At 51.3% G+C, this 61,492-nt stretch overlaps 20 protein-coding genes across 20 annotated transcripts; 6 read left to right on the top strand and 14 right to left on the bottom strand.

Annotated features, from left to right (window-relative positions):
• Positions 1-2,649: 2,649 nt before the first annotated feature.
• GT037_009089 (m-phase inducer phosphatase) lies at positions 2,650-4,586 on the bottom strand (the record flags this gene model as incomplete). Its single annotated transcript, XM_038934136.1, has 5 exons — positions 2,650-3,034; positions 3,083-3,820; positions 3,870-4,146; positions 4,204-4,271; positions 4,333-4,586. 5 exons carry the CDS (start codon positions 4,584-4,586, stop codon positions 2,650-2,652), a joined length of 1,722 nt encoding a protein of 573 aa, XP_038783481.1.
• Positions 4,587-4,784: 198 nt separating this feature from the next.
• Positions 4,785-4,973, top strand: GT037_009088 (uncharacterized protein; the record flags this gene model as incomplete). Its single annotated transcript, XM_038934135.1, has 1 exon — positions 4,785-4,973. The coding sequence occupies one exon, from the start codon at positions 4,785-4,787 to the stop codon at positions 4,971-4,973; it is 189 nt and encodes a 62-aa protein (XP_038783480.1).
• Positions 4,974-8,241: 3,268 nt separating this feature from the next.
• Positions 8,242-9,807, bottom strand: GT037_009087 (fad nad-binding domain-containing protein; the record flags this gene model as incomplete). Its single annotated transcript, XM_038934134.1, has 1 exon — positions 8,242-9,807. One exon carries the CDS (start codon positions 9,805-9,807, stop codon positions 8,242-8,244), a length of 1,566 nt encoding a protein of 521 aa, XP_038783479.1.
• Positions 9,808-10,349: 542 nt separating this feature from the next.
• GT037_009086 (uncharacterized protein) lies at positions 10,350-12,097 on the top strand (the record flags this gene model as incomplete). The annotated part of the gene is made up of 2 exons (XM_038934133.1): positions 10,350-10,735; positions 10,789-12,097. 2 exons carry the CDS (start codon positions 10,350-10,352, stop codon positions 12,095-12,097), a joined length of 1,695 nt encoding a protein of 564 aa, XP_038783478.1.
• A 693-nt stretch (positions 12,098-12,790) lies between these two features.
• Positions 12,791-15,221, bottom strand: GT037_009085 (uncharacterized protein; the record flags this gene model as incomplete). The annotated part of the gene is made up of 5 exons (XM_038934132.1): positions 12,791-13,237; positions 13,294-13,437; positions 13,488-13,525; positions 13,585-13,760; positions 14,077-15,221. 5 exons carry the CDS (start codon positions 15,219-15,221, stop codon positions 12,791-12,793), a joined length of 1,950 nt encoding a protein of 649 aa, XP_038783477.1.
• A 1,368-nt stretch (positions 15,222-16,589) lies between these two features.
• GT037_009084 (uncharacterized protein) lies at positions 16,590-17,769 on the bottom strand (the record flags this gene model as incomplete). Its single annotated transcript, XM_038934131.1, has 3 exons — positions 16,590-16,929; positions 16,975-17,485; positions 17,571-17,769. 3 exons carry the CDS (start codon positions 17,767-17,769, stop codon positions 16,590-16,592), a joined length of 1,050 nt encoding a protein of 349 aa, XP_038783476.1.
• Positions 17,770-18,674: 905 nt separating this feature from the next.
• On the bottom strand, positions 18,675-19,977 carry GT037_009083 (uncharacterized protein; the record flags this gene model as incomplete). Its single annotated transcript, XM_038934130.1, has 5 exons — positions 18,675-18,749; positions 18,795-18,956; positions 19,001-19,507; positions 19,628-19,678; positions 19,726-19,977. The coding sequence occupies 5 exons, from the start codon at positions 19,975-19,977 to the stop codon at positions 18,675-18,677; spliced, it is 1,047 nt and encodes a 348-aa protein (XP_038783475.1).
• Positions 19,978-21,198: 1,221 nt separating this feature from the next.
• Positions 21,199-22,551, top strand: GT037_009082 (carrier protein; the record flags this gene model as incomplete). Its single annotated transcript, XM_038934129.1, has 3 exons — positions 21,199-21,273; positions 21,328-21,645; positions 21,907-22,551. 3 exons carry the CDS (start codon positions 21,199-21,201, stop codon positions 22,549-22,551), a joined length of 1,038 nt encoding a protein of 345 aa, XP_038783474.1.
• A 620-nt stretch (positions 22,552-23,171) lies between these two features.
• On the bottom strand, positions 23,172-24,535 carry GT037_009081 (nadh dehydrogenase flavoprotein mitochondrial precursor; the record flags this gene model as incomplete). Its single annotated transcript, XM_038934128.1, has 4 exons — positions 23,172-23,648; positions 23,699-23,989; positions 24,040-24,186; positions 24,488-24,535. The coding sequence occupies 4 exons, from the start codon at positions 24,533-24,535 to the stop codon at positions 23,172-23,174; spliced, it is 963 nt and encodes a 320-aa protein (XP_038783473.1).
• A 678-nt stretch (positions 24,536-25,213) lies between these two features.
• Positions 25,214-26,650, top strand: GT037_009080 (uncharacterized protein; the record flags this gene model as incomplete). The annotated part of the gene is made up of 1 exon (XM_038934127.1): positions 25,214-26,650. The coding sequence occupies one exon, from the start codon at positions 25,214-25,216 to the stop codon at positions 26,648-26,650; it is 1,437 nt and encodes a 478-aa protein (XP_038783472.1).
• A 188-nt stretch (positions 26,651-26,838) lies between these two features.
• GT037_009079 (uncharacterized protein) lies at positions 26,839-28,049 on the bottom strand (the record flags this gene model as incomplete). Its single annotated transcript, XM_038934126.1, has 5 exons — positions 26,839-26,955; positions 27,029-27,134; positions 27,181-27,586; positions 27,642-27,898; positions 27,949-28,049. The coding sequence occupies 5 exons, from the start codon at positions 28,047-28,049 to the stop codon at positions 26,839-26,841; spliced, it is 987 nt and encodes a 328-aa protein (XP_038783471.1).
• Positions 28,050-28,643: 594 nt separating this feature from the next.
• On the bottom strand, positions 28,644-31,426 carry GT037_009078 (uncharacterized protein; the record flags this gene model as incomplete). Its single annotated transcript, XM_038934125.1, has 3 exons — positions 28,644-29,017; positions 29,075-29,467; positions 29,518-31,426. The coding sequence occupies 3 exons, from the start codon at positions 31,424-31,426 to the stop codon at positions 28,644-28,646; spliced, it is 2,676 nt and encodes an 891-aa protein (XP_038783470.1).
• A 1,886-nt stretch (positions 31,427-33,312) lies between these two features.
• GT037_009077 (magnesium transporter alr2) lies at positions 33,313-38,329 on the bottom strand (the record flags this gene model as incomplete). The annotated part of the gene is made up of 8 exons (XM_038934124.1): positions 33,313-33,430; positions 33,481-33,636; positions 33,687-36,164; positions 36,797-36,823; positions 36,888-37,300; positions 37,350-37,644; positions 37,709-38,050; positions 38,103-38,329. The coding sequence occupies 8 exons, from the start codon at positions 38,327-38,329 to the stop codon at positions 33,313-33,315; spliced, it is 4,056 nt and encodes a 1,351-aa protein (XP_038783469.1).
• A 1,493-nt stretch (positions 38,330-39,822) lies between these two features.
• GT037_009076 (uncharacterized protein) lies at positions 39,823-40,711 on the bottom strand (the record flags this gene model as incomplete). The annotated part of the gene is made up of 2 exons (XM_038934123.1): positions 39,823-40,502; positions 40,567-40,711. The coding sequence occupies 2 exons, from the start codon at positions 40,709-40,711 to the stop codon at positions 39,823-39,825; spliced, it is 825 nt and encodes a 274-aa protein (XP_038783468.1).
• Positions 40,712-41,230: 519 nt separating this feature from the next.
• Positions 41,231-41,945, bottom strand: GT037_009075 (uncharacterized protein; the record flags this gene model as incomplete). The annotated part of the gene is made up of 2 exons (XM_038934122.1): positions 41,231-41,540; positions 41,716-41,945. The coding sequence occupies 2 exons, from the start codon at positions 41,943-41,945 to the stop codon at positions 41,231-41,233; spliced, it is 540 nt and encodes a 179-aa protein (XP_038783467.1).
• A 485-nt stretch (positions 41,946-42,430) lies between these two features.
• GT037_009074 (acyltransferase-domain-containing protein) lies at positions 42,431-44,739 on the top strand (the record flags this gene model as incomplete). The annotated part of the gene is made up of 2 exons (XM_038934121.1): positions 42,431-42,720; positions 42,774-44,739. 2 exons carry the CDS (start codon positions 42,431-42,433, stop codon positions 44,737-44,739), a joined length of 2,256 nt encoding a protein of 751 aa, XP_038783466.1.
• A 239-nt stretch (positions 44,740-44,978) lies between these two features.
• On the bottom strand, positions 44,979-46,404 carry GT037_009073 (uncharacterized protein; the record flags this gene model as incomplete). Its single annotated transcript, XM_038934120.1, has 4 exons — positions 44,979-45,066; positions 45,235-45,487; positions 45,542-45,960; positions 46,034-46,404. 4 exons carry the CDS (start codon positions 46,402-46,404, stop codon positions 44,979-44,981), a joined length of 1,131 nt encoding a protein of 376 aa, XP_038783465.1.
• Positions 46,405-47,065: 661 nt separating this feature from the next.
• Positions 47,066-54,511, bottom strand: GT037_009072 (ubiquitin carboxyl-terminal hydrolase 14; the record flags this gene model as incomplete). The annotated part of the gene is made up of 8 exons (XM_038934119.1): positions 47,066-47,217; positions 47,274-47,570; positions 48,300-48,436; positions 48,490-50,716; positions 51,374-52,490; positions 52,543-53,411; positions 53,464-54,043; positions 54,089-54,511. The coding sequence occupies 8 exons, from the start codon at positions 54,509-54,511 to the stop codon at positions 47,066-47,068; spliced, it is 5,802 nt and encodes a 1,933-aa protein (XP_038783464.1).
• A 547-nt stretch (positions 54,512-55,058) lies between these two features.
• Positions 55,059-56,053, bottom strand: GT037_009071 (uncharacterized protein; the record flags this gene model as incomplete). Its single annotated transcript, XM_038934118.1, has 3 exons — positions 55,059-55,274; positions 55,337-55,857; positions 55,906-56,053. The coding sequence occupies 3 exons, from the start codon at positions 56,051-56,053 to the stop codon at positions 55,059-55,061; spliced, it is 885 nt and encodes a 294-aa protein (XP_038783463.1).
• A 650-nt stretch (positions 56,054-56,703) lies between these two features.
• On the top strand, positions 56,704-60,597 carry GT037_009070 (endosomal integral membrane protein; the record flags this gene model as incomplete). The annotated part of the gene is made up of 7 exons (XM_038934117.1): positions 56,704-56,714; positions 56,819-57,303; positions 57,354-57,649; positions 57,697-57,870; positions 58,533-59,646; positions 59,700-60,473; positions 60,530-60,597. 7 exons carry the CDS (start codon positions 56,704-56,706, stop codon positions 60,595-60,597), a joined length of 2,922 nt encoding a protein of 973 aa, XP_038783462.1.
• Positions 60,598-61,492: the final 895 nt, after the last annotated feature.

The raw sequence follows: 61,492 nt of genomic DNA, 5'->3' as shown, positions 1-61,492 counted from the left end.
AGCTAAGTATAGCTTATACTTTAAGCTTTTAATTAAAAAGATAGAGAAGTATAACGTCTAGCTATCTTATATATTTAATATAGATAAAAAGAAGTTTTAACTTAGAAAGATTAGTAGAATAAAGCGTATTTTCTCTAAAGCACGTTATATAAAAAAGAGGGTACGCTAACTACTTAAAGATAGCTTAAGTAAGTAGATTACTATTATAGCTTATATTTATTTAGATAGGAGCGTTTTAAGTCTTTTTCTTATCTTTAAAGTAGCTAATAAAGCTATATAAACTAGCTAAGTTAATACTATATAAGTAGAAAACTACTTAGTCTTTACTACGTTATTGCCCTCTAGCTAAAGTAATAATAATATTAGATTATATTAGCTTAAGGAGGTGTTTAAAAGAGAAACTTAGTAGTATACTTTAACTAAGTATTAATTACTACTCCTTAACAGCTATAGATCTTATATTATAATAGACTTTATTAATTATTATTATAATTATAAGATCTTATTAGCTATATATCTACTTTATACTACCTATACGCTTTAACTACTTAATAAAGTAATATTTAAACCTTTAGTAAACGCTTACTTAAAAGAGCTAACTTAATACTTTTAAAACTACTAAAGATTACTTAATATAACTAAAAGAGACTTCTTCTTACTTTTCTAGAGGTCCTAAGTTAAGGTTTTTAAACCTTTCTTTATTAAAAGGTCTTTTAAAGTAACTAGTATATACTTACCTAATCTAGTAGTTATACTTAATAAGTTTACTAAGGAAAAGTTAGATTTAGAAGCTAGTTTAAGCTCTATACTCTTTACTAAGAATTAGCTTAAGCTAAAGTTAATTATACGTTAGAAAGTAAGAGATTAAAGTAGTAAAGAAGTTAAAAAGCTTTAATAAAGTTTATACTACTTTATAGCTTAAAATATACTCCTTTATAGTAAACTCTAAGGCCTTAAGTAGTTTCTAGCTATTAAGAAAAAGTAAGAAACTAAATCTTATACTTTATAGCTTAAAGATTATCCTAAGTATTATAGTAGAGCTATTTAGTAGTTACTAATAAGCGTTAAATAAGTTTAAGATAATAAGATATAATAATAATAATAAGCTAAGCTTAAAAAGCTTTAAAAAGCTAAGTAAGCTAAAGTAAGTAAAGTAGCTTATAATTATAAGGTAAAGTTTAAAGCTATAAGGCGTATAGAGTAGAAGAAGAGTTAGAAAGAGACTAGAAAGTAGAAGGCTATAAAGAAAACTAAAAGAGAGTATTATAGAAGCCTCTATAACGCTACTAAAGCTATATAATTACTTAAATTAAGTAAGCGTAAAGCTTTAAAAGCTTATAAGCTAGCTATAAAGTGTTAAAAGTATAGTAGTATTACTATAACTATAATAAGAGCTATATAGGTTATACTAGCTACTCTACTGCGTAGTTAATAAGACTGCTCTATAACGCTATCTAAAAAAATATCTAAATAAGCTAAAAGTTTTATAGGCCTATATATAGTATAAATCTACTTTTGCGTAATTTTATTATAATTTGTAGTAGCTCTACAACCTTATTTTGTTAACTATATTAAGTTATTAGGGGTGCTTAACTGGCGTTGGTGCTCAACTAACGCACGGGCACTGTAGCGCAGACACGTCGGACGCGTTCAACACAACACGGAGAGAGCCGCGTCGTGATCCAGACGTTATTAACACCGAAAGAAGCAAACAGGCCACAAGGTGCATGGGTATGAGCTAATGCAGTGCAGCTATCAACTGCCGTCGCTACCGCACTATTTCAATATGAGCTATAGCTAGTTTCTGCCCAGGTAGCTCAACATATAAACTGTGCATGGGGTTAATGCATCGCGACTTCTTCATCAGGAGAGTGGTACTGGCAGACTGGTTCGGTGAAGAATTCTTTATTTGTCGCTCAGTCCACCGCAGTACTTCTGGAACCGATCCTTCGACCCTCAGCCTTGCCTACAGCCAAGTACCTCACAATTGCAATTGTAGATACACCAGCGAGAGCAGGAGCAGGTGAAGGATGTGTGACGCAAGAAATGGCACAGAGTCCAGTCTGAGTGCTGTCGAGTATGATATCGAATGAATTGTATTAAGGAAACTGGCAGAAGTTGCCGCGTAGGTGATTAATGCTTTAAAGGCACGTAGACCTGTTTGTGTACTTGGTTTCGTGATGAGTCTTAGATTCTTGTTCTGAAGAACATGTGCAGGCGATAATTCAGCGCTGCTGAGCCAGGAGAGATCCGTGTGAGGATGGGTACTAGGAACAAAGGAAATGAATGAGCTCGCGAGGCAGCCTTCTTTGGACTGCTCAACGCTCGCCGTAGACAAGATGGGTATCCAGCAATCCCTATCAAGAAATGGTAACTTTTTGCCCGGGCCCAGGGCACCGCGACAAGGGGTATAGAAACGAAAACGGGGACAGGACACCCCAAAGATCAGATGCAGACTGGAGCCGCTGTGCAAAAGTCTCGAGTGATGCAGAACAAAGGGAATCGCTCAAACGCCCCGGAAATGGAAAAGGACCAAACGCCAATGCTGTGGGGATCCAATACCATGCAGCAATCATCGATAACGCCGTGAATCAATCCGCCATGAGTTAGTTTAGTTTCGTTATAGTGTTGGTTGGTTGTTATGCAGGCCTAATAAGATGCCATGCGACGAGAAGCGGCGTTGACACGTCCGATTTCAAGAGAGTCATTGCCGAGGGTGAAAAGATTGTTTCCAGATCTTGTACGGCCCATGGCTGTAGGGCTGTCTTCCATCTGGCAGTGCTGCCCAAAGGTGAAAGTGGTAGCACGGTTGAGTTTAGCACGCGACTTGAACTTGAGTTTGTTAAGGCCGCGTTCACAGGATTGCTCATGCTCTTTGGCATCCATGCGAAGGTAGTTCTGAGGATAGCAGCGGGTTGCATGTGCATGATAGAAGGAGCTGTAACCGCCGTCGAGGATGTAAACTTCAGGGAACGAGAGGTGAGGATATTGATGCGCATTCTCCTTGCGATCTTGCGAGCGAACAAACTTGGCCCTGTTGCTGTTAGTGGTGACCACAGGCGGGAGTATTGGAAGTACTTACATGAGAGGAGCACGATGCGCTGAGTACTCGCAGTGCAGTATCAGAAGAGTGTTGTCACTTGACGGAGCCTGGAAGAGACGCTCGGCAAGCTTCTCCTTGTCACAGAAGTTCAATGCACCTTCAATGTGGCCACCATTGTATTCGTACTCGAAGCGGCAGTCAATAACCACCTTGTTGTCATACAGGTGATCATAAGCACCGTCAAGGACCTCCACCAATGTCTCGTGGGTAATACGGGGGAGGCTCTCTGGCTCGCTGGTAGTGAAGTGTGGAAGCTTGAGTGGGTTGGCATCATCGACATCCATCACAGACTGAAGCCCACTGGGCTGGTAGTCATCCTGTTCCTGCTTGGCATTCATCACTTCACCGGGACTTTCGAACATGCTTAACGATCTGCGGAACTTGCTGGGACGACGAGAAGGGGGACCGACAGGCTTCCTGACAGCGGCGAGAGGGGAACCGTTGGCACGAGCGGCAGTAGAGTTGAGAGAAAAGGGCTTGGGTTTCGATGCGAAGAGAGAGCCATTGGAGGTGGGACGACGTTCTTGAGGTGGGGAGGCAGTGAAGCACTCATCCAAGCTCAATGAAGACGAGGTCCTGGCGAAGTCACCGCAACCAAATTGGAAAGCCGGCAGCGAGGTGCTCGATGGCTTTTCTTGGTCCTTGAACGACACACTGTTAGTAGAGTAGTTCTTGTGGCGCGAAAGAGAGGGCCTGAGCAGAGCGGACTTTCGGCGTCTATATTGTATTAGCATGGACTGAGTGAAGGAGCGGCTCGTGTACTGACTCGGCGGCTGACACGGGTCGTGGAACCTCGAGTGAGGGTGTAGAGTATGCGGGTGGGGTGGGTAGGTCGTCACATGGAGTGAGCATGTCGCTGTCGGATCCTGGGGTCACCTCTGGGGAGGGCGAGGGTAGGGGCAGGCAGCGGTCGTTGATGAAGCTGAAAGGTGCCTTGTGAGGAAGAGGCGAGATGTCCATGGAGTCTGGTGCGAAGCCGGGCGAGGACGATGGGATTGGCGGAGTCGTAACGCCTTCCCATCGAGCCAGTGGGGTCGTGACTTCTGTTTGAACCTGTCAGCCTGATGCCTCCCGTTTGGAGTGAATGCACAGCCACTTACCCCGTGTGTCGAGTTGCTGAAAGAGATTCGACGTGAAGAGCGACCGGCGAGGCGTCTGGAGCTGAGGGCTACAACAAAGCATGTCAGTACCGCAATGGGAAGGTATAGAGGGACAAAGAGGGATTGTACCTCTGGTCCATGTGCAGGTTGCTCGACATGTCGGCGGCCAGGCTGGTCGTGGGCGACGAGCCTCGCATGGGCTGCAGGGTGAAGTAGTCTCCCCCACTCTTCTTCATGCTGAGGTCGCGGAAGTTGAAGCTCTTGGGACCCAGGCTGTGTGCTCCTCCAAACAACGGCTTCGATTGTGGCAGGTCACGACGGTATCCCCAGGGGCCGGGGATGGGCGGCGGGTGCATGGCCGCGAGAGGTGAAGACATCTCCATGGTGGGCTGGTGTTGGTGGTGGTGGTGGCTGTCGTAGTCGTAGTACCGGGCAACGAGCGTTTGCACGTCTTCACTGAACGGATGTCGAAAAGGCGATACTGGCGATAAGCATGCAAGACGGGAAAACTAATTCCAATCTGAAGATGCTGGGTGAGATAGCTGGTGAGATAGCTCGATGGGGTCGTGGCCGTGGTAGAGATGCTAGAGACGGGCTCCGGACATGAGGCTGAGGGCGGCTCTGTGTTGGGCGTAGTGGATGGTGAACGAGGTAGCGACTGCCTATACGATACTCTCTTCCTAATATCAATCCAAGCAAAGCAACCGTCGTCCAAAATCCTCAGCCAACTTAAAGAGGGGATTGGGCCTTCTTGGGTGCGAGAAGGGTAGAGAAGAGGAAGGCGGATCCAGGTCACGCAGCTGGATTTGAGGATGCCGTGGTTGCTGGGGTAGCCCGCTGCTGGGTTCAGGTTAGGGCCGACGACCAGGGCGTGGGCTTTGGAGCTAGGCGCTTGCACACACCGGAGGCCTCAATGCTCAGCACGGGACAAAGAATACTGGGGACTGGAGTTTGCTTGCGCCGGCTATGCACTCAGCCCAGAGCTATGCTGTTGATCCGCTGCCTCTAATGCCGCCGCAGGTACACCGGCCGCTGATTTGATCTCGATCCTACGTAGTCCATCGCGTAGCTGCAGCAATACGCAGCTAATCACGCGAAGCCGACGTAAACAAGCGTTCGCAGCTGTTCCATGTATTGCAACATCGCCCGACTGTCACCGTCTTGCAGCACTGACAGCCAGCTCCATAGAATAACCATCCAACGTGACATGCTTCACCGAAACCTTGACCTGAAATGAATCTCGACGAGGCTCAGTTCCAGCCAGTTCCAGCTGCACCTCAGCATCGCGTTGCCAGAGAAGCAATTCCCTAGCTCGGCACGGATCAGACGCAAGCGGAATGGGTGCTCCCTGTCAGCACGATACGTGAAACCATACGTTCGCTCTGCGCCTAAACTCGCGCCGCCGAGAGAATTTCTCCCCTCGGAGTGGTTCTGCGTGGAGTGCTCTAGCCGTGCTGCGTAACGTACAAACCGTCTCCAAGGGAAACCGACAGAGCTGCCCACTCGCTACCGAAGAACCACCAGCCTAGCATATCTATGCATACTACCGCACACTGCATACCTCTTTCGGCATCAACTACCCCAACTCCAGCCTCGTTCAAGACGCGTGAGATGTTTTGGACGGCACGCTCGGTCTTCATCTGCGTAGACTTTCGTCATAGTATGGCCCAGCAGCAGGCTTGGCTGCTCTGGCAGGGACTCTGCCAGGGAACCGCCTCGCTGTAACACGGCTTATGACGCGCCTCATTGGCTGCCTCTCCTTTGCCCGACTCATTGGGCGAGCGGGAGATTTTCAGTCTGAATTCGGTGCAGCGAGACCGACGTCGCAGGCCTCGCAGGCGCCGCTGGCTTGACGACGTGAGCTCACCCCGGCCCGTTCGCCCTCTGATCCCCTTAGACCCAACCGGGTGCATAAAACAGGAAAGGCTCCATCCTACACGCTACCGCTCTAGTTCCGTGCTCGCGATCGAACTCTCTCCTCTGCGATCGCGATGGCGACATACATCGAACGTCATAGGCAATAAGGCTGAGATGAACTGCCAACTTTGCTATTCTTATCGACCGGTTTGCTCCAACTTCTGCAAACCAGTTCAGACAACTGTCAACCTGTCGACCAAGCACCCTCGCTAATACTCGCAACAACAACACCATCGTCAGCCATGGCCCCTCGGAGTGACCGGGGGCCGCTGTCATAGTTGTTGTGGTGCCATTAAGAGGCGAGCTGAGTCGTTGTTCGAGAACGGCGGCTCTCCAACCACCACTTTGCACAAAGCCTTCATAACCGGCACGCGATCGGCTGGACCCCACCACCAACGGGCTGACCCCTCCTTTAGTGGACCGCCAGACACACGACAAGGCCAGTGTGTGGCGCTTGTTGCACGCGCCTCGAAAAACCATCGTCTCGTCTCCAGGTGCGACGCGTCAAGCTCATAGTACACAAACAACCGTCTTCGCGCCATCACCTGACCTAAATAGGTGAAGGCGAGTCTCACCACAGGGTCTGCGTCATATACCCCAGACCTCGGGACCCGCTTCACCATGCCGCCAGAGGAGGCCTCGCGTTTCGAGACCCTGAAAATCTGCACAGTGGTGGCAGCTTAGCCGCAAACTCTTTGTCATGGTGTCTTTGAGACTTCATCGTGTCAGCACCTGGCCGGACGCATCCGACTTATGTGCAGTACCAAATACATCATGGTGGACACTTTGTGTGAAGAAAAACTCTGTTCATGATTCTCAAGACTATCGCGGGACATGTTTCGGGCCCGAGGGTCACTCACCATGAAAACCCAGAAGCTGCTGAAGCTCCTTGAAGCGTTCACGAGTATCAGCCATTATCGGAAATCATCCCTTGTGTCCCGTTCTCGGTCAGCACGTTGCACATCAGACCCTCTTTCGTCGGACAAAGGATTCACTTATAGTAATATACCTCGAGGGTGCAAGGCTCCAACAGGAAGCACGGGTTTCACCTCGATGCAAGCGGCGCCTTCGCTTGCGGCCTTGCGTGTTCCTATCTCTCGGAGCTTGCGATTTCTGAGACAACGCGGGACGCTGTGACACGCGCTTTCAGCCTGTGACTGCGGGGACATCCGGTGAGCATCCGCTCCGCAGCATCGTCACATTCCAGATTTAAATTTCCCCAGTACAAAGAACGGCAAAGTTCTGCAGCGCTGTTTCGTCTTCCCGCTGGGTAGACCCTTCAGATTTCTAAACACACCATTGCGCATCATCTTCTATTGTCAATCTTCACGATTCATCCTGCCGGATGACGGTTTAGCTTTGCCCGGCGCCTCTCGCATATTTGCAACATTGTTGCCATGGAGATGCATGGGGTCAGACGCGCCTCATGTGTACCCAGCCGGCTCCTCTTTGCACAACCCATTCGTATTATCCAAAGTTTTGAAAGAGTCAGTGAATTATGTGCACATCGTGAGCAAACTTTGCAAAATGTGCAAAAGGGGGTGGAGTTTGGGCAGAGGCACCGACCACGCAATCTGCGATATCGATAGGGAAAACTTCACCGCCTGCTCCTTTTCTTATTGAACACGTAGAATCTTAGTTGCACAGAGCAACGTGAAGTATTTAATCGCCGGCGCGCCCTCTCGAATTGTTCTTGTGTCAGCCCGGCAGTATCGCTTCACGCTCTCGCATACCAAGTATCGATTGTCTACCTTGTCCACAGCGCATTGGTATCTATCGATATTTTGAACAAAGGGTCAAGAATGCTCGATGGGACACAACCAGTCATGTTGCGGGGTGATGGGTGCGTCTAGTGATATTAAACTTGGTATAAGACAAGGGATGCAAGAGCTGGTTTATGGCGATATCGGATTCTCTATCGTTCTCATTCATGGAATGACATCAAAAACTTTTGCAAGATAGTCGGCATGTGCATGAACGATGTGTTCATCCAAAGCATGTTGCGCACTCATCATGAAAGATTGGAGTCACATTGAAGAGCGAACTCTTCAGCGCCTACTACATTAGAGCCCGGGATATACATCGCTGTCTCGCCCCTCTCAGCTTCTGAACCACAAGAACCTAGTCTTCTCCGTTATCGTGGTTACTCAAAATATGTCTCATGCCCAGGCCGTTTCGCGCTCGATCCTCTTGCTCTACCACGCTCAACGGCAATCCTTTCCCAATACCACATAACACGAAAGCCGCCCACTTCCACCTGAATGGGTTGATCGCAATCGTAAAAACGAACCAATAGATCAGTTCAGAATATGTGAAGAAGTCGAAAGCCCCACCAGGAGCTTTGCTCTTGATGAACCGCGTCATGTCGATCCAGCGCTTCATCCACCAAGTGCGCGGTCGAGCCAGAGGGTCAACGAGGTACATGAGCAGGAAGCGTGTGTAGATGCCGATATGGTAGTTTCCAACTGTGCCAATAGCGTTGACATATGTGCAGTTGTTTGCACAGATTGAAGGGTGCTCAGGTGGAAAGACTTGGAGGTACCAGTTTGGTGGCTCGTACGGCTCGTTGAAGACTTCATCTGGTAAGAAACTTAGGCTTGGACGCTTATATCCCGTCGCCATAATAACAACATCCGCTTCAATTAGTTTCTCAGAGCCAGGGCCGTTCTTAGGAACCCCTTGAGCACGCTTGTTAAACTTGATGCCATTGCCGGATTCATCATAGCCCATGATGTCGCCGCGAAGCCATGATGCTTTGCCTGAGCGGACGAGGTCTAGCACTTGGTCATTTACCATTGGTGTTTCAGTGAAAAGACCCTTTCCGCTGTTGGGCGCAGGGGAGATATCGTAGAGGTCACGGTAGAAGAAAAGTCGTAGGATGTACTCAGGAATCCAACTGAAGATGGTCTCGCTGCCGAAGATGTTCAGAGCAAGAAGGCTATCGATGAATGGGTTTCGTGGGATGATCCATTTCTCTGACCGGGCGAGGACGTTGGTGTGCTCTGCTTCTGAGCTGGCTACGAATTCCAAAGCTTCAACTGCGGAGGCACCGCCGCCTATAATAGCAACCTTCTTGCCTTTAGCGTTCTTGCCGTCGAGCTGCGAGCTATGCCAAATTTCACCCTTAAAGTTCTCTTGGCCATGTAGCGTGGGCATCTTAGGATCACCACAAGTACCAATTGCAGCTATTACACCATCGAACCGTCCGTGAGAGGGATCATTGATGATCCATCGCCCATGAGGGTCTTTGTACACCTTTTCAACACGTGTGTTAAACTCAGTCTTACTTTCAAGACCATATCGTTTCCAGAGTTCCGTGATTTGTGAAACAATTTGCTGGCGATCCGGGTATCCTTGGCTCCAGTGCACGGAAGGGTGGAACCGGTACATGAGCGAGTGAATTTGCAGACCAGACGTATTGTTCACCCGACTCCAAATTCCACCGAGATTCTTCTTGGACCCGGCTTCGAAGATACGACAGTCGAAGCCATGGCCAACGATGTGCGATGCAGCAGACACTCCTGTTAGACCTGCGCCAATGACAGCGATTTTTGGGCGCACGAGGTTTGGGTGTGGTGGTGGCGGTGTTGGCGACAGAACCCAATCAAGCACATATTGTATGACTTGGTAAATGAAAAGGACAGGGTGGGTGAGGAAATATCTGATGTAACTCCAGAAGTAACCCATTGTGGCAGATGGCTTTCTGACTTTTCGGGAGGATAGAGATGCAAAGGTGAAAGCAGGGTGACAGTCACAGAACTTAAAACTACATGAGCTTGACTTGTTTTGGTGGCGTTTATCCTCTTGCGGATCCTTACGGAAACGTGCAGCTTCGGACGTTGTGTTTCGCATATTACCACTTGTGATGTCACGGTGGAACCGCTGCATTGGTCTGACATGTGAAAGCCTCCGAGACTGTTGGGTTGCGTTCGGCCGCGCAAGCTGAGACGGCGTTCGCCATTACTTTTCAGAGGTCTCCCACCCAACGGTTCCTCCATATTCGAGTTGCCCATGTGAATTTGGTTCAAGACACCATCCTAGTGGCCAACGTCGACCAAAGTGTGGGAACGAATAAAAAATGTCCCTCACAGATCGGCGACAGGGATATAGCGAGTGGTGAGACTAGGAGCTAGGACCTGGCGCTAAGCCTAAAGCGCTCTGCTGCTGCTCTTTGAATCCACCGCTTAGCTCGACTCTTCACTTAACCACCAACGGTGGCTCCTATAGCCATGTCCTTCTTCCGGAGTCAACCCGATGTAGAGACACGCTTGTGTACGGCGGTCAACGTCGCTATTCAAACTGGGGATCCGTATCAACTACAGTCGATTGTGCTTCTGGAGCCAGGTGAAGGCAATGCTTTTCCACCCGATCATCAAGAACTCATTAAATCCTTGCAGCAGAATTATCCTGCTAGCAATGGAGATTCTGAGAAACGTCTTGAAGATCTTGTCAGACGGGTTGTGACCGAGACAGCAGAGTCAGAGGATGAGGAGGGTAGACCAGTACAGTCTTGGGGTTCGTTGGTTACTTTTCTCGTCGGATGGATGACCTTTCTCCGAGATGTAGACGCAGAGAATTTGGTTTTGGTGTTTGAGCTGATGACAGATCTTCAACCGTAGGTCGAATAAATGTATGCCTCAAAACTACTCGAAGCTAACGTACCTCTAGGCGAGCAAACAGCGCCTTACAGCATCCTACTAAAGGCATCCTGATGCTTCCCACTATCATGTACTATGCAAAGGTATTTGCAAGAGTGGCGATTGGACTAGAGAAGCGGCCCGATCTGACAATGCATCTCATCACTACCGACGTCGACGAGGATGGGCAAAGTGAATCATTGCCCGAAAGGGCGGCCAACATTGTACGACAGGCCTTCATTATATGCCTCAATGACCGTAATACGGTGCCAGGCGGCATCAAAGACGGCAAACCTGATGGAAAGAAGGTTGGAATCTACAAAATGGCAAATATATGTTTGAAGACTTTATTTCAGGCCGATAAGCTTGGAAGCTGCGAAACCATCTTCAACAACATATCCAACTCATCACCACCACTACACATTTATCCAGCTGCGGAACGCATCACCTATCTCTACTACCTCGGGCGGTACCAATTCAGCAACACCAACTTCTACGGAGCTCAGCTCGTTCTGGAACTAGCTTACAGAGGCTGCCACAGGCAATGTCCGAGTCAACGTCGCTTGATTGCCGTCTGCCTTGTCGCTGCCAACATCATCCTTGGGCGTTTCCCAAATGAACATATCTACAATGACCCTGCATGCGTGGGCTTCCGCGAAGTATTCGAACCGCTCACTCGTGCAATTCGCAAGGGCGACCTCGAAACTTTCCGTCGGATAACGAACCTGGACCTTTCACATCCAAGTGCAGAGTTCATGATCAAGTACCGGATTTTCTACCCTATTGGTAACTATTGCGAGGTTCTCGTATGGTGGTCACTTCTTCGTAAGACTTTCATCCTCACCGGAAGCATAGGAGAAGCATCAAAATCAGCAGCTTTGCTCGACCTCAACGCAGCCGTTCTTATCTTCCGCTTCCTTGAGGCGCGTTCGCTCATCAAGAACGCCGCCATGGCCGCGCAAGACCGCGGCCCAGGTCGTCGTAACTTCGGTCATATTTTTCAAGACCACGCTTCAACAAATAAGTCAACATACATCGACCCTGATTTCGTTGGCATGGAGGGGGTGCAGCCATACACCCATGAGTTCGATCTATTGGAGATGGAGTGCATCTGCGGCAGCCTCATTACTCAAGGCTATTTGAACGCATACATTGCTCAGGCGAAGCAAAAGCTCGCTATTCAAGGTGTAAAGACGGGTAACCTGAGTGCAGGATTTATCAATCCGTGGGAGGTCAACAAAGACAGAAACAAGGATGAGGTGCTTGGATGGAAGAAAGAAGCTGGAGGTGATGGAGGGCAGGTTGTCAGGCTGTCGTTCGCGGCACCGGCTGGATCGTAGGAGATGTTGCGAATGATACCCTGGTACTTATGTTGGATATGTATATGTGCTGATAAGTATCTATATTTGAGTGTGTTGCTAATCCAACGCATATCACACATTCAGAAAAAACTCTGTCTATGCCGATCTGCCTCTGTTAATTGTAGTAAGCCATCAAATCTCGCACTTGCCTTGGTCGTTTCTTCATCCTTGCACTTCATCTCGTGTCCGGCTAGAAGGTAAAGGTCGCACCGGAATCCTGAGCAGATGGGACGCGTTACCCACGCAACCTACATTTCGCTGCGCATATTATGACCCATCGGGAACCAACTCTACAGCACTCTCTTGAGCTCAAAATCAATTTCTGCTCATTTCTTGTCAAGTTGCCTGATCCCCCACGACTGATGTATATGTTATCGAAAGGAAACACTGTATGCCGAGAAAATATAACATCCAAGGACTAACATCAACATATGGAAAAGGAATATACGCAGAGCATGATCATTGCTGAACATTAAGTAGCAGAAGAATACAATCAGGTACCCAAGGAAATAGACTAGAGACGAAAATGCGTCTAGTCAAGAGTGCATCTTTGGATCATGTAATTCTAGTGGATCTTGAGTAACGTGAGATGCGGCTAGTGAAGGTTGTAGGTTTCGATTGAGCCGCTTAATACTATGGAGAACTTGCTTATGTTCTACCTTATATTTGCGCTCATTTTCCAACGTTGGTGAAGCGCAAGTACTTCTTGACCTCTCTGACGTCGCCAAACTTCTTCCTCGCATCCTCGGTGGAGACACTGGGGGGTACAATAACGTCCTGGCCCTTCTGCCAATCGATAGGTGTCGCAATACCCTTCTTATCTCCTGTCTGCAAGCTGTCGATGACTCTGAGCACCTCTGCAGTGTTCCTGCCCGTGCTCGCGGGGTACGACATTGTGAGACGAATCTTCTTCGCCGGATCGATAATGAAGACCGAACGGATTGTAAAGGCAATGCCGCCGTTCTTCTGAAGCGCGTCAAGGTCGTCTTGCGAGATCATGTCGTAGAGAAAAGCGACGTGGCGGTCTGCGTCGGCGATGATTGGGAATTGTACCGTGGTGTTGGACGTCTCGTTGATGTCGTCGATCCACTGGTCGTGCGAGCTTAGGTCATTGGCGCTCTGCAGTACACGTCAGTAGGCTGATGTTAAGCCACCAGAGGTACGATGAGACGTACCAAACCAATCATCTGAACGCCTCGCGCATCAAATTCATTCTTGAGCTTCGCGAAAGCTCCAAGCTCAGTTGTGCAAACGGGAGTGAAGTCGGCAGGGTGCGAGAATAGGATGGTCCACTTGTTGTCCAAGAATTTGTGGAAGTCCTGTTTGAGGTCAGTATATCTTCCACAAACAATTTGTTGGAGATATTTACCATGTCGCCATGAGTAGTCTTCGCCTGAAAGTTGGGCGCTACGCATGGTCAATATGATTCACCTCTTGACTTGGACTTCTCTCTAAAAACTACATACCAATGGAGCCCAGCCTCAGTCGTGGTTGCTCAGCTGGGAGCGCGAATCCACGACGGAATAGTGGGGCAGCAGGGCGCTGTACCCTTAGTGCAGGGCGCGCTGAAGAGCGAAGAGCTCGAGAAGCTGCACGAGGGAAAAAAGAAGCCATTGTGAAGTTTGTGGGAGCAATCAGGTGCCTGAGATGTGTTCTAGAGCTTTGGTGCGTTGTCTACGGCGGCGATGTAGACTAGTAAATCGGGGACTTTTTGATATGGCGTCATGTCAAATGAAATGGTCCGACGGTCCGAAATCGGCTCCCTTTGCCTCTCCGTACTGCAATGGATTCATCGCTGCAGAATGTTCGGCGCGCTGAACATCGTCGACATATGACAGTGCCCAAATTGATGTTACGCGTACAACAGCAACAACTCTGCCACGCGTATGCCACGCGACATGTTCAACATGACGTCAGCGCGCGTATTAGCATCCGCCAAGCTACGGATCAAGTCTTACGCACTTCCATCTACTTTCCCATCTTTGATGGTTATCTCTAATTCGTCTTCTGAATCCAGCATGATTGGAACAGTCCAATTCTTCCATAGACGCATTGAGACCTTCTCGCCTTCTCCCTCTTCTTTCCTCAGCACGTCGCGCCACCATCGGCAACCCTTTGGATGCATTCGAATCTTGTATCGTCCGTCCTCAAGGCCCTTGATCTTTGAGCTAATATCAACTACGTTAACGACTGGGGTTTCAGGCTTCAAGATTGACAACTCATCAATCGTCGGTCGCAGGTCGGCTTTTGAATCCCTCAAGTGACAGATGCTAGTATCGTGATGTCCGCGTACTATTTCATCAGTTGCAGCATTGACGACGAAGAGACTTGACACAGGCGAGTGTCGTTGCTTTGACTGGTCGATGATCCTTGGGCGTTCGTCGAGGGTGTCAGGTTCTGGAGCCGAAGGACCCCATGGGACGAGAAAGTTCTGGTGCCCCCGTGGTTGCACGGTCGCAGTCTCCGAGCCAGTGTTGACAACAGTGACTTCCAAGGACATACTCTTGACTAGGCGTATTCTCACCTCTAGTTGAGGTGGAAACGTCAGGTCATCAACAACATTAAAAGCTGCATGGCCATGAGAGTAGCTGTTTACCAGTTTCGCCTCCTCACTGTCTCCGTCGCTGTCGGAAAACCTCTCTCGGTCACTATAAACCCATTTTTTGACACCAAGGTCGCGGCTTGCGAGTTTTATTCTGTATCTTTTTCGCGGCTTCAGGACTAATGCTAACACCCCCTGGGGATCGATAGCGCATAGGTATACCGTGAGATCATCTCTCCAGTTCTTTTTCCGGTGGATCGGAGACGGAACTGAGATGCAACCTGAGTTGCCCTCATCCACCTCGCCCATCGAGCTTATATCCACTTCAACCCACTTCGTAGATTCCCCGGGGCGTTCTTCGTACAGTATAAGTAACCCATGCATCAGGGCGTAAGGCACATCGAAGACTGAACCAGCCGTTTCAACGAGTATTGGTCGAGAGTCTGTATCGGACTTTTGTAACCGACAAAGACCAAAGACCACACTGAATGGTAGCTTTCCTGATGTATCGAAGGCGTTGTAACGGCTGTTGAGCTCTACGTGGATCGGAAATTCGGTCATTTTGGTTTGTATTGACAAAAGTAGAAGAGCCTGTTGATGCCAAAGGAAGTAAAGAGAAGAGCGTTCTTGACTATGGCTTTCGCCTGAAATGACGTCAGGCAAACACTACGTGTAAGCTGTGGTGTGCCTTGAGGTATCAATGTGAGTCAGATATTTCGAACGGGCGACATAACCCAATAGTCTAAAAAAGCGCATTTCGGATTGCTCGGCATGTTCGCTGTTGCGACAGTTCCTCTTCTCGACGAGGTATAAGAGTTCAAAATTGTTATTGACTGGGATGTGTACAAGTACAGTCAATGAGCTAGAGCTCTCAAGGTGCGACTCTTATTCAACCTTAGATACCCAAAATACACGTCGCCTCAAGCATGTCACACTGTAGTGGTGGTCATATATAGCTAGCTATAGAATGTCAAGGGTGGTGAGAATCAACGCAAAGGGCGAGACCAGCCATTCCTGGTGTTTTTCCTTGCGAAGCGCAATACGTCCGCAGATGCGATCAGATCCGACAGGGCACCATATTGAAGTCATTCGATGCGAAAGACGAGCTGTGTTTACTGGCTTACCCGTGGTTGACAGCATTTTCGACCTTGATGGATACCTTACGCTCGGAAGTTCGGAGGTCTTCCATTACTCACTTTTCGCATGAAGCGGGCTGGATGGTTGAATCCCGCAGACAAGGATAAGGAAGTCTTGCACCAGCAGTAGTCTTATGCAACACAAATCCTTGCAACTCCTAGCGGCAGTATCGATCGTTTGAAACTATATCATGGATCCGCTATTATGGCGACCAAGGGCTTGGAAGGTACCGCGGTGGCACCGTTGAGTACTTTCACTTCGGAATGTTCGTCAATTTATTAACTGTGGGTATGGTGACGCTGTCTGCATCGAATTGGTAGATAGGGTTCACAGTTGCAAGGCCGAAGACGTAGTGATTAGTATGCTAGTATTGGACGCATATCAGCATGCTTCAACTATCCAGAAGCCATGTCATTATGCTTGTCTAGATTGGGTGGGCCCAACAACCTTGTCCATCTCTGTAGTGTGTGATTCATTCCACGATCTGCGTAGCTGCATTCATTCCGCCACATTTTGTTAGCTGTGATTGTTTGTAACTGCAGCTGCCTTGTGTCGACCGTTTTGTAATTCCGAATTATAGAGATATACCCGCTGAGACGCTTATCAATAACCGTTCTTGGAAGTGAACTGCCTGTGTCATGTAGTTCAGCAAGCACCATGTGTCCGACTCTTTTGTAAAATTGTTCAAAAACACCCATGACAAGCACGTCTTGTCTACGCCAATCTTACACGAGGTATAAAAGTACAGTAACGCCGTCCATACGCCTGCGTTGGAGGAGGTCGTTCGACCCTTTATTGGTTCTCCTGCTTAGCTTGTTGTTGTTGTTGTTGTTGCTGCTGTTGCTGCTGCATAGCGTTCTGCCCCCAATTCTGCTGCAGGCCTGCGCTATTCGGTGGTTGTGAGGTATTCGAGTTGATGCGCTGTGGTCCTGGTGATTGCTTCATCTGGGGAGTTTGGCCTTTCCATCCCGGAAACAGCTCCTGGAGCTTTGTATACAGCTTTGCGAGCTCGGCAGGGGCGGCGGGAATCGACATTATGGCAGGCCCAGGCTGTAGTTGTTGACCAGGCTTGGGCACCTTCTCGGCGTTCTGCGCAAGGTATGCGAGGTTTGCCTGCAGGCGGCGCATGTAGCTGGGCTTGTTAGCTGAGACGGCGCGTGGGAGGCGGCGCACTTACTCTACGTACTCCTTGGATGGCTGGGGCTTGTCGCCTTCGGGCTTCCCTTCGGGCGTGGGCCCTACTTGGCCGGCCTTGCCCTGCACCTGGAGCTCGCAGACCTCCTTTATGAGGATGCTGTTGATGTCGAGGAGGGTCGCGACGCGGTCGGCACTGCGCGCCTGATTGACTGGCGACACGGGCGATGGGGGCACCTGCTTGACTGGCGTGTGGACCTGTGGCGGCTCGGCCTTGACGGGCAGCTGGAGATTCATGGGCTGCTGCTGGCCGTTGGTCTGCATGCTACTGGGCGACTGCTGGGGCTGGGGCGTCGCAAAGGGCGCCTGTCCGGTGGTGCTCGCGGGGGAGGCCGTCTGGCGGTTCTGGGCAAACTGGTGGTGGGCGGGCGAGGGCATCGTCTGCGCATAGGGCGCGTTGGAGTAGGGGCTCGGCGACGATAGCTGGTGTTGCTGCTGCTGCTGCTGCTGCTGCTGTTGCTGTTGTTGTTGTTGCTGCTGTTGCTGCATGGCGGCTGCTCCATGGTGTCATGTCAGCCAGGAACGCGCCCATTTGCGGCCATGGGGCAGATCAAGAACACGCGCACGTCACTGGCTTACCTCGCTGCTGGAGATATGGGGCTCCTGGCTGGATTCCGTTGCTGCCCATGGCGCCACCCATGCCCGGGAAAGATGCGGTCTGCCCATATTGTCCATGTGGGTTGCCCTGTTGCTGAAGCCGCGCCTGTGCATCGAATTGGGCGTGTTGCGGAGAATTGGCGAACTGGCCGCTATACGCATTAGGGTTATTGAAATCCATTGTTGGCACTCATTGGCCACGTCGCACAACTCGGATTAGATTGATCGGTGGGTTGATGGGAGAAAACGTGCGGTTCGTGATAAGCTTGGGTTTCGGCTCTAGAAGCTTTGCAACCCCAGCTCAGGCCAGCCGAGCGAGTCATCGTTGGCCTTCTTCTCCCTTCACTCCAGCGCGACTGCTTCTTTCACGAGCGCAAGCAACACTTGCAAAAGGAACATGGAAACGGGCCAAATTCTGCATGCCTGTCTACTGCATCAGCGTGCAAGCATGTCCTAATGCAGCGCGCCTCAAGCAACCTCACACCTTCCGCATCCTTGTCACATGGGCCCACAAAAATGCTTGACATATCCCCCCGCCATGGGACGAGACGCTTCCAGATCTGTCACCAGGTACGACGGCCTGCCATTAATACCGGGCCTGGGGCTCTTATCCGGCATCTAAATAAACGGCCACTTGCATGTGCCATGTCCCTGACTCCCGGGAAAGACGGGGCCGCCTTGGGGCGATTTGGAAGCAGCACACATCTCTGCCTTGTACCTCACATTTGCTATCCCTCTCCCTTGTGCACTCCTGCCTCATCTAAAAACGCCACCTTGTATTCGTGATGAGCTTGGCAATCGAGTGTAACTACATCATAGGTTCTCATCCTGCGATTCTAAGCGAGCCCTTAGCTCATCACGCGGTGTGTGGATGGCCTCGTTAACCGGGTCCCAGTCCTCAACACGCCTTCCAGTGTGTGTGATATATCCATGTGGCTGCATGACGTCGGAACATGGCGCCGAAGAGGAAAGTCTCGGTGTAGAGAGCGCAAAACGTGATCACTCCTCGGAATCTACAGTACATATTTCGGACCGAAGTAATATGTAGAGATACCACTCCACACTGAACATGTGTAAATTCCTTTATTATTCTCCAAAGACCTCCTCCTTTGTGGGCGTCTCTTTGCGGCGCAGTGCTACAAAGTACGCCTCTCTTGATTCCTGGAGTCAGTCAGTAAACAACGTCAGTCGCGCAACAAGACGTACCGCGCGTGACGACTCGGGTTTCTCTCGGTACACTTTGGCAAAGAGACGCTTGAGCTTCGTCTCAAACGCCTTTTCCTCTGACCCCTTGTAGTACTTGCAGAGAAAGTGACCGCCAGTCTTCAGTGTATCGAATGCGAATGTCATGGCAGCCATGCACAAGTCCTACAAACATTAGTCAGGCCGAGGCTGGTCGCAGAGACACCTACCATACTACCAGCGTGGTCTCTAAACGCGTTTCCACTCGTGTTCATCAACCTAGAATATGGGTCACTAAGGCTCTTCTTGTAGAAGCCGGCCGTTTGGTCCCAGGGTTCTGACATGTCGCTGAGCACAACGTCCACTGCTCTACCTTGCCGCGCATCCCTCTCCTTCAATGAGAGCCTTGATAGATCCTCTTGCTCTGCATCACTACCCTCTGCTGGCCGCCCGATCGGCTCGAGTTCTGCACCGTCTAGATGAGCTTGTCGCTCAATATCAATGTACCCACGTTCCATGTCGTCCAGCTCTTCTTCAGTAACCCCCTCATCTGCCTTTGCGGAAACTTGCCTCCTAAGTCGGCCCAATTCTGGATCTCGGACGTAGGCTCGAACCTCGTCCTGGATCACAGGTGAGAGGAAATCGCCTTGTATAGTGGAGACACCTCTTGGTGGTTGTGCAGGTATCAAATCTATACCTATGACGCGACCATCTGGGGCAGTACGATTTGCAGCGACCTGAAGAAATTAAGATGGAATCGCTTGAGCAGATGTGTCCGTCAAACCTGAGACCATGAGCCTGGTGCAAATCCCTGGCTTACATGAGCTATATCATCTCAAAAATGTATACAAACTTACAAGATCAACAATGGTTTGTCCGGACTTGAATAGCTTGTGCTTGCCGTTGAGCTATTGCATGTCAGCGACTGTGCATCTTTCGTAAAGGGAGCCATTACCTCGAGCAACTTGAATGCAGCGCGACTTTTTAAACCCTGGACTTTAGCTTCTTTGGAGAAGAAGTCCCTGCCTTGACGTGACTTCCATTTGGTCGAAGATGAAGACGAACGACGAGATGAGGGCACATTTCTTGGTTGACGAAAGTCACGGGTCGTACATGTTGAGGCAAAGCAGGCTGATGCTACTGGAAGACATGTCGATTCCAGTAGCAAGCTATCGGTGAGCTGCCGGAATAGACGACGTGATAGCATAGAGGAGGCGCAAAGGATGAGCCTTCGCCTTCGCCTTTGCCCTCGCAGGTCTTATACATCCTTATCGATAACGGACACGAACAACAGCTCGACAGGTCAGTTATAGTATTAGCTCTGCAGAAAGCCTCCGGCAGAAGAGAACGCAGCTCCGACGTCGATTTGTTGCAAGCGACACTATCATTATCTTTACTAGAGGACGTCTGCTGTGTTTGCAACGGCGAGCACTCATCGGGGCAGCAAATGAGGTCATCTCCGGATTATTATCGTCTTTGACCTCGGAACCTCTCATCGTCTACAACCTCCACGGCCGATATGTGTACCCCGCTGTCCTCTGGAGTCTAGTGACGACGCTATCTTAACTGGGTGTGGGGTCGTGTGCTCAGGAAAGTGTATACTCTGGATGCCTTCGTGATATGTGGTGACAGAGCGGTAGCATTCCGGAAGCGAGACGGTTCCGCATGTGACGACAACCATCTCAGACGAACAGAGCGTACCAAGGTCATGAGCAGCATAACTACAGGACAACGACCTGCTGCGTCTCTAACAACAGCTGATATAAAGGGGGTGACTGCGCGCAGCTGACTGTCATGCCTAGTAAGGGGTGACTGAGGCGCAACGCCAGTTTCCCTCGACCTGCCCTTGTGTTCCCCTGACGTGTTGCTATGATGCGCGTCGAATCATTGTGACTTGGGGTCAGCCCTGTGATTCTAGTGGACTCGTAGTCAGCCCATCAAGGGGCTGACCCCGGAAACAGACGACGACAGGTGTCCACCGGGGCCAGGTATCGAGTCGCGAAAGACCGGGCTGACAGCGAGTACCGTGGTTGTTATAAGCATGTCTGATGGCATTCGTTGGTTGGTGGCGCTAGCCTAAAATCTGCTCCTTCCTCCCGCGGTATCCTCAAATCTCCACTACCAAACCATCCAAACACGACAACACTAACGAGCCGCAATACCCATGACACGCGCGCGAAGACACCTCTACACACTCATCTGAAAACTGCCTTGCATGGAAGATCGAACCCACCGTGAATCGACAAGTCCTGCTCACCTCATACGGCCAGAAATCTGTCTTCACCTCAGCAACACCAACTTCCGATGACCTCGACATTCCGTCGCGCGATCTTTTCTTTGCTTCGATAGAACCTGTCCCTGTCCGGACAATATACACTTCACTTTCTAGGGCAGCAGCGCCACGTTTCCAGTAACGTCGACTTAAGCCATGTCGAAACCATCAGAGAAGCCACAATCGCAAGCACCCGCAATCATGAGCGACGAACCGGGCAAGGGCATAAAAGTGAGTACAGGACACACTTCTAGTCACAAAACATCAATTGACCGCTCATCGCAGCCCCTCGGCACGCCAGACATCACCAGCCTGCAGCGCATTCGCCAGGTCTTCGCGCAGCCAGTCCTGGCTTCTTTTGTTGCTGGCGGCGTAGCGGGCGCTGTATCACGAACTGTCGTATCCCCGCTCGAACGCCTTAAGATCTTGTTTCAGGTCCAGAGTGTTGGTCGCGAAGAATACAAAATGTCGGTCCCCAAGGCACTGGCTAAGATGTGGAGGGAAGAGGGCTGGAGAGGCTTCATGGCTGGAAACGGTACCAACTGCATACGCATTGTGCCGTACTCTGCTGTGCAATTCAGCGCATACAACGTCTATAAGCGAGTAAGTCATTACTCTTTCCTACAGCGTCTTTTTTTTTCGTTTTCTCGCAAGCGGGTTGCTTCATGAACTCTGCGTCAGGACGAACAAGGTAAGGGAGGAATCAAAAAGGAGAGGGGTGACGGTAAGTTGGGAAGGACCTGAAAGCCGGAGAAACAGAGAGCGCTTTAGGGGTGGTGAGGGGTGCACGAGGACACCAAGGAATTTCAATGAGAATGATGGTAACGGGATTTTCCCCAATTTCTTACAGCTGACTTCCCCTAGTTCTTCGAGAGCGAACCAGGCGCGCCCCTCGATGCCTATCAGCGACTATTCTGTGGTGGTCTTGCTGGTATCACATCCGTAACCTTCACTTACCCACTCGATATCGTCCGCACCCGTCTATCCATTCAATCCGCATCGTTTTCCGATCTCAAGAAGGAAGCTGGCCAGAAGTTACCGGGCATGTGGGCGTTGCTTGTGAATATGTACAAGACCGAGGGTGGCATTCCGGCGCTATATCGTGGCATCCTTCCCACCGTGGCAGGTGTCGCACCGTATGTCGGCCTTAATTTCATGGTCTACGAGATTGCCCGTACAAAATTCACACGCGACGGCCAGAAGGATCCCGGTGCTATTGGCAAGCTAGGAGCAGGTGCCGTCTCCGGTGCTGTCGCGCAGACCATCACATACCCGTTTGATGTTCTGCGGCGGAGATTCCAGATCAACACCATGAGTGGCATGGGGTACCAGTATGCGGGAATCGGTGATGCTATCAAGCAGATCATCAAGACAGAAGGCTTTAGGGGTCTCTACAAGGGTATCGTACCCAACCTTCTCAAGGTCGCGCCCAGCATGGCTAGCAGTTGGCTCAGCTTCGAGATGACACGAGACCTGCTGATGGGCAAGCTGAACTCGGGCTTTTTGTAGGACAAACAGTCCAACATGACCATTATCGAACCGAACTACAGCCCAGCGCATTTACTTCTCACTTCGCATCACGAGTACTCTCCGGATTAGACGGCAGGAATCTCATGACGAAGAATCTTTTCCGAAAAGTTAGATACACGACATCGTCTACCGACAGCAGGTGACATTGTATAACGCCAACGACAGCCTTGATTACAACACATCAGCATTGCATTTGGGACCGGCACGGCTTGGGGGGTTTTGTTTTTGGGAACCCCGTCCCATGGATATAGCGAAGGCGTTTGACAGGACTGTAGCCATTGCAGGTTGCACAACATTGCATGCACATTTCTATTTTGATCGTTTTAGGAGTCGAAAACGAACTCGGCAAGGAACAATTATGGATGATATATAGAAGCATTCGAGTCCAATGAGTGAACATGGCATGGCTTGTACAATATTGAGAAGTCAGGAATAATGTAACCACTTATGCATTAACATCGACTTGTGAGACATGTGCATGTAGATTGTTGAACAAATTTGGTATTTGAGATGGTCTACATGACGCTGCTAGAAGATCAGCCCCCCAAGACTTTTACTCTGGATGCAAGGGAAGATGTTACAGTATTTACAAAAACCCTCTATAGCTCACCGTCCTTCCTCAAAGTCTCGTTGCCCCAGGGCTCACTTGTCAAGCAAGTGAGACCGCCTGCTGGCTCACAGCTCTTCCTTCCGCTCAATGGTCCTGGTGATGGTAGCTTGACACCGCCAGCTGCGTATTCCCGCCCCTGCTGGTTGGCGAGAGCCTCGCCAGCACCTGCCTCTACGTTGAGCGATCCCTTGCCAGATCCACTCGCCAGGCCCTTGTCTCCGGGCTGCGCACCGGTGGTTTGAGCGGCGTGCTTGAGAGCCTTGAGCAGGTTGACTGTTGAGTCGTATGTGAGGTCCTCGTAGTAGTCGTCGTTGATTTGGACCATGGGCGCGTTGGCACATGCACCAAGGCATTCTACCTCTGAGAAAGTGAAGAGGCCATCCGCAGTGGTCTCGCCGTGGTGTACGCCCAAGACGTCTTCGCAAGCCTTCATAACGGAGTCACTGTCGCAAAGCATGCATGGGGTCTAGATGCTGTCAGCTGCTGCCCTTAATGCCAAGCATAGAGTCAACCCACAGTTGTGCAGACCTGGACGTGGAACTTGCCCACTGGGTCCCGGTTGTACATGGTGTAGAAAGTCGCAACTTCGTACACACGCATTGGTGGCATCTCTAGTATCCGCGCAACCTCGTTCATGACGCTGATGCTGCAGAATCCGTGCTGGCGTTGTCCCAGGTCGAGGAGCGGCATTACGGCGGCCTTCTTGTACTGCGAGGGGTATCGGGAGACAATCTCTTGGATGAGTTCCTCATTTTGTGGTGTGAACTTGAAGGGAATTTTGAGGTTATTTTGGGGCGTGTCGCGGTGCTACAGATATGTCAGCTCGGCTTTCAGCGCAAGACTCAGAAAAGACATACGACGTTGAGCGAGCCGCTCTCGTTCCATGACGGCCGCGATACGCTGAAAGCCCGCCATTGAGCCCTCTGGAACTGTCGCGAGGCCCGTGGGGCAATCCTACATGCGAGGGGGACGAGTCTTGAGGCCATGGTGGGTTGTGCTGCGGGCTGGAGGCGATGGCGTCGATTGAAGATGTCAACGATGAAGCTCATCCGAAAGGCCAAGTCAATGTACAGGGGCCGTTACAATCAGCCGCCTCTGATTGGCTGCTCTCAACACCCCACTCCATCCGGCCTTGCACGCCTCTTCACTCTTACTCCGCATAGTTCAGGTCTTCTCAAACATCGCTTCATGCTGGATATGATCGATAGTATTACCTGATCGCCGCTCTCCCGAGAATGCATGGGTCTACGAACTCGCTGTTTGAAACACATTACCGCCTCTGCTGCATCCAACCATGCCCAGTACAGCTGAGCCCGCCACGTAGCTATCCCCACCGACACCGTCGTCTTGCATGGTGTCGTCTCTGCACACTGCGGAAGCTTCATTTTTCTCTGCCATAGGCGGCATTCTAGCCTGCGGGTTTCTTTGCTGGCAACGTCTCCGTGTTAGCCTGTGAGCGAAAATGGCTCGGTACAGAGCCGCATCGATGCTGCTGGAATGCGCCTACGGCGGTCAACCACGTCTGATCAAACTGTGGGTCTGCTAACACATGAGCTGGGAGCACCTCGCGACCTTGCAACTTTTGGGAGTAGCAGTCGGTGGGCTGAGGAACGCACAGGATCTCTCTTTCTGTGCCCTCGTAGGTGGAAAGACACGGTAGACAGTGCATCTGGCCAATCGGCCGCTGCTCGCCTCATTGACGGCGCTCCGCGCGGACGCAGCCGCGACCGCTGTTTGATGAGTTGTACTGGTGTTTGTATGTCAATCCGGTGCCTTCACAGGCTTAGAACAGCATCCGCTTCTTCCAGCCTTGTTTCAGAGTCATATGATGCAGCTACGTGTACGAGGCCATCACTCCTGCAGCACTTCACTAGTACATGGGGGCGGTCAATACCCTCGGCGTATAAGTATTAATCACTGCTATCACAACATTTCCTAGTTTTCCTCTCCACAACCCCTCTCCGTACCCCATCGTACACTGCCGACTTACCTTCGTGTTCGTCTCTCAGCTCGTCCACATCTACGCCCAAGATGTGCAGGTACACAATAACAATACTCGAATGCGGCCACAAACAGAATGATCACGTCGACACATACAACTGCCCCTACTTCGAAAGAACTAGCGTCAGCTGTGACCGTGAGAACCCTAAAACGAAAGACCGCTGCACCATAAAAACTTGGAATGAGAACGGAATCTGCAGTAGATGTCTCCGCGAAAACGAAGAAGCCGCTATGCGCCGCGACTTGGAGAGGGAGAGAGAATTCAAACGCAGGGAAGCCGCAGAAAACGAGGAGGCTCTGCGACGTGGTGAGAGAGAACTCCTCGAGAAGAACCGCAGGCTAGCAGATGAAAAATGGCGGGCTGAAAAAGAGGCCGAGGAACAAGCCAGGGAGAGAAGTCGTAGAGAACAGGAGAAGAAGAAGGCAGCAGAGGAAAAGCGGCGGGCTGAGAGGGAAGCTGAAGAACGAGCTAGAGAGAGAAGCCGAAGAGAACACGAAAAGAAGATGGCAGCAGAGGAGGCACGCACAAGAGAAGTCGAAAGGCAGAGTAAAGCAGAATACGAAAGACAACTGCAAGAAAGGCTGGACCAGGACATGCAGATCATGATTCAAAAGTCCTTGGACGAAGCCGCACGGAAGAAGAAAGAGGAAGAGGAAGAAATGCAGAGAGCATTGAGAGAGTCCGCAAGATTGGAACATATGGAGAGGAGCTATCAAGAAGACGCAGTAGGTTCAGGCATTGAAGATCAGAAGCAGCATCTGCTAACCTCACTCCTCCCACAGATCCGATCTACTAGAACAGACGTCCCAATAAGGACAGCTGCGCCGCCTTCACCACCCGCCACTCCACCTATGAAGAGCATGCCACCACCACCACCACCTCCTGCTCCAGCTCCAGTTCCTAAGCCCGCAGTCGCCAAATCTGCTCCCCGCCCCCCACCAGCACCCAAGCCCGCTACGGTATCCAGGGAAACAAACTACGCCCTCCCTCCCGTCGGCGAACAGAAGATTGGCCGCTTCAAACTAGGTGGCCGCAGCGTGCCTATTCATGAATCTCAAGATATCCCCGACACACCCACAACTTCGGGCATACCCATGTCACCTTCAAGTCCAGCGCCATTTGCGCGTCTAGGTGGTGCAATTGCGCCATCTGATATGCCCATCATGCGAGAGCTCAAGGGTCAGGTTCCGCCCGTTGTACCAGCAGCTATGGATTCAAAAGCGGGACTGAGGAAGACAGGTGGACCAAGAAAGGCGCCTCCACCAGTGCCGGAACGCATAGGTGTGGATCCCAAACTTGCAGCTCTGCTAGCGAAACAAAGGGCTTGGGAGCCCGAGGATGACGGCGAGATGGGTGCAAAGATTGTTACGCCGCCTGAGTCTCCGTCGGGCATCCAAGCACGTAGGCTAAGTCCGGTGGAATTCGACACTAAGCGCAAGTCGGGCTGGAAGAAGGAAGAGGAGTAAAGGTTTCAAACTTGCATACGAGGCGTTAAGGGAGCGATATTCACATGATCTCAGTTCATTCGTGGTATATCATGTAGCACATCAATCTTATTACAACGTCCTTTTCATCATGGACAGAATGTCATCATCGGTTCTGGATGTGTCCTTCCCTGGTTCGTGTCTTCACCTGAAATAAACACCAAAGAGCCTTACTCGACGTAGTATTCCCGCTTCAGAAACTCAGCGACATGGTCTACCTCAGCGTATTTAGTCTTGGAGACATCCAAGTTCTGGCGCCTCTGACCGCACTCATCAAGACTCTGACACTGTACTGATGTTAGCAATGCAAACTAGATGTGACCTCAGCTGCGAAGTGGACAGTATAGGTGATGAGTGTACCATATCAGGGTCATGCTTAGCGTATTCGAAGAATGCATCGACCTTCTTTATGTAGTCTGGTGTGTTGAGGTTGTTTCGCAACATGCGTAATGAGTCGCTTGCGTATCTGGTAATGTCAGCCAGCCTTCCACTGCCCGTGAGCATACACATACACCTTGACATTTCCATTGAAACCCACATCCTCCATGACGTTCATCACAAGCTTGGCAGAGACAGTGCGGTCGGGATGGTCGAGCTGGTCGCCCTCCTCATCGGTGCTGAGAGCCTCGAAGTAGTTCAGCATACGGATGTTGTTTGCCCGTCTATCCCGGATGATCGTTGTGATGATGTCCTTCACATGCTGAAGAGTGTAGGTGACCTTTCTGTCCGTCGTAGAGATGTGCGGTATCTCTGAGTTGTATAGTTTGGCTAGTGACTCTTCGGAATACGCCTTGTATCCCTTCCCGAAGTATTCGCTCTGGGGAAGGCGAAGGTAAATGATCTGTACATTGGAGCGTCCGAGAAGTGGGGAGGCGGAGATTGTGTGCTCTCCAATCTGGATCGTCGTATCGTTGGCAACTGCGACTTTGGTGAATTCCGTTGCGCGTAATCAAGACGTCTTGTAGTGCCTTACCTGTTTTTACCTCTGTGAGAGCAGACAGTGACTGGTTGTCATCTGCATCACCAGATGACGCATCAGACATGAACTTGTAAGCATTTTCAAGACCACGTTCAAGCTCTAGCACACGAGTGTGATTGGCTGCTTCACCGCCGCTATCTGCAGTAAGAACGACCGTGGTGATGCATTTGTAGACGTAGAGATCATGGTAGAGGTCTGGGTTTTGGAACAGCAGGCTGTCTATGGTGTGAGCGGTAAAGTAAATCGAGCCACTATGCACATTAACGTTCTGCTGTCACATAATTTTAGCTCTGTGGCTTACCCAGCGCACTGCGGAAATGGCGATTCAGCAGTGGCGGGCAGTGCTGTCACCAAGAGTGTCAACAGCGCGGCGAAGAACAAGAAGTAGCGTGGGACAATCATATCGACGAGTAAGCAGCGGCAGTGCGGTACGATATGAGGAGAGTAGGGGGAATCAATTCGAGAGCGATAGGAAGGTGTTGTTGAAAGGGTGCGGCTGCGGGCGTGAGGGTGAGGTTTCTCGTCGCGCCGAGTTGCAATGCTTGCAAAAGGAGCAGCCGTGACCACAGCAAAGAAGGCGCGCCAACAAAGCTAACAGACTTCACCATTCCTCTCCCAGTCTCCCAGGGTAGATAGTCACAATTGGGTCTCAGGTACTAACGAAGCTGTAGTCAAGCAGTTCAGTCGTGGCCATCTGTGCGACATCTTCGAGATCCTTAGTAGTCTTCACCAAGAGTCGAGCCCATCTTGCAAACAAAAGAAGACAACGTTTATTACGTATATACCAAGGGAATAGTATTAGGGATGAAAACAAGAATGCATCTTGACACCGTGATATCGTAACCTCATTATCATGATCGAAACCATCTTAGAACGCCGTATACAAAATCTCCAGATATAGGGAATACATGAGCCAAAAATACGAAACACATTGTGAGCAAACAACGTAGAAAAAGAGAATACATGACAGGAAGAAGGCTACTCGAGCAAAAGACGCTATCGAAATATGCTTTGCAAGACACTCTCCAATTGCTTCGCCAGCGGATCCTCAGGTTGCTGACGCCCACGCTCATCAAACCGTGGTGGGAGTTCAATGGTGGCGTCAGACGCATCAGACCCAGGACTCTCAGACCTATGACGTCTCTTGCGTGCTCTACCAGACTCTCTCGTAATGTCTGATCGGTCGTCGTCTTTACGTCGTCTGTGACATTTGTGGCTGTGATCGTCCCTGTGTCTGTGCTCCCTATCAGAGTCAGGCGAAGGCTCCCGTGAAGGCTCCCGTGGGGGTTCCTCTTGTGGGTTCAGGTCAAATTTGACGCTCTTCTCCTCTGTTGGCGTCGGGCTTGGGCTACGCGGTTCGTCTACGGGACCTGTTCTAGTATCAGCAAGGCTGTCCAATTCATGGGCAGGCATCGGCCTCAACCCACCACGCGCAGAAGCGAAGTTATAGTGCTCGTTACCGCCATGATCAGGAACTGGAGCACTCACATTGTCACCCCCACGTCGTGGCTGACCATAGTAGGGTTCATGTTGTTGTTGATGTTGAGGAGCATACGGATTGCCGAGATGTAGATCTTCGTGCGGTGGGTTGACAAACTGCGATGGATGATTTGGCTCATATGCACTTGGAGGGGGAGGGTAGTCTGCCGGATTGTACGGAGGGTATGGGTTGTTTGGGTTGTGGTCTACTGGAGCAGTAGGGGGAGGGGGGAAGTAGTTTGATTCAGGGAAGAAACGAGAGTCGTTAGGATGGGCAGTGGATGGCGTGGGGCTATCATAGGGGCTGTAGGTGCCAGTGGAGTAGGCTGAATCATCCTCGCCTGGTAATGTTGAGTATGCTAATTGCGGTATGGGCGAGGGGTGGACTCACGTCGTCGTTCAGCTTCCTTCTCGGCCTTCTTACGGTCGCGTCGCTTTGCTGCTTCATGAGCAGCCAAACCAGCGACACCAGCAACCGCCGCCGTCTCTGCGACCGTTCGTGCTCGACTCTTGCTTCGGCTCCGACTCCGACCATCAGATGACGAGGAGCTTCGTCGTCTTCTGCTACGGTGCGAACGGCTTCGGTCCCGGCTCCGGCTCCGGCTTCGACTTCTGGCCGGGCGATCGGTGTATACCGGATCACCACCGTACTCTACTAGAACAGGTTCACTCACTGTACTTCCACGCCTGCTACGGCTACGTCCGATAAGGCGGGAGAGCACTGACCTCGACCTTGAGCGCGACCTTGACTTGGACCGCGATGCCGACCTAGCCTCCTTCTTAGCCTTGCGTTTCTCATATAGTCCAGTAACAGCTGCGCCGGCAACACCAGCAGCAGCGATTGGCACGCCCTGTCGGATTCGGCTGGGCGATCGTTTGCCCTTGCGCTTTCGAGACTTGCTGCGGCTACGTGCAGCGAGACCGGCTACAGCAGCAGTGGCAAGACCGACTTGCGCTGCTCTATTGTTACGGTGCTCAGGGTCTAGGTGTTTGCTCGTGCTACGAGACCTACCCCTGTCAGACCCAACAGCTGAGACGGACCTGTGTCTTCTTCGGCTCTTCCTAGAGCGTGATCGACCTCCATGACGCGACCTGCTTCGGTGGCGGTCTTCTATGACCGTGACTGTCTCCTCTTTGACCGCCGTCTTGTTCTTGTTCCTCTGTCCAGCGGCATAGGCGAGGGCTCCAACACCAGCGAGAGCGGCGAGCGTGCCCAACTCCTTTACTCTCGACTTGCTGCGGTGACGAGACTTGCCGCGTCGGCTGCCCCTGCCTCGCTCAGAAGAAACAGACCGAGATCTATCACGGTTGTTAAATCTATCGAGAGCCACAGCACTCACAGCACCCAATGTGCCGTAGCCAAGGGCATTCCCAATGTTGCCTCCAGCGGCTTCACCCTTCCTCTTGCGATGATGTCTGATGATCTGTCCTGCAGCAACCCCGGCAAGAGCGCCCGCAGCAACATCACGCTTAGTTCGGGTCTCGCTTCCACCCCACGTGTCTTTCTCTTTGTGGATGTAAATATCGTCGTCGCTGTAGTAGTTCTTATCTCCCCATCGATGATCATATTCACGCTCGTCGGCGTATCTCTCATCGTAACGACCACCTCGGTCGATTTCCTTGACCCTGCGCTCGTAGTAATAGTCTTCCTCGTGGCGCGGACGAGCAACCTGTCTGTCTTCTTCAGTAGTGCGCTCAACAAGCTCATAGGCTGGTTCTTGAATGCGCTCGCGGATGATGATGGGTTGCGGGGCCTCCTCCCGAATAATGATAGGTTGCATCTGCATCTGCATGGGCTGGGGGGCTTCATTGCGGATGTAGATGGGCTGGGGTGGTGGTTGGGGGATCGGCTCGGGGCGGAAATACTCAGTAGACCTCGAGTACTTCTCCAGTTCATAGGGCTGCTGTTCGCGTGGGAAGATTTCCCGGTCGCGCTCGTAGTCGCGGGAAATGCGAATCTCGGTTCGGGCGGGCGACGGGGAGCGCTCATACTCGCGCTGGATTCTGTACTCGGAACGCTGAGGGGAGACTTCGCGCTCGCGTTCGGTGTAGTGGTAGTGTCTCACTTCTCGAGCAGGCTCTTGATGACGTTCAATGACATAATCTTTGACGGAGCGGCGGTCTTCGAAGTCGTCGCGGCCACGGTGGACGAGGCGCATCTCGGATTCGTACGTGTCTTCCTCGAGGCTGTGGTCGGGCACCTTGTAGCGCCTCACCGTGGTATAGCCAGCGCCGCTTCCACGCGCCGACGTGGTGTCCCACTCGCGCTCGCGCTCGCTTCTCTTGTAGATGACCGACATGCTGCGGCGTGGGTTCGTGGAAAGTCAAATAGTGGGGCAAGTTGCAGTGTGGTGAGAAGTGGTGCAGATGGGGACGAGGACAGGACAGGAATGTTTGTAGACTCTGGCGTCTGGTGCTCGCCTACTGAGCCAGTCGCTATGAGTCGCTGCGTTGGGTGACTGCGTACGGCTGAGCAAGGGCGGCTGGCGGGCCTGGGGTGATTGGCGAGCGTGGTGATCAACACACTCACTATCGTTGGGGATGCGCGATGCTGGTAGCACTGCGATAGCAAACGGAGGTGGGGTAATAAGAGGGTGAACCGGAGTAGGGACGAAGACGTCAAGTGTCAAGAATAGCGGAACCCGTCAGAAGACTTGATTCTGGCCTGCCCAGAGGCTGGAGGAGGTACCCTGGGGATGACGTCAAGGCCACTGCGCACCACCTCAACTGATTGCACGCTGCACCATGTCTGCCAAAACCACTTTTCTCCGACTAAATACTGGCACAGTCAGGCAGTGCACATCCGACCAAAGTCTGTCTGTCCATCTGTCTGCCTCACCCTCTTTGCAGACCAGATGGGCTCACCGCGCCGTCGCAGCCCTACCATCGAGCCACGACGGGAGCGCGCGCATCGCACATCATGCGAACCACTGCCTGCAACTTGTCACATTCGCTAGAAGTTTCTTTTTGTGGGAACATAGAACTCACCGGACATTGCGCCATCACCTATGCGCATAGCCCCGCATACGGTGAGCGCTCGAGCATGTGGACGGTGCCCATACTGCCCATGGCCTTTGCAGTTCGAGCGGCTGACAACGACTCATGCCGCTGACTGCGCCTCCGCTGCCAACTCTGCTGCCTGTGACTCCACCATAGCCAAAACCGTGATAAAGACACGACTTGGGCCCAACTTGGAACCTAGCTGCAAGACAAAACTTTGCTGCCGTACCGCATGCGAAGCCCAAAAGTGAAGCGACCCAATACACCAAGGGTTACCCTGCAAAACTCATGTACAACGCTCCAGAAGACTGTCTTCTTGACGCCATCAACGGGAAAACGCATCATTGAGGCTCTTGACGGTTTTTTCCCTTGACCGCAAACTCGCCGACGCCTCTGGGTAGTGACCGAGGAGACGTCTGCCCAACGTATTGAGCACCTTGCGGCCTTGCAAACAATAACCCAGAACCTCGTACAAAAGGCCGTGTTTGCACCCGACGTACTTCGATCGATGGAGACACACATCAGAGTGCTGTAAAGATCGAATCAGTACCTGACAGGCTTCTCCATGCAAATATCTGTCCACTGCCTGAAAGCCCTTGTACACGCTCTCACGACCACCAGACAGTAAACACATATTCCTGCAATCGCGCCGTGGAAGGCTTCCTTTTGGTCCGGTGAAACGGCTCATCATGTCTTTCGAGGTGACCACATCTACTACCTACGCGTTAGCACACTGAAACCAGCTGCATGATGACTATTGGACATGTCTCAGCTCCCCTACACGACTCTGCAGCTTATGTGACCCTCCATTCACCGGAAACACAAAGTTGCCGGTGGTTCGAGACGGATACTATCTAATCTATGCGGCTTCCCGTGTGTGCTTGCGTAAAAGAGGGGTGGCAGTGGGGGCCAAGTGTGTGCACAAATCTACTTTCAGTCTGAGCGGACAGTGAGTTGGAGCCTCACTGTCAAAGGCACATGGACGTGTGGAGAGCAAACGAGTTTCACATATTAATTGAACGACAACCATCATGTCTATACATGGTAGTACAAAAACAAACGTGTGTACTGTCTCTATCCAAACTAGCCCAAGAGCGACTCGGTGCGCGTCAAAGCCATCCCAAACGCCGCGTGGTACAATGTATGCTTTCAACCAAATAGCAATCTACGTTTTTCTCCTACTCTATCAAACAATACCATACACTCTCTTTGCGATGAAGTAGCAGAGGAGACCGAAGGTGATGAGGCCTCCAGTAATGGACCAAAACCAGTTGAGATTCTCAATGTCTTGACCGGGAACGAGACTAAAGCTGGTTAGCATGTGATTATACCAAGGCCGGGCGACTTGACTCACCAGTTCATACCCCAGATACCCGTCACAACATTCATTGGCAGGACAATCGTTCCGAGCACTGTAAGCTTACCCAGAATGTCAGATGTCTTTTCTTGACGTTCGTTCATCCTGATGTTGATCTGAGCGAGATAGTTGCTGTGAGCACGAGAGAGGAGGCTGAGAAGCGGGTTAGTTCATGGCCCTATAACTGTTCAAGTTCAACTTACTTCTCGTAGTGCCCTAGATTGCCCGTCATGGTTACAATGTGATCTTGGATATCTCCAAGGTACATGCCGATCTCATTGCGAGGGGCAATGTCCCACTGCTCGTTGCAGCGCTTCGCGAAACCCTTAATGACATCGGCCTTGTTACCCAACAAGCGGTAGAGGCTCATAACCTTCTTTCTGCATTCTCCAACGCGTCGCAACATGTCTCGGCCACTTTCCTGCTGCGACTTCACCTCGGGAGGCTCGTCGTAGTGCGGATTGTTGTAGCTGTATGACTTTTCTTTCTCAGCTTCCTGTTCCTCTTCGCTCGAATGAAGTCGCAGTATAGCCTCGTCAATATCATCAACCTCTTCTTCGATCTTCTGTATCATAGGCGCATAAGCATCGGTGACATCATCGATAATGGCATACGAGATCCAGTCGGGAGATAGAACAAGGTAATCTGAGAGTTGACGAATACGGCGACGGACGTTTGCAGGATGCGGTGTCATAGAGAAGTGGAAGCTTATTACACCTTCTCTGAACACAACAACATACAGGTTGACAGGCTCTAGATAGTCTTCACTGTTCTCGTCCTGCTCAAAGGTACGGTAGTTGATGAAGTAGTAGTGCTTGAAAAGCTCAACCTTCTCACGTTGCTCTTGCATCAGAATGTCTTCTGACGTCAATGGATGGATGCCAAACGTCTTAGAAATGACCTTCATCTCAGTCTCCGTGGGGGACATGACATCCAACCACCAGGCAGGCCGTGGGCCATAGCGCTTCGGCTTCTCGGCCTCAGGTTGATCGTTCTTGGGTGCGTCTGTGGGTCGGGGTGTAGTCGAGCGCGTTTGCTCACCAGAGGAATACTTGCCCTCTGCTTTCGAGGTTGACCGCGTTGTTGTCCGAGAGGCGTAGCCGTTGGGGCCTGCGTGCAGCATGTCATCCTCCGTGTCCGAAGAATCACTATCCTCGTCCAAGATTGGCGGGTCAGGGACGAAGAGGTTCCTGAAACTCTGTCCGGGTTGCAAAAGTTCGCTAATGCTTTGAGAGTGAATTGTGTTGTCGAAAGTCTCGTTGAAGTAGGTAAAGCGGTAAGGAGCGTCGCTGTCCTCGCGATGCCAGACGCGTCGCCTTGGTCGGAGACGTCCTTCTACCATGAGCGGCTCACTAACCTTGCGCATACGCATGCCCTCAATAGTCCGCTGCTCCTTCTCCTCATGTGCCCAAGCTTGTAAAACGTCGAGATTGGGCCAGCGGCGGCGTCTTCGGCGACTCGTTGGCTCGCCAGTCGTAGGAGCGTTCATGTAGTCTTCGTGTCCCATCTCAGACATAGCCTCGTGTGGGAAGCAGACGTCTTCAAGCCCAGAAGTCGTCATACGGCGTCTGAAGTCGCCAGGACCAGGAGGCGAACCCGAGTGACCATCCTCATCGATATCGATGAGCGCATCCCGAGACGGACTGGTGGCTCTTCCCGGGTCAGACATGTGGTCTAAATCTGTCGGGAGCATGACATCGTCTAGGCCACTAGTGGCCTCGAAGGCAGGGCTGGTGGGAACAGATGGGGGGTTGTTGACATCGTACTCGTCGAGGTTGGTCGCAGAGTGGTGGTGTTGCGTGAACAAGTCAGGCCTGTGTTCGGGCATGGGCATATGCTTTGGGCTCTTCATGGACGTCTTGCTTCCTCTTCGGGGTTTGCCGCTGTTGGAGCCATAGCTAGTGCCTGTCCTGATGTCGCGCTGAGAAGAGGCCATCAGGGGCGTTCTGTCGTTGGCGTCTTCGTCGGCATCACTATCTTGGACCTCTTCAGGGGTATGCGACAGCCGGGAGCGGCCATATGAGTTGGATGCTTGGAGGCGCTGGGGTACGTTGGCGTTGGACTGACTTGCCCTCGGCTGGTACATGGACGTTACAGGTACGCTCGGTCTGCGCGTTCGGATAGTCGGTTGTTCTCTGTGATCTAAGAGCGCTTCGCTCTCGAGGCTCGTGTTGCTGAGGTTGCTGTGGGTGCGGTAGAAGCCGTTGCTTCCTCGCGACTGGCCATGGCTGGCGACATTGGCCAAGCTTGGACGTTCATCCATCGAGTCGCCTTGTGCCAGGTCGGCTCCCGCAGCAAAGGACTGACGCCGGTTGCGCCTCTTCTTTCCGCCACGGTGAGTCTTCTTCTTCTTTGGTGGCGCAGATGAAGCTTCCAGCCCTGGACGCGGCGAGTTGCCAGGTGCTGCAGCACCTGCGGACGAAGGGCCTGGATTCGATGCCATTGCAGGGCAAGCGCGTATCGAGATAACAATGACAGATCTAGTGCTGTATGACAAGGAGGTGCAGCAGTGAGGAGCCACTGGGACGGAGACACGAAGGCGGTTGGGCGAAAAGCGCGTAAGAAGTGCAGAGTGTGGAGTTCCTGCGATATTCATCTTGAACCTGGCTGGCAGTGACGTTATTATTGGATGTCCGTGCCCAGGATGTGGGTCTAGCCCCAGTCTAGCCTCTCCAACTTTGCTGTTCGGCATGTTCGCATGTGTGAACCATCAGGTGGATCTCACTCATGCCAATGCACTTCGACTTTTTCACAAACTCTATCATGTTGCACTTCCATCCCGACTCCGATTGCCATGTCGTCTCAGCATGAGTCAGGGGGCTGCTCAAGTACCTAGGTAACCTCAGTCGCGTGCTCAATAGCCCGATTAGGTCGCGCCGGGACATCGCAATCCTGCATGCCCCTAGCGTTTTGATTCGACGCCATTACGCTTGTCATTCCTACTCCGTCCTCTAACGGTAATTCCATGCGTCACTAGTCGTCAATAGATTGAAAAGAGCAAAGGACATCTCTCGATCCAGCACCAAACACTGTATATGCATCATACCCCGCCACTCTACCATATCGAGTGGCGCAGCAGTGAGATAACGGCTTGATTCATCATTGGTAGCTCTACAAAACATATCGAAAACTGGGCCCGTAGTTTTCGACGCCTACTCTTCGTTTGCCTTCACCGCGCGCTGCCGCCTCTTGCAGCGTTCCATACTTGCGATCTAGTTTCTTGTTCTCCCACACAAGAATGGTCCTCAGTAAGAGAGATAGTAAGCAGAACAGAAACATAAACCCTGCGCATATGGACTGGCCTTTCACATACAAAGGTCCCTCAGATGTGGGGTACAGCCTGTGAAGGTGGAGGTACGAAGTCAGTCTATGTCTCACATGTGTTTCGTACAGACACAACTTACCTCGTTCCTAACAAAGGCCCACATTGACCAACCAGGTTCAGGATGACAATACCAAAGCCTCTCCTCGTATCAGAGCCCTGATTGTTTGTGACCCATGGAAGAACATTTCCAATAGCTGGAAAAATGCCGGCAGCAGCCAGAAAAACTCCGAAGTATCTGGCGGCCACGCTCTTGGTTGTAGCCAAAATCACATATCCGATTCCCCCGATGGCCGTAAGGATTGCGATCATGATGCCGCGCTGCTGTGTCCGGTCTGCGATATAGCATGTAACTATAACGGTGATGAAAGAGAGGAAAAAGGGTGGTGCTGTCAATCCCTGTGCGTTGACACTCGAAAACCCCATTTCTTTAAGAATTGTGGGCAGGAAGACCGGTAAGGATGAGAATGCGACATTTCCACTGAAGTACATAAGCTGTTGTTGATGTCAGTCAAGCACTATCGCTTCAAGTCCATAGACTTACACCGAGTATCCAGCCTTTCACATCCATCAGTCCTTCCAGAATCTCTTTCCAGTCGATGCCTCCGATTCTTGTCGCGGCGCCAGCCTGTGCCACACCACGAGCTCTCGCAACCGCCTTCTCTTCCTCTGTCAAGAACTTTGCCTTCTCTGGACTGTCTGGCAGAAAGAAAAACGCGACTGCGGACATCACCACTGTCGGTAATCCCTCCACCAGAAATAAAACTCTCCATTTTGCCATTCCGGGGTTACCACTCGTGATACCGTATGCCAACGCGCCTGCAAAGGTATTTGCCAATCTAACGGCGGGCATATGAAATCAGTACATGGCTCACTTGCAGTTTGTAAACAAAGATGACTTACGGAGCGGCTGACAAAAATAGTCCACATCTTAGCCCAAGTTCGTGCCTCAAATAGAAGAACGAGAGTAAGAATGGGACACCAGGACCATAAGCGATTTCTGCAGCTCCCATGATGAATCGACATGCCATCATTCCTCCCCACGAGGTTGTCGCTGCTTGCACGGTCGAAACGAGGCCCCAGACGAAAACGCAGCCCGCAGCCCACATATGTGGAGGTATCACTTTCCACATTATCGCGAGGAACCCGAAGACGATATAGGAGATATAGAAGATGGTCAGAAGCCACTGGTACTGCGGACTACTGAGACCGAGATCATCTTCCATCCCTGCGATACGGGCGTTTCTGGTACTCAACGTTAGCAATGACCTCAAGTGTTAGATTCGATTCCGTATACCCAATGTTCGATCTGTCCAAGAAAGCGAGCAGATATAAGGCGGAAAGCAACGGGACGATGTGCGTGTCCAACTTTCGTCGCACGCGCTTCTCGACTACTGGGTCGATTTCGTCTGCCACTTGCGCGGCTGGTACCGCTTCGATATCTCCATTGTCTTTGATCGATTCGATCTTCTTCTCCCCATTCTCGTACTTGAGTTCGAACTCTTTTGATGTGAACAGCCGCATTGTCGCTGGCGCGCAATCTCACTCTCTCTTGGAATAAAGCACAGCAGGCACAAGCGGAACATCAGCAGGGGAGCGGAAGTATAAGCACTCACAAGACTCGTGCCGAAAGGCTTAAAAAAGTGCCGAGATCGGTACGACTACACCACGCAGCTTCATGATAGGCGTGTATAGTCGCTGCTTCGGGAATAAGGTGTGACGATGTGGGGTGTGAGTGGGGAGATCGACATTGGGGTTGAGGTCCTTTGGGCGGAACTAGGCCCGCACACCGGAGTGCGGCCGAAGTCTATGTACGAAATCCTCAACGAAGTAGAGTCACTGTCTGTAGCGTAGACCAATAAATGGGTCCCTGCAATCGTCATTGGTGTTAGGGTCCTGTGGCGAGATGAATGTAGTGTCGTGTCACTATGCGACCGGATAAATTAACCATGACCACGATGCCCAGTTGGGAGGACGCTAAATTCATGTGGACGACAACCGTCTACCATTTCATTAGTAGCACGGCCAATCTCCTCTGTAGTATGCTTTTCCAGAATAGCTTCTTTAATGCGTCTTTGTCGCAGTCACAGTAGAGGATTCTTCATAGCCGTTACTACGCCAATAACATTCCAAAACAAAAGAGAACTCACTAGTGAAGACATGCCCTTCTTCACATGCCAGAGCAAACAAACATTCATACCCTGGTCGGCCTGAATACTCATCCCCATTTTGCGATGACCTCTGTCAAGGCTGAGTGTATGTGTCGAATTTGTAGTCTAATTTGTATACTACAGGAGGTAAGTACGTGACATGTGGGCACTTTGCCTGCGTGTATGCATCTGCATGTTGGACTTACGGTATCATCGGGAAAAACCTGGGCATCGGCACAGGTAGGCTACACCCTGCTGTAGAGAGACAACCTCGTTATCGTCTTCTAAAGCGCGATGCTTTGTGAGCCTGAAGTCATGTAGGTGGTGGCGTAGAGAGTGCGGATTCGTCTCCGATACATTCGCTTCAACATTTATCGGTCCCTGCGTCGAGTGAATCCCAATTCATCGACGATCCTCCTCGAGAAAACGGGTCTGAAAACCCCAAAAATTAAAGGCTGATGCCGTGCCATAGCCGTAAGTATGCTGTATGCGAATAGCTGGTAGTACGGGTAAATAAAGAGTAGCTTCTAGTAGCAGAGTCGTATAGGATAAGAAAGAGATTAATTGCGTGTGAGTCCTGGCGAAGTTGCTGAGGTTTGAGTAGAGGCTGCTTACCGCTAGCCACGTGCGAGGAAATAAGGCAAGAGCGAAGCAGAATATCGTCCCACCAACGTCTTCCTGCTGTTGCTCACGTGGTATCCCAATGGTCAGTACAGTAGAGAGAAAATTCCAAGGACACTGGTATCCATTGAACAGCTGCCGTGAAAGCATGCCTGTAGGCGTTTACATAATCTTACACTAGTACTCTCCATATCCTAACGCCATACGAACTCCTTATAAAACTAGATCACACACATTTCCTTATTCTTATATAGCAATATGCGTCATAGTCTGCCCTTGCTTAACCTGCGGACCCAACGTCGGTAGCGGCTTGTACTTCTGCTGTTGCACTGGTGTCCTACTCGTTCCTGGCAACGTGTTTGTCCCCGGATAAGGCTTCTTTGGATCCGGCTTCTTCTGCTCGACAGGCGGTGTAAAAGGCTTTGGCATACCGGGCTTAACCGCTGCCTTCTTGGTCGTTGGGTATGTGGGTTTCGGCATGTTGTTGGTGTCTGGGAAGGCCTTTGGAAGAGTCTTGTTTGGTGTAGCTCCGGGACCTTTGAAGGGCGGAATGGATCTCGTGGCTCCACCAATAGCTTTCTGACCACCACCTACAAGGCCTCCGGTGGCCTTTGTGGCGTTGCTTGTTACGTTGCCCACTGTGCTATTTGCGCGACCTACAACTCCCCCAGTGACTCTGGAAGCGCCGCCTGCTACACCCCCGACGGTCTTCTTCGCTCCTCCGACCGCGCCATTGACTTGGTTGTTTCCCGGGTACTTCTTTGCGCCTATGGGTACTCCACTGGTAGTCGGCTTGTTGCTCGCAGGGGTCGAGTTCGAGCGCTTGATCGCAGGCTTTCGTGCTGTAGAGGGGAGGGCTTTGCCTGCTGGTTTGTATGTTTGTCCAGTGATTGCACTGCCATAGTTCGTTGCTTTTTTCTCGATCCCTAGACGCATGTCAGCGAGTCTTGAAGAAACATACGTGGCCGGGCAAGATAAGGGCCAACATACCGTTTCCTACACTCCTTCCGCTGTTCTCAATCATGTCTCCAACCTTGATAAGTGCATTTCCTCCATATTCACCCGCCGTCTTCTTTCCAGCGTCTACGAAACCCTCCACCGAGTTCCAGATAATATTTGAGATGAAGCTCGTCATTCTGCAGATCGTACAGCAAGCTTCAGATTTCAATTGTGATCGAAAAGTAGGTCTAAGGAAGAGCTATGGTAGTATCGTAAGAGAGCTCCCGAAATCTAGACTGCTGAACCCCAGACCATGATGGCCGATGATGAATACCTCTAGCGCCACCACAACTTGAACCGGTTTCGCTACCCGTAGCATGCAGGGGGGCTCGCTGCCGCCCCGCGTCAAATGACGTTGTTGTGGCACGGCAAAGTGGGCCTGAACCAAAGTCCTGGATGGCGATCTCTGGTGCAGGTTTTAGCTTGTGTAATAGCTTTATGCGATGGCATGTCACTGTTCAACTATGCCTGACATGGCTGAGGCTGAGTATCACAATATTGTATGTTTGTCATTCAAGTCATTGTCTTTCGTCGATCATGCTATTCGTACAAAGTGCGCTACTACTATGGAAACCTTTTCGTTACATATCCGATAACGCCAATGAAAAAAAGAAACGCTTATTACTACTCATTGCTTTGGACAAAACATTACAAACTAAGCACCTTGTCTAGCCTTCTCGGCGCAGATTAGCGCAATGATACGACTCAACTCTGCGCTCTGGGCAAACTGCTCTTGCTTGGTTTTGTCGTCTACATCCTCACACGCTGCGATGTCGTTACTGACTGTCAACATGCGGTTTTGGAGCGTGAGCAGCTTAGCAAGGGTGTTGTCGAGGAAAGGTGCGCTGAACGTGATGTTGGTTGGGGAGGCGCCGTTGTTAGGCATGCGCATCTCGAGTTTCCGGGGTGGCTTCTTTCCAGAGTTTGATGGAGCAGATTGTTGTTGTTGCTGCTGTGGTTGGGGCCTATGGAAAGTCTTGTTAGCAGATGCACGTCGGGATAACAGACAGCGCAATAGGGGTTCAAGTTTTCGTCGGTAGATGGTAGCGCAGCCCTGATCTTCAACGCCGTCGAACCCAGAACCAGAGAAACGCTGCCAGGGGAAATTCAAGGGAATCCGGGAATCTCAGGGAAACTCACTTCTCACGCTCAACAAAAGTCATGTTCTCCGCCATCTCGGCAACGCGGTTCGCGATTCTCGAAGCCATGATAGTGTATGGTGACATCTGAGCTTGCGACGCTCCGTTGGTTGCGCCATTTGTCTGAGGCTTCTTGTTCGCACCCTGAGCAGGCTTCTTCGCAGACCTTGAGGCGGTGGTCTTGTTGGCGGTGCGCTTGACGGGCGCGGATGCTACTGAGGCTGCGGGCATGTTGAAGGATGTGATGTCTAGTTTCGAATCAAATCTGTAATATTTATCAGCTCCAGGTTCAGATGGATATTTGAAAGCTGCTCGCGTGCACTACTCGAACATGCGCCCGGGTCGACAGCTGTAAAGATTCAACGTACCGCTATCTTTGTGAGTGTATGATGTGATTCCTGGAAGAAGGGACGCAGTGGATGCAGTCTTAAGAATTGGTGTCTACCGGAGCGAGTATAGTGTTACTGAAGTAGCTTAATGACCTAACGAAGGGGTACCGGTGCTTCGAATATCTTGCTTGCTGACTTGGTCGCACGCCGCCACACATCGACGTCATCCGACGGCTCGCTGACAGGGGTTGACGACGCGCAAGTGGAGCATCCATCTTGATCTCGAACCGTTGCCCTGCACTGACGTCGCGGGTAACCCGCTACTGGTGCCGGTAGTCGTGTTTGACGTTTGAACTTCAATGTTCGCTCGTGTGCGAATTGTGAAAGATGTCGCCTGCTAATGTTACGAAGAAGCCGGTCGTCACCAAGTCGCCGGCTGCCAAACCCCCTGTGAAGAAGGCCACGGCTCCAAAGCCGACCCCAACCAGCCAATCAGCATCCAAGCGGCCAGTACCAGCTGCCGTCCAGAGGAAGAAGAAAGATGACCTTGGTGCTGGATTAAGGATTTCGAAAGAAAATGTCGAGGCGCATCCAGCTGGACCACCGCGTTTTGGAGAGTTGACACAGGCCGAACGCGCCTTCACGTTAGCCTCAACGTTCTTGTCTGGCGTTCTGGCGTAAGCATACCTCTGTGCCAGCCTCCAGATACACACCAACTAATGCACAATAGTATAAGCGCATCTCAATTCCTGGGCGCGCCGTTGAAGCTCATTGACCCGCAGTTCTACGATGGGTATATGGCATACACCAAGGAATGTTTTGCCATCTTGATCACCTGCCTAACCCAATGGTGGGCCCCAACTGTCGTCCGTGTATCTGGCGACTCCAGTATGGTCGGTCAACTTATCAAGCGCAAAGACGGATCTCTACAATGTAACTTTGCTGATCGCCTGGTTCTCATGGCCAACCACCAACTCTACACTGACTGGCTATACCTCTGGTGGATTGCTTACACGAACAACATGCACGGTTTCATCTACATCATCCTGAAGGAGTCATTGAAGAATATCCCTATCATTGGGTGGGGTGCTCAGTTCTACAATTTCATCTTCTTATCCAGGAAATGGGAGGAAGATCAACGAACATTCAAGAAACATCTGACCAAGCTGAACAAGAAGGGAGATCCTATGTGGCTAATCATATTTCCGGAGGGGACCAACCTGTCTAAGACCACACGCGAGAAGAGTCAGAAATGGGCACAGAAGAATGGTTTGCAGGACATGAAGCACCAGCTACTCCCACGCAGCACCGGTCTCAAGTTCTGTCTGAATGAGTTGAGAGAAACCACCGATTGGCTGTACGACTGCACCATCGCATACGAAGGTGTACCAGAAGGTCAATTTGGTCAAGATATCTTTACCTTGCGCTCTTCTTTCTTCGAGGGAAGACCTCCAAAATCAGTAAACATGCATTGGCGACGATTTCATCTCGATGATATCCCATACGAGAATACGCACGCTTTTGAGGTCTGGCTGAGAAACCGATGGAGGGAGAAGGACTATATGCTCGAATATTTCAGTCGCCACACTCGCTTTCCTGCAGAAGACTTTTGGAAGAACCATTTGGACATGGATACCAAGAGTGAGAGCAGCAGAGGTAACGGAAGCAAGACCATTCGAACAGTGCCACGGCCGGCGGTGCAGATTGAGACAGAAGTGAAGTCAGGAAACTGGAACGAGTTCGTCAAAATTTTCGCACCGATAACGTCCGTCATGATGGCCCTAACCGTAGCCTACGGCGCTTCGCCTGCAGACCTACCCATACCTGGCGGCAAAGAGTTCTTCGAGAACCACATCAAGACGCTGCTAGGTCAAGGTGGCGAGATGAAAGGCCTACCAAGTCCAGAACAACTGGAAAAGATGATAGAAGGCGCTGCGCAGATGGGCGCCGCACAGGCAGCAGGACCAAAAGAAGTCCCAGAAGTCCAGCGTCTTACGCAAGAAAACCTGGCCAAATTAGTCAAGGAAACAGCGATAGCAAGTGGCGCTGTAATGCCAAATGGGATGAGAAGAGCAAGCACAGCAATCCCAGGTGCACCTACGAAGACCTTGGAAGCGCCAACCGCCACCACCCCGGCCGCAAGGCGAGCCCAGAGTGCCATCAACCTTCCAACGTCATCCGCAAAGAAGCCTACCACTGCTGCTGCATCAAAGCCAGGCACTGCCGCACAAGCCCGAATAAACTCTACAGCAGCGGCAACTAAGAAGCCCACTCCGGTACCTACAGGCCCGATGAAAGAAATGATGACCGCCTCTGGTGTCATGATTAAGGTGCCTCAAACGGAAGTCGAGCAAGCTAAGAAAACCGGTACACTCACCATGAAAAATGGTGTCAAGATCAAGGTTGGTAAGGATGAGATTGAAAAAGCTCAGGAGAACAAGGGAACAACATTCATGACAGCAGGTGGAGTGCCAATCAAAGTCACCCCTAGTGGCGCTGTGCAAGTGCCCCAAAAGGTGGATAAGGGGCAAGCGGTCAAGAAGACGGGAGAGTTGGCAAAGAAGATGGATGCTATCTCTACGCCGGCGAAGAAAGCTCCCAGCAAAATAGCCTCAGGTACGAATGGGACTGTGAAGAAGACCCCTGCAGCGAATGGGACTGCAAAAAAACCAGTCGCTGCACCAAGGAAGCTTTGAGATGATTTCTTATGATTGCTATGGACAAGTGTTCAGGACACAGCATAACTAGGGTTAAGATATACACGGCTAGGCGTTGGGCATGTCTGTTTGCTTGTATGTAAGACACGAACATATTATCTTTCGAATCGCAGCAAGGAATCCTCCTCGGACACTAGTCATGTGAATAGCGATGTCGCCAGCGTTTGCTGTACCGGGAACATGCCCAGAAGCATACAGCAGCTCCAACACTCCTTTCCTTACTTGCTGTACCAAATCGTCTTCTTGACATCCATGCCCCTCCATTCCCATCGCTCGAGCACGCGTCCATCGTTCGTTATTGCACCGCTACACAATCTGTTAAATCACCGTTCCTGCACAAGAATGAATGCTTAGAACAAGGCCGCAAGCCTCGTGAAAAATGCAAGGACAGCTGTTGAATCAGGCAAGAAACATGCAGACAACATGACATGTGGGGATACTGCACAACGCAAAGATGCATACAACAAACATTACCTCTTCTTCCTTGCAAGCTCTTCTTGCTGTAATTTGTGCATCTTGGCTCTTGCGCTCTTGCTGCCACCCAGCTTGGGGCCTGTGATGGGCGGTGGCGCACCCTTGACGGTGGGAGCAGCTGGTTTGCGAGCTTGTTGTCTCGCTTGCATGGATTCGTAGTATTCCGAGCGAAATTGCTCGACGAGGGCGTCGTCGGTGTTGACGGAAGGGTTGACGTGGGGGTTTGTGGGAGTGGTGGAGTCGAAGAAGTCGACTGGGGTATATATTAGTCAGGGGATTGCCATTGTAAGGTTGAGACAGAACATACGTTTGGCTTCTTGGAGCACTGCCTCGACCATTTGGTCGCGGCGTTTATCTTGGTCCGTCTTCCCGTTGGCTTTGGGCTTGCGCCACGCGTAGCCGTACTTGTCTCGCCGTGCTTTGCTTGCTGGCGGCTCAGGCTCGCCTTTGTCCCATCGTCTCCAGGCTTGTTCCGTGCGTGCAGCAGCTTCTGGGCCCAGATCTACTTCCTCAAGCTTGCCCTGGCCTGCCGCCAATCGGTTGCTGTGCTCGTTATCCGCTGGACTGTCAGTGCTAGCGGACGTGCCACGCGCCGCTGCGCTCGAAGCAAAGGTATGTTGCAGGTCTGGTGCGATGGCTACTATAGAAGCCTGGAGATGACTTGGTATGGGCCAGCCGTATTGGCGATAGTTCTTTTCAGCCATGCGAGCTTCTACATATTCCGACCTAGCACATTAGCCTCCGTGCTTGACGTTGCCCTACTTGGAGCATTTTACAGTCTTCTAGACAGTCCACTTACATCTGCCTGTCATCACGATCTACGACCTGCCCTGTTTGCGCGACGAAGCGACTCGTATACTGGTCTGGCCGGGGTGCTTCTGCTTGCACCAAATCACTCCGCGATGGCTCTACTTTGCGTACGGTTTCCTTCAGGCGATCTCGTGGGCGCTTTCGGTTGCGCAATATTTCCTTCAAATTCGGAACCGACTCTTCTTCGTCGTTGGCTTCTTTCGGCGGCGGTTGCGCATCATCCAGAGTCGCAGCATCGGGCAAATGTGAGGCGGAGACAGTAGGCGCGTCGTCTTCGGCAAAGACGCGCTTCGGATGCGCGATCTTGCGGCGCTTGAATCGTACAGCGGGCGGCGCTTCGTCTTGTTGTGCTGTCGACATGGCTGGAGACAAGAGTAGGTTGAGAGGCGTGCATCAATTAGATGTCGATACGCGGAGGAACTAGGGTCGCGAACCATGGAAGGGTCCAACGTCATAGATCTTCCACGACATTCACCACTTGATCTAGCAAATTGCGTATTATTTACAGTGCATGGAGACGGACGTATGTGGGAACGATCGGCATCCAACAGTGACTCTGGGGTACATGTAATACCGCAAGGCTGATGTACACTTTCACGCATGCATTATCTGATCAAACAGATCATCAGATCTAGAGCACCTACATGGCGTGACACTCAGCTCATAAGACCAGCAGTTAGCCGACTTCCGCTTTCATATACCTTGACTGAAGTAACCTGCTAGTTTTACCACCCCTACTCCTGTGCTGTTATTATTCATACATTGAGTTGTCAGCGCGAGAGCCAGCTCAAAGTCTTCTTTCGCATTTACAAATTTTGTTCATTGCGATGTAAGATAAGTACTTCTCAGCCTACTATACAGGAAGCCAGCCGCCGTAACGCTCAAACGCCCAAGTCATACCCGGTACATTGAGTGCGAAAGACTGATGCAGGTAATATCAAGCAACTTCCTTAACCGTTCTCATTCTCATTCCCATTCCCATCCACGTGGTATCAATTTACATCGCCATCCTAGTCTCCCTTTAGGCCGTTGCAGAGGAAACGGTCTCGATCTCAACCTTTGGCAGCGGTGCAGACTTGCCGCCGAGGTCTGTTTGCCGTGCGTTGGGGTTCTTCGTGTAGTAGTTGGAGATTGCGGATTTGATGGCATCTTCAGCAAGCATGGAACAATGTACTGTAAGCAGTTAGTATCTCGACCCTATCTATTGTTGTTGCGAAATGGATACTCACGCTTTACAGGTGGTAGGCAAAGCTCCTTTGCAATCTCTGTGTTCTTAATCCTCGATGCGTCCTCCAGTGTCATACCCCGAACCAATTCGGTGAGGTAACTTGAGCTAGCGATCGCGCTACCGCAGCCGAAGGTCTTGAACTTGACGTCGCTGATGGTGTTGTTGTTAGGGTCGACACGGATCTGGAGCTTCATGACATCGCCACACGCGGGCGCGCCGACGAGTCCAGTACCGACATCGGTATCGGTCTTAGACATGGAACCAACATTGCGTGGCTTGTTGTAGTGATCGAGCAGTGCTGCGGATGTTAGCTGAGCGTTCTCGTACGGATATAAGTCGGAAATGGTGGTGCGATGACGAGGTGATTGTCATGGAACGCCTTTATCGCCACCACGTCGACTTCTCGAACAAACAGTATGGGGCACTTATCTTTCTCGTGGTACTGCCGCCGACCGACTGCTGAAACTGCAGGGGCTGCTGTGCGAATGGGCGAAACGATGCTGGGCCTGGCGGCGGTTGCGAGCACTCTTCCGGCCTGAGCAGGCACTGCTGCTGCGACTCTCCTGAACATGGTGGTGGTCGATATGTGCGGTGTTTCGAGGTTCTGTGATGTGGATTTTGTGTTTTGGCAGCGGTTTGGATAGCGTGTTGATGTTGATGTTGGTGTAGGTGTAGCGGAGGTGGATGGCGATCGAGGAATTGAAGTAATGATTAGGAAAAGCGATGGTCGGCGACGTAAGTCCGTGCACGACATACCCCACACTTATCACATATTCTGGAAACAGCTCGGAGAAAAGCTCCAGTTCTCCGACGAGCGAACACCACTTGCACCCTTATCAGATGAGACTTCAGCTTCATTCAGGCTACGCCTGCAGCTAGTCCGTGCTATCTTGACATCGTCTAGCAGCTTGCGCCGCAATGCTCCTGACCCCTTCTCTGTTCGCCGTATCGTCAATGTTAATGCTAATCCGACACAACTCTGCTTTCGCTATGCTAGTCCGAGACCTAGACCCGCCGCCTTACAAACGCCTGAAGAAATACACATAGGCAAACTTCTTCATCTCCTCCACGTCGGCTGCCTTAGCGACCTTCTCGTCGTTAAAGAGCACCCATGATGCAGCCTGATCATCTGGCAACTGCTTGCGCACAAACGCGACATAGTGGCTGTTAGATGTTAGCACATTTTCATACGTGGTAAACGAGTGCGATAGACTCACCCAGCATGTATCGAGCTACCCTTGTGGCATACGATGGACTGGAGTTGGAAGTTTGCAGGCAGCGCCTCGCTACCAGCCAATGGCTTCTCTGTTGGCTCAGCAGGTCCTTCAGAGCCACCGCCTTGGTCAAAGTCGCCGGGTGCATCCGGGTGACTAAACAGCCAGTCGACAGCACGCTCCATATCACCACCTGTTTCCTTCAAAGCCTGACGTGCTTGGGAAGCATTGAATCCCATGGCCCCTAGGTTCTCAATCTTCTCAGGGTCAAGAACAGATGCAGCAGCCGCGCCTCCGCCAGAACCAGCATTGAAGTCGACAGGATCATCGATATCTGGATCTTCCATATGTGAGAATAGCCAAGTCGTTGCTGCTTCAGCATCTTCATTACCAGTGGCATGCAGAGCCTTCTCACATCTGACCCTAGGGAAACCCATGGCTTCGAGCATCGATAGTGCAGCTTCGTTGGGCGACCATTTTGAACCTCCAGCCGCCCCTGTGTCTGCGTCTTCTGGAAGAAGCTCCTCACCTTTGCTCAATCCCTTTGACTTGTAGGCGTCGAAAGAGAACGGTTCATCGTTGACAATAACGGGAACATCTTGCTTGGTGGGCACCCAGTTGACCAGTTCGAAGCGCCTGGCGTTGACAGCCAATACTGAAGGGAAAGTCTTGAACATGCTCCTCTTCGTGAATCCATCCTTGCTGCCACACGCACCGCAAGTAAGCTCAACCAATTCTTCAGCCGTGAAGATGTCGAGACACTCCTTCAGCGATACTGGCTCAAACTCTTCCTTCTCTTCCGTTTTGCCGTTTCCATCGGTAATGTCCATCTGCGAGTCTTTCGGGATTCTGCGGATGGGGACTGGGATAGAGATATTCTCCTGCTCGTCTGTCTTGTACCGAACACGCTTACAGCTAACACACTGTAGCCGTTGCTCCATGGCAAAGCGGAAAGCGCCGACTGGATCCTTATGAGGCTCAACATGCTTACTACGTGAGACTAGTTGAAGCATATGCAAAAGTAGTTCGAAGGCATCCTGTTGTCGCATAGTTGAAAACTCAGCGTGGCCTCTTCCAATCAGATGTTTGAGCATGGCAGGCGCAAGGCCGCGCTGGTGTGGAACCTCAGGGCTATGCTCGCTGGTAGTGACGTCGCTGTCCGGCTTTGAATACCGACCTGAGATCATTCCATCGGCGATCTTGCGTAGCTGAGTTTCTAGATCTTCGGCAGGTAGCGGTGTCTGCGGCGGGGCTTCATTAGGGAGATAATATCGATCCTTGAACTCTTGAATAGAGAACAAAGCCTGAAGGGTACTATTAAGGTAGCAACTGTTGCCCAAGTTCTTCAAGCCTGTGAAGTTTGGTCCGAATAATGGCTGTAGCTCTTTGCCGTCTTCAGTCACCATAGCAAAATCCCATCGCAAATTCTGCTCGACCTGCATCTCCGTAAGACTCTTCTCTGTCTTGACCCTATCTTTGATGTTGATACCCCAGTGTGCTAGATGGTCAGGCAGCTCAGGATCTATGCGCTCTTCGTCACAAGCGTAGCAGTAGATATCGGCCGTACCATCCGCGGTGAGAGATCCGAGCTTGACTGCGACCGGATGACCGGTCGACTTTGTGTGTCCAACGCCGTGTGAATTGCCACCAACGCCACCAAATTGCTGACGGCCACAACCCAAATTGCCACAGGTCAAGCATAGCCAAAGGTTTTCATTGAGCTCACACTCGGAACAATGACCCAAGCTTTGAGACTCTATCTGTCGCGCTGCCTGCTGTTCCAAGCAGAGTGTGTGTTCGCAAGCGGTCAACTCTTGCTCCCATGCCTTCACTTCCTGCTGCTTCGCAAATGTGTTCGCCTTGAGAACTGCGTCTACGATATCCGGAAGCTTTCCTGAGCTCTTGTCTACGTTGTCGACGCCGCACTCATAGCATTTGACTTGGGTCGTGGTATCGTACCGGTCAGACTCGGTTTCAGCTGCAACGGCGAGCTTCGTCATCTTTTGAGGAGGCTCATCGCGCGTGACCCTCTTACGTGTGCGCTTGATGTTCAGGACAAGTGGATGGTTTGTAGAGGAAACATGGAGGAGAGCATGGTTTCGATCGCTCGTACATCCACCGTTGAAACAGTAGAGGCACACATCAAGGCCGGTAGGGTCATCGATCGAGTCAAAGCACTGCGTGCAGTCTTCCCGGTATACAGACTGTGTTGGTCCTGGTGGATGGAGCTCTGGATCATGTTAGCATGGTGTAGATGGAGCATATAGCTACAAATCCCGTCAAGGCGACAAGGCGCAGCGGGCATGGTTGCCACTCTTCACGTCTTTCGTTGTGCAAGAATAGAACCTAGGCATGACAATGGGGGCTTACCGGGCGCGTTCACGTGTGTGCAAGCCATGCTTGGTGGAATTTGCAGGGAGGCAAGGTAAGGTGTTGGATGTCGCGACGGGTTGCATGTAAATTGATTTGTTTGGTATGACATAGGCTAGGCTTCCAGAGCGAGCTCCCCGCGGCGGGGCCGATAAAAGTGGGTACACTACCGCCACTACCAGAAGAGAGAAAATCACCACGCGAGAGCTCCACCTTCTGCCTGGGAGCTTACGCCCGACTTGACACACGCTTCTAGATTACATTGCTGAATCGGGACTCTGAGTCACAATGAACACGGTATTGTGTTGAGAGGCTTGATTGCATGTATCGACCAACTGTATCAGAAGCTGTGCTAGTTGACTTCCGTTACGCTCTTCCCTGAAGAAAACCGCCTATTTTCCTTGCTGTCGTGCATTGATAGACCAGTTTTGGAACTGAGTGAACAGCACCGGCTGTAATGGAGACTTCTTGTCTGCAAACCACTGCTTCTGAGTCTCGGCGTAAACGTCCACCACACCAGCATAGTTTGCTTTCTCGAGACCGACAAGCACTTTTACTACGTGTAAGCTGGCGGAGCCACATGCATCCGCATGGACTTTTGCACCGTTCCCTAGCTTCGCCTCTTCGTGGATTCCCTTCAGTAGCTCCCATACATCCTCCGTGTTCTCTGGCTTCGGGAGGGGCGCCTTGCGCTTCGTGCGGGTATCGAAGAAGGACTTCAGCATCTTGGCCGCTTTGTCTGCCGTCTGCTTGTTTGCGTTGGCTCGAGTACGACGGAGTACTGGGAGGAGAATTTCCAGAGTAAGCGGGTTGGAATATTGCTTCTCCATGTACACGGCAAGCAGATCCAGGACTCTCGACTTAAATTGAACCACGTTCTGCTTAGCGTCCTCCCGCTCCTTCTTCTTGCTTGTTGTCTTGCTTCGCTCCTTGAAGATCTTGCTGAGGTGTGGGTCAAGCGCCATCATCTGGTCGTCGTCCATGTCAGACTCGTCGGATGTCTCTTCCGCCGCGTCACCGTCCACATTCGGCTTCGACGTCTGAAGAGTCAAGGCCAGCATGTTGTTGAATTGAGTCAACTCTGCATCTTCTTCACCCTCTTCATCGTCGTCGCTTGCGTCGCTGTCGTCATCCTCGGAGTCCGAATCAGAAGATTCAGAGGCAGCGTCGCTGTTCGACTCTTCCCCATCGACCATCTCAACGTCTGAGTCGTCTTCTTCATCGTCACTTGAATCTTCCTCCTCAACGTCTTCATCACCCTGATTAAATAGCTCTTTCTGTCCCTCGAGGTTCTCTTCAGTATCCAGGATTTCAGTCAAGGACCGCAGTCCTTCAGCACTAATCTCTGATGCGAAGATAGCAAATGCTTCTTCTCCGATTCGACGGAATAGTGTTCGTGTGTTCCCTGAGAAGGAGAGTACAATCTCGACAAAGGCATTTTGACCATCCGAAGTTGAGACCTTGTTCTTCTTCTTTGATGACGTCTTTCGTGACGCCTCGAAGGCTTTGTAGGACGCATCTAGATCATCAAGCATCATGACGGCATCCCCCTCGCCATTGTAGGCTTGCAAGAGCGTTAGTGAGTACAAGAGCATAAAGCCTTGTGCTGCCAGCTCGTTACCGGCTATCGAACCCTGTAATGCCATGTTAGCCAAACGACAGATGAACAGGAAGTGACATGCTTACTGTCGCAGAGATGGCGTCGAGTGTATTCAACGCCTTGTCCATATTGCTCAGAACCGATGCGTCTGCCTTGAAAGCAAGATCCAATTTGGCAGACTTGTGGCTCTTGGCTCTTATCATGTCTAGAACCATAACGGCGATATCTGAGCGAGCACCCAACTTCACATCCAGTAACTTGGTCAGACAAGATGATAGGCGCTCTTGGAACATTGCCCGACTCCGATCACTGATAGCGGGAAGAGGCACCTTCTTAGTATCCGCACTCTTTGAAGGAATGAAATAAGCACACTCAACCAGTGCCTCCAAGATTTCTCGCAGCCAATTAGACTTTCGCTCATCTGTGGCGCGACCTTCCCGTCGATGGGCAACATCTTTCTTGAAGGTCTTCTCGTTGAACTTTTCGTATCGCTTGTATTGTCTGACTGTGTTCAACAGCAGGTCGGCAATGGCCTGCCGGCGGCTATCTGCAACTGTTTGTTCCTCACAATCAGGACGCAGAATCAGTGACTTGAGATGTCGTACGATCTTCATCAAGCTTTTGTCATCTGCCGATGCGAGGATTTGCTCGAGCGTTTTCGTCTTGGTGATGCGGTCGAACTCAATGCTGCCGTGCTTCGAAGTCAATGCAACAAAAATAGGGAGGGCTGTTCCATCTTCCTGATCGACTCTGAGCTGGACGGAGCTCAACGCAGCGAGCGCGGCCGAATGGAGGAACCTGTCTTCCTTTTTGCTTTGGTTGATGAGGGTACGCATCAAATTTGGACTGAACAACGCAGACACAGCCCCACCTGGCACACGGGTGATCATGCTACTCAGCAACTTGAAGCCCCAGGCTTTACGTTCGTGGGATGCTGACGAAGAGAAAAGGTTGCCTATCACAGTCAGTCACACAAGCTAACCACTCTTTTAGATGATTCGACTTACTGTCTACAGTGTCGATCCAAAATTGTGGAAACTCAACCTTGTCCTTAGAATCACTCTTGGTTTGCTCATCCCTTTGCAATATCTCGGCAAATGCGAGGTCCCAGGTGAAAGACGGGTTCGGATTCGTAGTCCCGGTTTTCGTGGTTTCGTCTTTTGCATCTTCTGACTCGCTCTTGTTGAAGTCTTCCTTCAAGATTTTGGCAAGCCGAGAGCGTTCTTTCTTTGCTAATGGGTCTTTATCGTGCCAGACACCCTCGGGCAGTGCCTCTGGATAATGTGCTTTGACGGTAAGCCACACCGCCACACCCTCGGGTGTGGAGACAAGCTTGAACGTGTTGAGTCGTTCCAACACTTCTTCGGCACATTTTCGATACTGTAGTTGACCTTTCAGACTCCTCACTGCTTCGACCAGTACCATTCCGCATTCTTCGCGTAACCACGGAATGTCGCGTGCCATTCGATAGACATTGTCCAAGAGCTTGTTCCAGGAGTCCAGCGAGAGTTCCGGTTCAAGGAGTATTGATGATTGCATAATGGCCTTGAAACCAAAAAGCTTTCCAATGGTATGGTCCCGTTTTTCCTGTGTCTGTTAGCTTCGCAATATTTAGCATATCTGCAGTCCTACCTTTCCCGGTACGTTGCCTTTAGCCTTGGTCTTCTCTTCCACCATCTTGATGACGGATGCCGCGTCAAGCTGCGAATCCTCGGCATCATCCTTTGTTACTGCAAAACGTTGCCGTAACAACTCGGTCAGCGTGAGAGAGAATCCAACCCTAGCAGCTTTACGCTGACTGCAAAGACCTTTGATTAGGCGTACTAGCGCATCCTCCACATCTTTGGCCGATGGCTTGTTTTCGGGCGAAAAGTTGACGATGATTTGTTTGGCGGCTTCAAGACGAACATCATCTTCCTCGGCTGCCAGGTTTGCGTAAAGCTTGGAGAGCTTCACCTGGTCTGTATTACTTTGTCTGCGCCGTTTTGCAGGGGCTTCCTCCACTTTTTCGATTTGATCCGCCTCGCGCTCCCTCTTGCGTATTTTGCTGCCCATTTTACTTGATTCGCTGATGAATGTATTGGACTTTGTCGCGTTGCGACTTTCGAGAAAAGTTAAGCACGGTTTCCGGAAATTTTGGGTGCTAACCTTATATGGACTAGTTACTCATTGTCCAGCCACCGCTAACGTTGACCGGGGTTGTGCGCGAGTATGAGCATGGGACTTCTCCAAAATCTGTGTAGGAATACAGGACGTCGAGATTCATCCGGACTCTGCGCCAAGCTTGCACTCAGAATGAGCTTACATTGGGTCTCATATGGGACCATGATGGAGACACCTACTGACGATCGGCAAGGATTAGATGTGTGAGATCATATAGACTATGGCATTAACAAACAGCAAGTCGCGTTCTTGACATGACGTTCAGGGTATACACGTCCTGCGAAGGAGCCCGTGTTTTCTGAATCATACTTTCAAAACACTGTTTGGGTAGAATCTATCGTAAAGGTATACGTAAAGTTTTAGTGATAGGTACAGCTCCCAAACCCAAGCGCCTTTCTACATTCGACGAAACTTCTCATCCATGACGGGTTGAGATCAATCAGTCATCGTCATCGTCATCAAAGCCTGCAAAGACCCCGAGTGGCTTAGGACGGTGTGTGTTTTCAGAAGGAAGCTGTTGGGGTACTAATTTGCCTGGAGAATCTGTAGCCACCTCTTGTGCAGCCCCATCCTGCTGTTGCTGCTCCTGTAGTACTTTGTCCCTGTCTGCTTTGAGATGTGCAGGTATGTTGAATTCGTCCAAGTTTTTGCCCTTCTGCAGAAAAGGAAGCACGAAGTCAGCGTATGTTTCTCGTCAATCTGCACGTTCCGACTTACCTCGCGCCAGTACTGGAGACTGAAGAGAGCGCCTGCGCGGATCTTTTCGTTGCTGGGCCACGGATACCAAGCCAGGTTGCTAGCTTTGAGCTTCTTCAGCCATTCTTCTTCTTCTGGCGTGATTTCGAGTGCAGGACCAGCAGCATCTTCGCCTTCCTTCTGCCCTTGTACAGCTTCAGTCGCCGTTTCTACAGTCTCTGGTGGGAGAGCAGGCGTGTTGAGGCCATTGGTAGGAGCTCCACTCGAGCCGACGTCTTCGTCCTCCTTTTCTTTGTCTGCTGTAGGAATGCGCTCACGGTACGTCGGCGGGACTGTGTATCTCGAGATGTTGGTCGCATACTGTAAGAGCTCGTCGAACGGGACGGCGCGTGAATCTTCTGGGAATGTCGTCACAGACGTGTCAAACAGCTCGTGGCGCAGTTCGGCGAGCTTTTTGACGGACGTTTTGAGCTGTTCTTCGAGAGCGTCGGCTTCTGCGCGCAAATGTTGGATGCGCACATGGTTTGCCTGGTGTTTGGCAACTGCACCATCTTAGTAAGTGTTCTCGGCCAAACTGAATGGCAACATACGTTGATCCAGTCCTTCACTGAGCTCGTCGTCGGCAGCTACCAAGTCGACTGCAGCTTGCGTGGCTGGGTTATAGGCGGCGATTGAGTCGACCAGCGTGGTCAGGGCCTTTTCGACGCGCTCAAACTGTTCGTTGAGGATCTCGTCCATGGCCGATCAGTAGACGTGGTGACGGCGGTGGGGCTAGAGGAAAGCGCAGTAAGCGTGAACGTGGTTCAGGTGGAGCACGCGCATACACGTGACCAGTCATGCGCGATTATGCGCGGCGGAAGATGGGTCGTAGGGCTGGACGTGTATGCAGGTTGCGCGCCAGACGGACCAAGCTGAATGGCCGGCGACAGCAGTTCGGTATTCACTTTGGCAATGATGAAACCGGGCCTTCAAGGGCACGAATCACCCACTGGCGCTGTGCTAGACTCGCGGGGTTGCCCGCCGAAGATGCATACGAAAGCGGGACATGACGAAGCGGCCAGGGCCCTCTCGGCGTGGCCGCTATTTGTGTCGACTGGCTGGAACCCGAGCTGTCACGACGACCAGCATATATCCTCCGCTCACACTACCTCTGCCCGTCTACGCCCACGTCCTAGCCTCGTACATCGCCTATTGCATTCGCCTGCTCCTAGAGTGCTGCGCCTTCCCGTCACCCCGCCATCGATTGGTCCGCCACCTACTACCAGCTACCACCCTTTGATTGCTGCTCCGCCTACCGACACCTGACGACTGCCTGCCTGCTCCCTTCACTACATATTCCGGTGCACCCCTAAATTCTCCACCCGCGATATTCCGCACATCTTCTAGCCATGGGTAAATCGTAAGTTTCTCTCTCCTTGTTGCTTTGTAATGCGGGGCCTTTGCGCCTACCACCCCATCGTCTGGGGACTCCTGCCCTTCACCTCGGACACGCGTCTCGTTGAGCGACGGCTACACGCTGGACCGGACCTCGTCATGGACTCTCTATCCAGGCGCAAATATCGCCTGCCCGACCCCACACTCGACCACCCACCGCGCAAGCATGCAGTCAGATTTCGACATCGACGACCACGAGACGCACGCGCATCCAGCGTCGCCGCCTCACGTTCCGCCACAGGCGCAAGGAATACCTCTACTAGAATATGAACACCCGCCACTCAAGTTTGCGCGCCGCCATCACAGCGACATCCCTAGCCATGACGAGTCCGGATATGCGCACTACAAGGATATGCAGAAAATCGCCTTGGCGAATGCCATACGCGGTTTCGAGGACGAATTGGGATCACGCTGCGGCATCAAGTGCTTGGAAACACAGAAACAAAAGCTGATCGTGTCCTATCACAGCCAGAGTAAACTATCACAGCAGGAGCTGGCCGATCTCCAGAAAGCGACACATTTCGACAAGAAAGAGTTACAGCAATGGTACAAAGGTGTGGTCACAATGGTCTAAGTTGGCTGGACCGTAACTGAGTACATACAGGCTTCCTGAAGGACTGTCCATCGGGCATGCTCACCAAGGAGGAATTCCAAAAGATCTATAAGCAGTTCTTTCCTTTCGGCGATCCGTCATCGTTTGCAGATTACGTCTTCAATGTCTTCGATGCAGACAAATCCGGCACAATCGACTTCAAGGAGTTTATTTGCGCATTGAGCGTCACGAGTCGCGGCAAGATGGAGGACAAGCTCGACTGGGCGTTCCAGCTGTACGACATTGACGGTGATGGCAAGATTAGCTACGAGGAGATGTTGGCAATCGTAGAAGCCATCTACAAAATGGTATGTACACAGGCCCGAGGAAATGCCTTGATCGCTGACACATACAGGTCGGCTCCATGGTTAAGCTCCCGGAAGACGAAGACACCCCCGAGAAGCGCGTCAAGAAGATCTTCCGGATGATGGACAAGGACGAGAACGGCAGCTTAGACATGGCTGAGTTCAAGGAGGGCTCGAAGCGCGACGAGACTATCGTTTCCGCCCTGTCTCTCTACGACGGTCTTGTGTGAGGAAGGGGGTCGATACCCAGTGTCATTTTCTATGCTTGTTTCGTTATAGTCGATATCACAGCGCATTTGTGGGATTGGCATACCATTGTCTCTTACTGTTAGGGTGGATGACATCGCCTTGGCGTACCGGACATCATGAATGATGTATACAAAGTGCGCAATTACTTACGTGGCGAGGGATGCAAGAAACAACTTGAAACGTCTTCTGCTTGCACATGTTGGCATGGTTGTGATTTTCACCCATGGAGCCCTCTCGGCAGCACCTCACAAGAAGTTGTCGATGTTGTCCTCCTGACTAGGCATGCAAGCGAAGTTGGTCCTGCCAGTTGTGGTCTGACGCAATCCTGCGGAACGCTTAGTGCCGAATACAGCTTGGCATACGCGCAGCTTCCTTGGGCGGCCTTGAGGTAACATCAGCGCTGTGAACAAGTAGCTTCAAAACAACACATTGCTAGTACTGTACCGCTTTGTTGTACCATCATCGTCTGCACGCTATGGACAATCCACGTCTGTAGAGATAGACTAGCATTCCGTTCTTCCACTATTGACTTTTGGCGACTCTACCGCTGCGACGCTACGTTTCGGCGCTCTCTCAAGCTGACGCCGGTCCGCTCCACAACGTGTTAAAGCCACTTTCACGCGCCTGATTTGCATAGACAAAACACACATACACGATGCGGCGACTCGATATATCCGCGTCCGTCGCTGTGCTGGCATCCTTGCTAGCCATCGCACCCTTACCGGCGTCGGCCTTTTACTTTCCAGGCACCGCGCCAACTTCATACAAGACTGGAGACGCTGTACCTCTATACGTCAATCGACTTACACCCGCCGATTCGCAAAACGACCCGAAGCTACGCTCCGTCTTCTCCTTCGACTACTACCATCCGCCCTTCCACTTTTGTCGCGAAAAAGATGGCCCCAAAGAAATCCGAGAGAGTTTGGGAAGCATACTGTTTGGGGATCGCATACAGACGAGTCCGTTCGAGCTGAAGATGGGCGTAAACGAGACATGCAAACTCCTCTGTGAAGCTCCGTATCCGGGCGCGGATGCAGCGTTTGTCAACAGCAGGATATACCAGGGCTACGATCTTAACTGGTTGATAGACGGACTGCCTGCGGCACAATCGCTCAGGGAACCGGGCTCAGATCAGACCTTCTATCAACCAGGCTTCGCGCTGGGCCTTGTAGATGAGGATCAGCCCATGCTCAACAACCACTACGACATTGTCATCGACTACCACGAGGCTTCGCCGGGTAACTTCCGCGTAGTTGGTGTGCTGGTGGACCCATACTCCGTGGCGGAATCGAAAAGAGAGGGCGATAACGGGGCAACGTGCAACGGACAGACGCCGGTCGTCCTGAAAGAGAATGACGAGGACACAAACCTGGTCGTCTTTACGTATGGTGTCTACTGGCGACCCAGCCCGACTCCGTTTGCGACACGGTGGGACAAATATCTACACGTCTACGACCCAAAAATCCATTGGTTCTCCCTCATCAACTCAGCCGTCATTGTTGTCTTCCTTGTTGGTATGGTAAGCGCGATCCTTGTGCGTACACTCAAAAAGGACATTGCGCGTTACAATCGTCTGGATCAATTTGCGCTTGAGGACTTTGGTGAAAGCGGCGACGCTGATGATACTGCGGATGATTCTGGCTGGAAGCTGGTACATGGAGATGTGTTCAGGCCACCAAAGAACCCGCTACTCTTGTCCGTTTTGGTTGGCAATGGAGCCCAGCTCTTTGCCATGACAGCGCTGACTATAGGTAAGCTGGCAGAATCCCTTTGCGTGTCAAGTCTCTACTAACATGGATTATAGCATTCGCGCTTCTCGGCTTCCTGTCTCCTAGCAACCGCGGCGCTCTCGGAACAGTCATCATCATCTTCTACACACTCTTCGGTTTCTTCGGTGGCTACACAGCGGCGCGTACCTACAAGTTTTTCCATGGCGAATCGTGGAAGCTGTGCTTTTTCTATACCCCGGTTGCTCTACCTGCCATTGTATTTGGCGTCTTCTTCCTTATGAACCTGTTCGTTTGGGGTCGCGGCGCATCCGGTGCTGTTCCGTTTACTACTATGCTTGTGGTCGTCATTATTTGGTTCGTCATCTCAGTGCCACTGAGTGTCGCTGGTTCCTGGATTGGTTTCAAGCAAGCAGCCATCGAGCCACCCGTCCGCACGAACCAGATCCCAAGACAAATCCCGCCGGTAGGAGGTTATCTACGACCTCTTCCCTCTATGGCATTAGCTGGTGTACTCCCCTTTGGTGCTATCTTTGTCGAACTCTATTTCATCATGAACTCGATCTGGTTCTCGAAAGTCTACTACATGTTCGGCTTCCTATTCATCTGCTTCGGGCTCATGATCATTACCTCGGCGGCGGTCACTGTGTTGATGATTTACTTTTTGCTTTGCGCAGAGGACTACCACTGGCAATGGAGGTCTTTCTTCACGGCTGGTGCAAGCGCAGCGTACGTGTTTGCCAGCTGCTTGCTATATTGGATCAAGGATGTAAGCTGGACTAGCTGGACGAGTGGTGTTGTTTACCTAGGATACTCTGCACTGCTGAGTTCGCTGGTATTCATTCTTATTGGTAAGCTACACAACGCAATTCCCCTTTTTAGACACGTGCTCTAACAGGTCATTTAGGCACCATTGGTTTCTTCGCAAGCTGGCTCTTTACCCTCAAGATCTACAGATCAATCAAGGTGGATTGAGCTACGAACAATAGTGTGGAAGCTGAAACCGTCAAGTAGCATCCCAATTCTTCGCCATCGGAGATATCCAGTTGGCATCATTTACTAGAGAAATCACAGCCATACAACCGTTAGCCGGATTATGCAGCTACACGTCTTAATATGGTTCAAGCTCGCCAATGTGTTGAATTGTCAAGAAAGTGAATGAGTCCGTTCTCCAGAGCCAAATACGAGAGGAATCCAGTCGCTTCTAAGCTCCGTGGAATGTACCTTGCCGATGAGGCTTGAGTTGTTTCTTGCCAACCGATTGTGATTTATCTCGCTTCCCCAATATCCACCGACACTAAGGATATCTCCTCCGTCCAGAAAGTTATCCGGAAGCCTTCGCAGTTTTAAACGTGTTTCCGAACGATATCTTATCGCTCTTGTTACCTCTTCCTCTTTTCGGAAACTTTCGACCATCGATTCTCCAATCTTCTGCAATGACGTCAACCCCTCGCGCGAAAAAAGATAAGAGAAGACTCCCATGATCACCATTTGACCACTAAAAGCGTTTCCAGCGTCTACAAAAGGACAACGGATCCGCTTATTCTCAGGCCCATCTGCACGTTCCAGAAGACTCGACTCCTTCCCTCGTCCAATGCATCAAAAGGACAATCGGGCATCTCTCGGATTTGAACTCTGTGCACTGACCATCAGCGCACAAACTGACGCGATGCCAGATTTGGACTAAATTGCGGACACTATCGAGACCCTTCCCGTCGAACCAAACCATGCTCCCACGTTGAAACCCAAGGCCCGAGAGTTTTCCGGTGTTAATGTCATGAGTGGTGAGTCTTTTTTGCAGAAGTTTACCGTCGTACGAAAGGGTTATCAAAAGGCTTGCTTGCACGAGTATATATAGGAGGGATGTTTG

Source organism: Alternaria burnsii (genome assembly GCF_013036055.1).
Source record: "Alternaria burnsii strain CBS107.38 chromosome Unknown 697, whole genome shotgun sequence".
In the NCBI taxonomy this organism is placed as follows: Eukaryota; Fungi; Ascomycota; class Dothideomycetes; order Pleosporales; family Pleosporaceae; genus Alternaria; species Alternaria burnsii.
Note: the sequence above shows the minus strand (reverse complement) of the source record. Positions and strands in the feature narration are given on the sequence as shown.